Source organism: Erythrolamprus reginae, chromosome 9 (assembly GCF_031021105.1).
Source record: "Erythrolamprus reginae isolate rEryReg1 chromosome 9, rEryReg1.hap1, whole genome shotgun sequence".
NCBI classification, from domain to species: domain Eukaryota; kingdom Metazoa; phylum Chordata; class Lepidosauria; order Squamata; family Dipsadidae; genus Erythrolamprus; species Erythrolamprus reginae.
Window position 1 is genome coordinate 52,936,725 of NC_091958.1, and position 71,840 is coordinate 53,008,564.

At 45.5% G+C, this 71,840-nt stretch overlaps 1 protein-coding gene across 1 annotated transcript; it reads right to left on the reverse strand.

Moving 5' to 3' along the window:
- Positions 1 to 15,581: 15,581 nt before the first annotated feature.
- On the reverse strand, positions 15,582 to 50,550 carry FSCN1 (fascin actin-bundling protein 1). The gene is made up of 5 exons (XM_070761304.1): positions 49,450 to 50,550; positions 24,918 to 25,074; positions 20,670 to 20,791; positions 19,411 to 19,578; positions 15,582 to 16,996 (listed from the first exon to the last, which is right to left on the reverse strand). The coding sequence occupies exons 1-5, from the start codon at positions 50,297 to 50,299 to the stop codon at positions 16,794 to 16,796; spliced, it is 1,500 nt and encodes a 499-aa protein (XP_070617405.1). The 5' UTR covers positions 50,300 to 50,550; the 3' UTR covers positions 15,582 to 16,793.
- Positions 50,551 to 71,840: the final 21,290 nt, after the last annotated feature.

Consider the following 71,840-nt stretch of genomic DNA (forward strand, 5'->3'; position numbering starts at 1 on the left):
ACCTAGGGGGAGGGAAAGTCTCAATTCCCCCATGCCTGATGACAGAGGTGGGTTTTAACGAGCTTACGAAAGGCAAGGAGGGTGGGGCAACTCTGATATCTGGGGGGAGTTGGTTCCAAAGGGTCGGGGCCGCCACAGAGAAGGCTCTTCCCCTGGGTCCCGCCAAACGACATTGTTTAGTCGACGGGACCCGGAAAAGGTCAACTCTGGGACCTAACTGGTCGTTGGGATTCGTGCGGCAGAAGGCGGTCCCGGAGATATTCTGGTCCGGTGCCATGAAGGGCTTTATAGGTCATAACCAACACTTTGAATTGTGACCGGAAACTGATCGGCAACCAATGCAGACTGCGGAGTGTTGGTGTGACATGGGCATATTTGGGGAAGCCTATGATAGCTCTCGCAGTTGCATTCTGCACGATCTGAAGTTTCCGAACACTTTTCAAAGGTAGCCCCATGTAGGGTTGTTGGAGAGGTGGAGGAAGAGTAGGGCTAAGGGGGTCCTTGGAGCTCCCTGAGCTTGGTGGCTTTCTTGCAGACGTCTCGTGACCCAACTAGTAGGTGGTATCAGTGCTAACAAAGGGAGTAAGTCTCGCTCTCTCTTTATAAGGTCGCCCAGAAAGTAATGCACCACATTTTTTTTCTTCAACAATTATTTGTCTGCGGAGAGGGGCGGCATACAAATCTAATAAATTATTATTATTATTAAATTATTATTTATTGAACACAAAGAAATTTACACACGAGAAAGAATGATGTTTCTTCTACACTCCCTATTTTTCTACGTCATCTCCAACCCGTTCTGTGGTCTTCCTCCAGCAAGACACAAGGGTGTGTATGCCCTGTCGGTACCACTCCTTGTTCTGGTCACGAAGCCATTTCTGCACTGGGCGAATCACCTCTTCGTCACCCTCAAAATGTCTTCTGCGACTAACCATACTTCTGTCAACTGCAGATGCTCCATCAACTGTACACAAACGTTTGTGAATGTTCCCAACAGTTTCTCTCTCCACTATGAGAAATTCAATGACAACACGTTGCTTGTAACGTACATCACTTACAGACGCCGTTTCGAAACACTGCTGTAGCTACACTATCTGTCTGAAGAAAGGCAAAATTTACACACGCACTCCTGACAATTCAAATCATGTATCTCTAAAGTTTCACATTCGTACCATTATTGTAGGCTGAGAAATAAAATGTGGTGCATTACTTTCTGGGCGACCCTCATAAAAGGGTCTTGCCTTGTTGGTGTTGGTGGAAAATGTTGGTTGTTAACAGCAAATAACAGCCTATTCAAGGAGCTACCAAGAATCCTCCCAGCAACAGTGACAACGGAAGTCATTTTTTGTAAACAGAGCAAACCCCGCTCCTTTGTAGTACTGATGGTGATACCAAGTTGGGCCATGAAACGTCTCAGGGAGCACCAGGGAACCCATAGCCTTCTTTCTCCTCCACCGCCATCATTCCTTTTCTATCTTCTTTCTCCCTCTCCTCTATCTTCTCCTTCTACCCTTCTCTTCCCTTTTTCGCCAGGAATTCAGCGTAAATCACAAGGCAGCGATTAAATTTTATTTTTTCTCATTGGGATTACCAATTTGTAATTGGGAGGCAGATGAAAGTCTGATCTTTTAAAAAGAATTCTCAGCCTTTCTTTTTTCCACCCGTTCTGTTTTCTGTATTTTTTTTATTCATTGTCCTCTCTATCCTTCCCTGCTTGCTTTTAATGATGCCGGAGAGAATTGGAAAGGGCAGCAGCTGAGCCAAGGTTCAAAACCTCTCTGAAAACCCGAGGATGATGTTAATTGCTCTTTAAGAAGGAAGCAAAGATAATTGCCTTTGGGGGATGGAGAACGTAGCTGTGAATATTTGAACCTTAATAGCCTTTTCTTCTTCTGGCTTGAGTCATGCCATGGAGCTGTGCCCAGATCTTTGTAATAAGGGAAGGGTAATTTTTTTTAAAAAATATATATATTTATATAGCAGCCCATTCACCCAACTGACTCAGGGTGGCTTAGAAGATTTAAAAAAAAACCAAAACAACTCCCCAAGCTCCTCCATTCATTCAAGAATAAACTTGTTAAAAATTAACCACCCATTTGCAGCAAAATGATCTTCCCCTTCGACCCAAAATGTCTTCACATTTCACCAGTTTTCTCTAAGGGTCTCTGGCCATTTCAGGAAGCACTTTTGAAGTTTATTTATTTAATTTGTTTATTGTATTTATATGCCGCTCAGACCAAAACAGACTCAGAGCGGCTAAACAGTCATAAATACAACAATAGTAAAAAAAACCCAAATGAATAGTATAATAAAAACAATAATATAGAAACATAGAAGGTTGATGGCGGAAAAAGACCTCATGGTCCATATAATCTGCTCTTATAATATTTCCTGTACTTAGAAACATAGAAACATAGACGTCTGACGGCAGAAAAAGACCTCATGGTCCATCTAGTCTGCCCTTATACTATTTTCTGTATTTTATCATAGGATAGATATATGTTTATCCCAGGCATGTTTAAATTCAGTTACTGTGGATTTATCTACCACGTCTGCTGGAAGTTTGTTCTAAGGATCTACTACTCTTTCAGTCAAATAATATTTTCTCATGTTGCTTTTGATCTTTCCCCCAACTAACTTCAGATTGTGTCCCCTTGTTCTTGTGTTCACTTTCCTATTAAAAACACTTCCCTCCTGGACTTTATTTAACCCTTTAACATATTTAAATGTTTCAATCATGTCCCCTCTTTTTCTTCTGTCCTCCAGACTATACAGATGGAGTTCATGAAGTCTTTACTGATACGTTTTATGCTTAAAACCTTCCACCATTCTTGTAGCCCGTCTTTGGACCCGTTCAATTTTGTCAAGATCTTTTTGTAGGTGAGGTCTCCAGAACTGAACACAGTATCCAAATGTGGTCTCACCAGCACTCTATATAGCGGGATCATAATCTCCCTCTTCCTGCTTGTTATACCTCTAGCTATGCAGCCAAGCATCCTACTTGCTTTCCCTACCGCCTGACTGCATTGTTCACCCCTTTTGAAACTGTCAGAAATCACTACCCCTAAATCCTTTTCTTCTGAATTTTTTGCTAACACAGAACTGCCAATACAATACTTTATCGTAGGATGAATATATGTTTATCCCAGGCATGTTTAAATTCAGTTACTGTGGATTTATTTATTTATTTGTTTATTTTATTTATTTGTCAAACAATTATAGGGTGATAATTTGTACATATTAAACATTAGATAAGTAATGATAAAAAGTAGACAATAGCACAGGGACGGTAGGCACAATGGTGCGCTTATGCACGCCCCTTACCAACCACGTCTGCTGGAAGTTTGTTCCAGGGATCTACTACTCTTTCAGTCAAATAATATTTTCTCATGTTGCTTCTGATCTTTCCCCCAACTAACCTCAGATGGTGGTTCTTGGGTTCACTTTCCTATTGAAAACACTTCCCTCCTGAACCTTAGTTAACCCTTTAAATGTTTCGATCATGTCCCCCCTTTTCCTTCTGTCCTCCAGACTCTACAGATGGAGTTCATGAAGTCTTTCCTGATACGTTTTATGCTTAAGACCTTCCACCATTCTTGTAGCCCGTCTTTGGACCCGTTCAATTTGGTCAATATCTTTTTGTAGGTGAGGCCTCCAGAACTGAACACAGTATTCCAAATGGGGTCTCAGCAGCGCTCTATACAGCGGGATCACAAATATCATTTTAAAAAACCCAGGCATATATTACAATCAATCTAATTCTAATTCCAGGCCTGGCAGAAAAGCCAGGTTTTAACAGCTTTCTGGAAGACCAGTAGGTGGGATAGTGTTTCCCAACTTTGGCCACTTGAAGAAATTTGGACTTCAACTCCCAGAATTCCCCAGCCAGCAAATGGGATTGGGCAGCATAGAAGTCAAATAAGTTAAATTAAAAAATTAGATGAACATCATGGCTAAGAACATTACATTTTCTTTAATGTACTTTACATTTTCTAAACAATGTCGTCTGGCGGGACCGAGGGAAAAAGCCTTCTCTGTGGCGGCCCCGACCCTCTGGAACCAGCTCTCCCCGGAGATCAGAATTGCCCCCACCCTCCTTGCCTTTCGTAAGCTCTTCAAAACCCACCTCTGTCGTCAGGCTTGAGGGAACTGAACTACCCTTTTCCCTCTAGGCCTATACAATTTATGCATGGTATGTTTGTGTGTATGTTTGGTTTTAATAAGGGTTTTTAAAATTATTTTAAACATTAGATTTGTTTTTGGTTCGTTAGTTGTATATCTTTTTTTTAATCTGTATAACTGATAAAAAGATTATTTTTTAAAAAAATTAAAATTAAAAAGCATTCCATTAGCCATCAAACTGAAGAACAGGGGGTGCGCAAAATGAATTTTCAACCCAGGACTTTAAAAAAACCAAAATAAAAAATCCCGTGCAAACTTTTGCGTTTGGTCAACCCTGAAGCATCCCCCCCCCCAAAAGAAAGAAAGTTTATACTTGATTTTTCCCCCTTAAAAAAACACAAAAAACCTTCCCTGCATAATTCAGAAATGGACTTCAAAAGAAAACCAGCCACGCCTCCTTTTAATGGTGGCTAAGCTAAAGCGGGTTTCTCGGGGGTGGGGGGGTGGTGGGGTTGGGTATCTCTGGAGGAAAATAAAAGATGAAAACAGTGGAATTGGTCTGAAGAAGTAGCAAGCAGGTTGCTCCAGATCAGGCTTTCCTTCCCCCACTCGCACCACCTGGGGGCTGCGAGTCCCCATTTTCGATCTTCCAGGCGAGATGCTCAGTCAGGCCTCGTTGCCATGACAACGGGAAGGGCCTCATCCTCCAGCAGGCCTGCTTTTATGAAGGGTCAGCCTGCACGGCGCTCTGCAGGCCCTTAAGGGGGGCCGGTTTGCCTTGGGAAGGATCTCAGTTAAACAACAGGCACTCCGCAACTTATATGACACAATGGAAGCCCCGAAATAATAATAATAATAATATTATTATTATTATTATTATTATTATTATTATTATTATTATTATTATTATTATTATGTCAGTACAACACAGCAAACGAGATCACTATGCTGGATTTTGTATTCCATCACCAATCGGGCGCTTCCCAAGCACCTAGGACTGCGTGATGTAGCAGTGAATTATGTTTACCGATCCCAGTAAAGCGGCCTTTTGCAATTGACGGATGGAGATTTTGTCAATTCCGATGGTTTTCAAATGTCCGCTGAGATCCTTTGGCACTGCGCCCAGCGTGCCAAGTACCACTGGCACCACTTTCACTGGCTTATGCCAGAGTCGTTGCAGCTCGATTTTTAGATCTTTGTATTTCACTAATTTGTCTAGCTGCTTCTCCTCAATTCTGCTGTCTCCTGGGATTGCGATGTCGATGATCCATACTTTCTTTTTCTCCACGATCACAATGTCTGGTGTGTTATGCTTCAGAATTTGGTCAGTCTGAAGTCGGAAGTCCCACAGTAGTTTTGCTTGCTCATTTTCGACCACTTTTTCGGGCTTATGATCCCACCAGTTCTTTGCCACTGGTAAATGGTAGTTCCAGCACAAGTTCCAGTGGATCATCTGTGCCACAGCGTCATGTCTATGCTTGTAGTCAGTCTGTGCAATCTTTTTGCAGCAGCTGAGTATGTGATCGATTGTTTCATCTGTTTCTTTACAGAGTCTGCACTTTGGATCGTCTGTTGATTTTTCAATTCTGGCTTTGACAGCATTTGTTCTAATGTCCTGTTCTTGTGCCGCCAGTATTAGTCCTTCTGTCTCCTTTTTGAGTGTTCCACTTGTAAGCCATGACCAGGTCTTTTCTTTATCCACTTTGCCTTCAATCTTCTCCAAGAACTGGCCATGCAATGCTTTGTTATGTCTATTATAAATTTTATTTATAATAATAAAATTATTATTATTATTGTTATTGTTATTATTAATTAGATTTGTATGCCACCCCTCTCCGTAGACTCGGGGCGGCTCACAGCAATAATAAAACTGTACAACAAATCTAATACATTTAGAAGTAACTAAAAGCCCCTTATTTAAAAAGCAAGACATACACACAAACATACCATGCATAAACTATATAGGCCTGGGGGAGATGACTCAATTCCCCCATGCCTGACGACAGAGGTGGGTTTTAAGGAGTTTGCGAAAGGCAAGGAGGGTGGGGGCAATCCTAATCTCCGGGGGGAGCTGATTCCAGAGGGTTGGGGCTGCCACAGAGAAGGCTCTTCCCCTGGGTCCTGCCAGACAACATTGTTTAGTCAACGGGACCCGGAGAAGGCCAACTCGGTGGGACCTAACTGGTTGCTGGGATTCGTGCGGCAGAAGGCGGTCCCGGAGATATTCTGGTCCAATGCCATGAAGGGCTTTATAGGTCATAACCAACACTTTGAATTGTGACCAGAAACTGATCGGCAACCAAATATATGTCGCTAAGTGAGACATCGGTGAAGTGGAACTTTGCCTCTCCATTTTTTCACTGTGTTTGTTTAGCTAATTGCTGCCGTTCGTAAATGTCCCAACTTCCGGTGGGCCCAGTAGGCTCGTCTTTTGCCCTCCCCAGACTCCAAAGGCTTTCCTGGAGCCAGGGGAGGGTAAAGACTCCCTCCTCCATCCTCCCAGGCTCTCTGGAAGCCAAAAACACCCTCCCAGAGCCTCCGTGTGAGCCAAAAACCAGCTGGCTGGCACACACATGAATGCTGGGGCTGAGCTAGGGCGACAATTGCTCACGTGCCATAGATCCCCCATCACTGTTCTAAGGCACCATGACTGGGGTCTCTACCTTTAGTAAATGTGATAATGAAAATTTGAGGAAAACATATTTCACACATTGCCACCTGTTTTTTGCTTAGCGAGCTGTAGGTGAAACCTTTTCTTTCTTTCTTTCTTTCTTTCTTTCTTTCTTTCTTTCTTTCTTTCTTTCTTTACTTACTTATTTATTTATTTAATTTATTTTGTCAAACAATTATAGGGTGGTAATTTGTACAAATAAAATATTAGATAATTAATGATAAAAAGTAACAAAAGAAGACAATAGGACAGGGACGGTAGGCACAGTGGTGCACTTATGCACGCCCCTTACAGACCTCTTAGAAAGGAGGAGAGGTCAATTGTAGATAGTCTAAGGTTAAAGGTTTTGGGGTTAGGAGTAGAAACCACAGAATCAGGTAGCGCATTCCAGGCGTTGATTACTCTATTGCTGAAGTCCTATTTTTTGCAGTCAAGTTTGGAGCGATTGACATTTACGGTAGTTTAAATCGATTTCGTGCTCGTGTGTTGTTGCGGTTGAAGGTGAAGTAGTCGTTAACAGGTAGGACATTTTCCAAGAATTTCAAGTCTGGCGGAGTAAGGTATTTTGTTGTGAGAAGAGGAGTGAAGGACTCTTATTATGTTGGCTTGCGGATCGCAGCTTAGCTTTGCTTTGTTTCGCAAACCTGGGTTCAACAGCATATGGTTCCACATGAGAAAAACCATCAACATCTGGGGCCTAACGAGTTATTTGAAGGGCTTAATCCAAAGTATGTGGTACGATGCACCACAAATCAAACCTGGTTAGGATTTGGCAGGAAGCCCCTTGCACAATATCCTATCTAGGCTAGACTGGGAAATCCAGGCACATGTGAAAAAATCAAGTTATTTCCCTGTTGCTGTGAAGGGAAAAAAAGGAGCCAGGCTATATATTTGCAGACTAACTCGGGAGATTTGACTTGAGCTTTTAATTAACTCAACGGTGGTTTAATTACTTAGCAGGAAACTTATTTAATATTGGAAACGGCAGAGAGAACCCAGCAAAGAGCAGTGGAAATAATGAGAGAAACAGTGGAAGAACTTCAAATTCTCCTCCACTGGATTTTTTGACTTGTGCTCCTTGCTTTTAAATCTCTTTTTGCTTGCAAGTTATTATTATTATTATTATTATTATTATTATTATTATTATTATTTATTGGATTTGTATGCCGCCCCTCTCCGCAGACTCGGGGCGGCTAACAACAGCAACAAAAACAGCATGTAAATCCAATCCTAAAAATATCTTTAAAAAAACCTTATTTGTAAAACCAAACATACATACAAACAAGCATACCATGCATAAATTGTAAAGGCTTAGGGGGAAAGAATATCTCAGTTCCCCCATGCCTGACGGCAGAGATGGGTTTTTAGGAGCTTACGAAAGGTGAGGGGGGGGCAATTCTAATCTCCGGGGGGGGAGTTGGCTCCAGAGGGCCGGGGCCGCCACAGAGAAGGCTCTTCCCCTGGGCCCCGCCAAATGACATTGTTTTGTTGACGGCACCCGGAGAAGGCCCACTCTGTGGGACCTAACCGGTCGCTGGGATTCGTGCGGCAGAAGGCAGTCTCGTAGATACCCTAGTCCGGTGCCATGGAGGGCTTTATAGGTGATGACCAACACTTTGAATTGTGACCGGAAATTGAGCGGCAATCAATGCAGACTGCAGAGTGTTGGTGTGACATGGGCATATTTGGGAAGGCCCATGATAGCTCTAACAGCTGCATTCTGCATGATCTGAAGTTTCCGAACACTTTTCAAAGGTAGCCCCATGTAGAGAGCGTTACAGTAGTCGAAACTCGAGGTGATGAGGGCATGAGTGACTGTGAGCAGTGACTCCCAGTCCAAATAGGGCCGCAACTGGTGCACCAGGCGAACCTGGGCAAACGCCCCCCTCACCACAGCTGAAAGATGTTTCTCTAATGTGAGCTATGTTGCTGCTGGCAACAGAATCTACAGTTTAAAGGCCTGCAAAGACTCCTAAGAAAGCAAATAGATGAAAGGCAAACACCCAAGGGGACTTCGTTTTCCAATAAAAGAAGTATCTTTTGTGTAAAGTGCCCTGTGCATCCTTTTAAACAGTCTTTAAATCTTCTATCGGAGTGTCTAATATTAAAGTCCCCGAGCTGGAAAGACAGATGCAAATTGTAAGAAAGGTTTCCGGCCCAACAAAGCAGATTAAAGAAAACAAATTCCTTGGAAACCAATGATTATCATATTTTTCGGAGTATAAAATGCACCTTTTTTTTCCTCCCTTAAAAGAGGCTGATAATTTGGGTGGGTCTTATGTAGTTTTGTTTTTCCATCCATAACTGAACACAGTACTCCAAATGTGGTCTCACCAGCGTTCTATATAACGGGATCACAATCTCCCTCTTCCTGCTTGTTATACCTCTAGCTATGCAGCCAAGCATCCTACTTGCTTTTCCTACCGCCTGACCACACTGCTCACCCATTTGGAGACTGTCAGAAATCACTACCCTTAAATCCTTCTCTTCTGAAGTTTTTGCTAACACAGAACTGCCAATGCAATACTCAGATTGAGGATTCCTTTTCCCCAAGTGCAAATAGGCAAATAGGCAAACATATTACTCACAAACATATTAAAAAGAATAGGACCCAAAACAGACCCTTGTGGCACACCGCTTGTAACCTGACTCTGCTCAGAATACTCGCCATTAACAATAACTCTCTGATGTCTATGCTTCAGCCAGCTGCAAATCCATTGAACTATCCAGGGATTAAGTCCAATCTTCACTAATTTATCTATCAGCTCTTTATCCACGGCACCACCTTCATCCAACACCTTTGTGACATAGTCAAAGAAATCAATGAGATTAGTCTGACATGATTTGCCTTCAGTAAAGCCATGCTGATTTGGGTCCAATAAGTTATTGTTTTTTAGGTGCTGATTTATCCTCTTTTTGAGTAGAGTCTCCATCATTTTAACTACAACTGATGTCAAGCTAACTGGCCTGTAGTTACCAGCTTCTTCTCTACTGCCCTTCTTGTGGATAGGCACAACACTGGCCATTCTCCAATCCTCAGGAACATCTCCTGTTAACAAGGATTGGTTAAACAACTCAGTCAGGGGGGTAGCAATGACAGATCTGAGTTCTTTAAGAACTCTGGGGTGGATGCCATCTGGACCCATTGCCTTATTTATCTTTAATCGTTCAAGTTCTTCTAAGACATCGGCTTCTAAGATCACTGGAGCTGAATCCGTACAGCTGGAAGCAATGCTATATCCCTCTATAGTATTATTTTGTAAGGTGTCTTTTGAGAAAACTGAACAGAAGTAGCTATTGAAATGGTCAGCGATCTCCTTATTCCCATTAATGCATGTGTTATTCCCGGTACTAAGCTTCGTGATGCCGCAGTTTTTCTTCTTCTTATCACTAATATATCTGAAGAAGGTTTTATCCCCCTTCTTTAGAGATTTGGCAATTTCTTCCTCTTTTGAGGCTTTAGCAGCATATATTATCTGTTTCGCCTCCTTCTGTCTCATTTTATACACCTCCCTATCAGCTATACTTCCAGACTCTTTATACCTCCTATAGGCAGCCTTTTTTTCATTGACTATAGCCCTTACATCATTGCTAAACCATAGTGGTTTCTTCTTCCTTTTACCTTTAGTTATTTGTCTTACATACAGTCCAGTGGCTTTTAAGATGGCTTTTTTTAATACAGTCCACTGGGTGCTCGCTCCTGCCATTTTATCCCTCCCCTTTAATTCATTATCTAAATACAGTATTCCCCCATTGCATTAAAATTTGTTTTTCTGAAATCCAATACTTTGGTTGCATTATAGGATTGCTCACAATGAGTTTTTACATCAAACCACAAACATAGATGGTCACTGCAACCTAAATTTTCTCCCACCTTGACATCTGAAACCCAATTCCCATTTGTAAAAACTAAATCTAGAATATTCTCCCCTCTAGTTGGTGTCTTAACCAGCTGTGCCAGAGCTGCTCCTGTAAAGGCCTCTACTATATTCTTACTTTTGCATGTAAGGGCACTGGGGATATTCCAGTCAACATCAGGCATGTTGAAATCACCCATAACCACAATATCTCCCTTTACTGCCATTTGGGTAATTTCATCCACCATCTTGTTGTCATATTCCTCGGATTGCCCCGGAGGCCTATAGATCACCCCAATTCTAATGACAGAACCTTCTTTATTTTGCATGCAAATCCAGAGAGTCTCTAGATCTTGACATGTATTTTGAATTAGTGTTGTTTTTAGACTTTCTTTAATATAAATGGCTACTCCACCTCCCTTTCTCTCTATTCTATCCTTCCTATACAGTGTATATCCTGGTATGGATATTTCCCATTCATTAGAATCCTTAAACCATGTCTCAGTTATGGCAACCAGGTCCAAATTATCTCTAGATATTATGGCCATTAATTCACAGAGCTTGTTGCTCAAGCTTCGAGCATTTGTGTACATTACCCGAAGAACATTATTTTCATTATTAGTTTGCCCCTTATCATCAACAACTACATCTATTTTATTTGCAGCTCCCTTTTCATAAGCTTCCAAAAACTGCTTTATCCTCATTGGTCGGGGACAGAAATCACCCACATCAGTTACATCTCTGTCCCCTTTACCTAGTATAAATGCCTGTCCCCTTTACCTAGTTTAAATATACAAAGATAATATGTAAAAAATAGAGGAGAAGATATATGAAAGGAAGAAAATATATATGATATATGAGATAAAGGAAAGACAATTGCACAGGGGACAAAAGGCACACTAGTGCACTTATGTACGCCCCTTACTGACCTCTTAGGAACCTGGAGAGGTCAATCGTGGAGAGTCTAAGGGAGAAATGTTGGGGGTTAGGGGTTGACACTATGGAGTCCGGTAATGAGTTCCACGCTTCGACAATTCGATTGTTAAAGTCATATTTTTTACAGTCAAGTTTGGAGCGGTTCATATTAAGTTTGAATCTGTTGCTTGCTCTTGTGTTGTTTTGGGGTCCCGCATATCACATCATTTGTGTTTTTTGTGTACCTTGCTAAGCTACGCTACCTTTTGTGGGTATCCGTATTTAAGAGAACACCAAGAGTCCTTGGAGAGGGTGCGGCATAAAAGTCCAATTAATAAATAAAATAAAATAGAGAAGATAAAAATCCATGGCTCAAATCCCCCCTCCCCCCAAGGAACCAAAAGTAGCTTATAAAATTTATTTATTTATTATTTACTTATTAATTGGATTTCTATGTTGCCCCTCTCTGAGGACTAGCAGGGAGGGGCTCACAACATATAAAATCCACAGCTCACATTAGAGAAACATCTTTCAGCTGTGGCGAGGGGGGCGTTCGCCAAGGTTCGCCTTGTGCACCAGTTGCGACCCTACTTGGACCGGGAGTCACTGCTCACAGTCACTCATGCCCTCATCACCTCGAGACTCGACTACTGTAATGCTCTCTACATGGGGCGACCTTTGAAAAATGTTCAGAAACTTCAGATCGTGCAGAATGCAGCTGCGAGAGCAGTCATGGGCTTTCCCAAATATGCCCATGTTACACCAACACTCCGCAGTCTGCATTGGTTGCCGATCAGTTTCCGATCACAATTCAAAGTGTTGGTTATGACCTATAAAGCCCTTCATGGCATCGGACCAGAATATCTCAGGGACCGCCTTCTGCTGCACGAATCCCAGCGACCAGTTATGTCCCACAGAGTGGATCTTCTCCAGGTCCCGTCAACTAAACAATGTCGCTTGGCGGGACCCAGGGGAAGAGCCTTCTCTGTGGCGGCCCCGGCTCTCTGGAACCAACTCCCCCCCAGAGATTAGAATTGCCCCCACCCTCCTTGCCTTTCGTAAGCTACTTAAAACCCACCTCTGCCGTCAGGCATGGGGGAATTGAGATCCTCTTTCCCCCTAGACCTTTACAATTCTATGCATGGTATGTATGTATGTCCGGTTTTTATATTAATGGGTTTTTTAATTGTTTTTAGTATTAGATTACCATTGTACACTGTTTTATTGTTGATGTTAGCCGCTCCGAGTCTCCGGAGAGGGGCAGCATACAAATCCAATCTATCTATCTATCTATCTATCTATCTATCTATCTATCTATCTATCTATCTACCTATCTATCATCTATCTATATGTGTGTGTGTGTGTTTTCGTTGATTTTCACGGGTACAGGTATGACGGTCTTGGTATATTCGAGTTTCTTCCCGTGTAGGATTTGGAAATTTCTGGCGACGTTTCGACGAGGTCCCACTCATCATCTTCAGGCTGGTGTTTCTGTCCTTGTTCTAAGGCGAACACTGTGAGACCTGAGCTGCCTTAAAATTAAGGGAGACTAGGATGGTCACATTTCGGCCTTGTTATATATATATATATATGTAGATTGTTCTGAGTTCGGGTTTTGCCCCTTGTAATATTTTGAGTGTCTATGCGACGTTTCGGTGAAATCACATTCACCATCATCAGGCTGAAGTTTTAAGCTTCGTGTTGCTGTAAATATGGAACACGAAGCTTAAAACTTCAGCCTGATGATGGTGAATGTGATTTCACTGAAACGTCGCATAGACACTCAAAATATTACACGGGGCAAAACCCGAACTCAGAACAATCTACATATATATATACCCATGAAAATCTACGAAAACACACACACACACACACACACACACACACACACACACATACACACACACACACACACAAACAATACATAATGTAATCCAATGAACTAATTAAAAATCTAGAAAATGCCCCAAAAACCATTTAAAAAAAACCCCAATCATTCCATTCACTCCGCATTCTCTCAACACATAAAATAACATAAAATAACCAAACACGCAGCCGTTTGTTTTATATCCGTATGCAGGTTTTTATTTTGTCAATTCTCTTCTCCATTTGATGCTTCTTATACAAATGGCACTTACAAAAAAGTGTATTTAAAAGGAGAAACAAAAAATGTAACTAAACATATCAGGATTATGAGATGCTGTTTCATTAGCCACAATAGTCAAGGAGACAGAAGGCGAAAATTCTCCACTTAAAAAAGAACTCTTACAGGAGGGAAAGGCAGTGAGGTGCACATAATCCAAGACCCACAGGTGGGCGAGAGACACACAGGACAAACTCCGAAGGCCAACTGGGTAGTCCTCCCTGCTCCCAAAATTGTGGTTTCTTTTGCAAGCTTAAGGTTTTTTATTAGTTTCCAGAACTTCTCAGCGCAGTCCAGTTAAGATTCCCAGGTGAACTCCAGCTCAAACCCTCTTTTACTCATAAGGCAAATAAATTTCCATTGCTATAAAGTTAGAGCACCAATTCCTATTGAAGTCACCTTATGGATGGCAGTGTATGGATGCTTTATTTTTTTTTTTTGTTAAGGCTTAGGACGTTGTCCCTGCTCTTCTCCCTCAGTGAATCAAAAAACCCACCAAACCCCTTTGAAAATTTGGACCCAACCCAGCTCGCCGGAAAGTTAATGTGTTTAGCGACTACAAATCTCGGATTTTACAAATTCATGGATTTAAGTAGAAAGAGAGCACCATCAAACGAAGTCCCCCGCGGACTTCAGGGTAAATCTGGGGTCTGCTTGGCCTAAGGAAACAGAGGTTAAAACCCCACAAGAAGGCATCACATCGGACAACGACAAAAATAGTAAATCCACACAAAAAATGTGCGTGCACAGAAGACTCCCAAAGAGCTAAGCAACGTGTGACAAAGATTGGAGTTAGCTATGCTGAACAACGAACCCTAGCAGAGTGGCTAAGTCATGTTGGCTTGGAGGGCAGGTTGATCTACATCAAGAGAAGACATTTCCTGTTCAACTTTCCATATTTTGGGGAGGGGAGGGGGCAAAGTGCAGGATGCACAGAAGCGGACCCAGGGTAGGGTGTCGTGAGATGATGCTTGAGTAGCGTTTGGAGGGAGACCCTCGCATAGCTCGTGGAGAGAAGAGATGAGATGAAGGAAGCTGCTGAGATGCAGAAGCCAGAAATGGCTCCGTTGACTTGAGAGTTTAGGGGGTGAAGAGGGGCCGCGAGATGAGAAGACGATAAATTCCAGTTCTGGTCAACACGTAGAACAATGTAGGGGACATGTGCAAATGATGCTTGTTTAAGGAACACAGATAGTTGGCGATGGAGGATCTTCCCGTTGCAGACATCCTTCTCCTCTAATCTCCCCCCCCCATCTCATCTTCCATATCCCCCCCCCCCCCCCCAAAATCTACAAGACATTTCAGTGGGAAGTAGTTAGGAGGAAACTCAAGGGAGATTTCACAGATCTCAAGTTCTCCCCTGGAACTGATTCTGTGCCACGACTACGTTCTCCATTGAACTTTGGAGATCTTTCAACTTTGGAGATCTATAAGCTTTAGAGCAGTGTTCCCCAACCTTGGCAACTTGAAGATATCTGGACTTCAACTCCCAGAATTCCCCAGCCAGCATTCGCTGGCTGGGGAATTCTGGGAGTTGAAGTCCAGATATCTTCAAGTTGCCAAGGTTGGGAAACACTGCTTTAGAGAATCTTTTCCCAAAGGTCAGTTGTATCGGCTGCTGGCGGGGGGAAATGCCCTCTCATCACGGATGAACGGTTGAAGAGAAATCTCCGAGAGGTTGAGATGGTTCTCCCCAAGCCCAGGAGAAAGGGAGGAAGGGAAAAAATAAAGACGTGCGGACATATTAACATGCAACTCAACGCCTTTTCGTCCGATGCACCCACCCGTATGCAACAACTGCAAGGTAATCTTGGCCTGCTCTAACAAAATGCTAATAAGACCCCCCCCCAAATAAACGACAAGAAGGTATATCGGAGAGGGGGGAAAAAGGGATAAATTCAATTAACAGTTGCACCTTTCGGGGAGAGAAGGGAAAGGAATCGTAAGGCAACATCGACGCTTTCTCGGTGGGAGAGGTTAAGAGATGCTTTTTTGGGGAGGGGGGGCAACACAAGGGTGGGAAAAACGAGGAATTCACTTGAATCTTTTTGAGGATGAGATGAAGGCGTGCCGAGGTCCAGTACGATTCCATTCGGAAGAAAAGCAGCTTGTTTGTTGAGCCTCAAGACAAGAGATTTCTGTCCTGCTTTGGTAACTCAACCTTAGATTCACATCATGGTCGTTTCCCCTACCCCTCCCTCCTTCTCTGCCCCCTCCCATAGCATGACAAGATACGCTAAGCTGCTTCTTCTCTATTTCCACCAGAAAATGGGGATGGGTATCTTTTAAAAGGCCAAAAAGAGAGAGAGAACTCTTCGTTCCTACTGCAGAAGATCTCCCAACTCAAACTGGAAAGCCCAGTCGGAACAAGAGTTACGGACGCCCACCTAGACGAGGGGGCAGAAGGTGGAGACCCCAAGAACCTTCAAGGTTTTCCTGAAGACCCCCTCCTTCTCAGGAGGGGACTGAACACATGGGGAGGGGTAGAGGGGGGCACGTTTTCCCGATTCCAAGGATGAGAAACGAGATTCCTGTTCAATTCAGAATTGAATTGAGTTTGAGTCAAGCCAGAGATTCGTTCATTCCCCCCCACCCAACTTTTCACCCCCCAACTAGAAAAAGTCCGTAAAGTGAGAAAGCAGGACATTTTCTGCAATTTTTTCTTCTTCTTCTTCCAGTTTTAAATGAATTCACATAACAAAGGATGGAGGGGGGGGAGAAAACCCAACTTAAACCAGGGGTAGCCAAAGTTGGCTCTTCTATGACTTGTGGACTTCAACTCCCAGCATTCCCTGAGCCAATCATGCTATCACAGGAGTTCTGGGAGTTGAAGTCCACAAGTCATAGAAGAGCCAACTTCACCTACCCCTGACTTAAACCACCACCAACAAGAACAATATAATATGGCAGACCAAAGGCAGCAGGGCCAGTCTGAAAGATACAATCTCTCTCTTTTTTGAGAAAGACACAACATACCAAAAGGAAATTCCTGCAGGAAGTTGGCAACCGAAAAAAAAAGAAGAGGAAATGGTGGGGAGGGGGCGAGAGGAAGCGTAGAGCGAAGGGGAAGGAGACTAAAGTGCTTTTAATACTCCCAGAGGGTGGAGGGCTCAATGGTGTCAGCAGAGGCTTTGAGGACCCCAGCGTGGTCGCCCTTCAGGTATTTGTTGTTGACTCGGATGGCCACCTTGTTAAAGTCGCAGAACTCGAAGAAGAAGTCGACGGGAGAATCGCTGCTGCTGGTGATGGACGCCTCGTTTCCCACCATCCAATATTTCCCGGTGGAATCTGAAAAGGAGAAGAGGGAGAAGGAAGGTGAGCCCGTTCATGGAGGCTCTTCCAATATACGGCCACGGGATGTCGGGCACAAAGGATCGGGACCCTTTCTTTGGTTGTACTGTGTGTCCAGTTCTGGAGACCTCACCTACACCTCGTCTGGTGTAACTCCAAGTAAATCAAACTTCTGTGAAATCAAACTGTCCACTTAGGAAGCAACACTGATTGACAGTCAATTTCACCTGCTGTTGTGCACATTCAACTTTGTACAAAACAAAGTATTCAATGAGAATATTTCATTCATTCAGAAATCTAGGATGTGTTCTTTGAGTGTTCCCTTTATTTAAAAAAAATTTTTTTTGAGCAGTGTAGATTGGCCGAAAGTCACCAAGTTGGCTCTCGTGATTAAGGTGGGATTTGAACTCATCACCTTCTGCTTTGTCACTTGGTATCTTAATTACTAGACCAAACTGGCTCTCTGTTTCAGATGCGTGTGTAAGTAGTGGGTTCTAAATCTCTTCGCTACCAGTTTGCATGTCCAGTCAACGAAGCAGTGGAAGTGATGTGCCGGTGCCTGGATGCTGTTGGGGCCTGGATGGGTGTCAACAGACTCAAACTCAACCCAGACAAGACGGAGTGGCTGTGGGTCTTGCCTCCCACGGACAATTCCATCTGTCTGTCCATTACCCTGGAGGGGGGGGGAACTACTGAACCCCTAAGAGAGGGTTTGCAACTTGGGCATCCTCCTCGATCCACAGCTGATATTGGAACATCATGTTTCGGCTGTGGTGAGGAGGGCGTTTGCCCAGGTTCGCACTGGTGCACCAGTTGCGGCCCTATCTGGACCGGGACTCACTGCTCACAGTCACTCACGCCCTCATCACCTCGAGGTTCAACTACTGTAACACTCTCTACATGGGGCTACCTTTGAAGAGTGTTCGGAAACTTCAGATCGTGCAAAATGCAGCTGCGAGAGCAATCATGAGCTTTCCCAAATATGCCCATGTTACACCAACACTCCGCAGTCTGCATTGGTTGCCGATCAGTTTCTGGTCACAATTCAAAGTGTTGGTTATGACCTATAAAGCCCTTTGTGGCATCGGACCAGAATATCTCTGGGACTTCTGCCGCACGAATCCCAGCGACCGGTTAGGTCCCACAGAGTTGGCCTTCTCCGGGTCCCGTCGACTAAACAATGTCGTTTGGCGGTACCCAGGGAAAGAGCCTTCTCTGTGGCGGCCCCGTCCCTCTGGAACCAGCTCCCCCCCGGAGATCAGAACTGCCCCCACCCTCCTTGCCTTTCGTAAAGTTCTTAAGACCCATCTCTGCCGTCAGGCATGGGGGAACTGAGACATCTCCCCCAGGCCTGTATGTTTGTGTGTATGCTTGCTTTTAATAATGGGGTTTTTATTGTTTTTTAAATTATTAGATTTGTTCTTACATTGTCTTTGTTATTGTTGTGAGCCGCCCCGAGTCTACAGAGAGGGGCAGCATACAAATCTAATAAATAATAATAATAATTGACAAAATTGAACGGGTCCAAAGACGGGCTACAAAAATGGTGGAAGGTCTTCAGCATAAAACCTATCAGGAAAAGACTTCATGGACTCCATCTGTACAGTCTGGAGGACAGAAGGAAAAGAGGGGACATGATCGAAACGTTTAAATATGTTAAAGGGTTAAATAAGGTCCAGGAGGGAAGTGTTTTTAATAGGAAAGTGAACACAAAAACAAGGGGGCACAATCTGAGGTTAGTTGGGGGGAAAGATCAGAAGCCACGTGAGAAAATATTATTTTACTGAAAGAGTAGTAGATGCTTGGAATAAACTTCCAGCAGACACGCTTGGTAAATCCACAGGAACTAAATTTAAACATGCCTGGGATAAACATTTATCCATCCTAAGATAAAATACAGGAAATAGTATAAGGGCAGGTCAGACGGACCATGAGGTCTTTTTCTGCCGTCAATCTTCTGTGTTTCTATGTGTCTATGCTGTAGTGTAGATGATTTATTCAAGCCTACTGTTGTGGCCTATTTTCTACCATTCTGCCCGGCTGGACAGATGAGCAGTAAGTAAAAACAAAAGAACACACAGAGACAGGTTTCCCAAACACCAGAATATATTGCCTTACAAATTTGGCTGAGAGCCCACAATTATGACAGAAGGATGTCCGTTTATGGCCAAAAGGATTACCTGCAAGGCCGATAACGAATAGCCCAACACCCACCCACCCCACAAGGTTTGTAAAGAATGTCTCCAAACTGGGCTGAAGCAAAGGTACTCACTCTTTTTTTTTGCAAGAGCTACAGTCTTTTAAAACACAATTATCCAAAGGCTGGGTTTCTCCGAAAAAAGCAAGATTGGGGAAGAAGGTTGGCCGGTGTCCTAAGGAGAGTTTGCCTCTCGTACAGGTAGAGCCCTTACCTTTGATATTGTAGGCACCGTCGTTAAACTCCAGCTGAAAGATATCGTAAGAAGATCGATTGCAGTCCAAGGTGCCCGTCATCTTCCGACAGCCGATGAAGCCATGTTCTCCACGGAAAACGATGATGGGCCGGTTAATCAACTTCATGAGGAACTGCTCCGTCTCACCTACCATCGGAGAACGGAAGGAACAGGACACTGTTTACCAGAAAATCAACTTGCTTCCCACCATCCAGGCTCGTTCCAATCACCCCAACTCAGTATGTTTTTAACCAGCAGATGCTCTCATCTGTCAGGTCTGAACCGGCTTGGTCTGGTCTGAACTGGTTGGAACTGGTCTGGTCTGAACCAGTCGGAACCGGTCTGAACCGGTTTGGTCTGGTCTGAACTGGTTGGAACTGGTCTGGTCTGGTCTGAACTAGTCAGAACTGGTCTGAACCTGTTTGGTCTGGTCTGAATTGGTCTGAACCGGTTTGGCCTGGTCTGAACTGGTTGGAACTGATACCAAACTGGTTCACACCAGTTCCGACTGGTTCAGACCAGACCAGACCAGTTCCAACCAGTTCAGACCAGACCAAACCGGTTCAGACCAGTTCAGACCAGACCAAACTGGTTCAGACCAGTTCCGACTGGTTCAGACCAGACCAGATCAGTTCCAACCAGTTCAGACCGGTCCAGACCAGACCAAACCGGTTCTGACCAGTTCTGACTGTTTCAGACCAGACCAGACCAGTTCCAACCAGTTCAGACCAGACCAAACCGGTTCAGTCCAGTTCAGACCAGACCAAACCTGTTCAGACCAGACCAAACCGGTTCTGACCAGTTCCGATTGGTTCAATGAATCTAAGTTTAAATCAGGGTCTGAGCCAAAGACTTCCTCAAAGTTCCAACTTATTCCTAGAGCCACCTGAATCTCATTTCCCCTGGGTTTCCACTTCCAGTTTAAAGTTCATTCCCCTGTCCCGCACTCACAAGTTTGTCACATGAACCATTAATCTTCGGCTACTGGGTCTGTACACTATCATCTTCTTCCAGCCAGGCACGGGACAAAGGATGACCTTGAAACTCTATTTTGTCCATCTCTACCTCCTCATGCAACCGCCTCTCCTCCCAACTTCCCACAACTAGAAACATTCCAAAAAGAATATAACCTAACGCTACAGGCCAAGACTTCAAAGCATTCTGGCTTCAGCCCGACAGACGGCCACCCATCAAGGTTCACACCTCCTGATAGACAGAGGCAAAGAATGACCACTTACTGGCCATTTCGACCGTAGCAGCAAGTTGCCCGTTCTTCTTGGCAGTAACGTATTTGCCGTTGGCAGCTTTCAAAGTGATACGTCGGTCACACCACTCAATGTCGAAGTAACAGTTGGCATTCCTGATGGAGAAAAGGAAGTGTAAGAATGGCTTTCTCTACAATATATACATATATACTGCTCTGTCTGGGTCCCTCCAGAGGCAAACACCAACCCAAAAAGAGAATCCAGACACACTGGTAAAAATCAAAGGCAGTTTATAGAATTCAAAGCAAACACAGGTAACAGAAAATGTCCTTACAAACAGGAACACGCTGAAACTTCAAAGATGTTTCACGAAGGCCATGAAGTAAAACAGGATTCTTGCTGCCAAAAACAACGCTGGAGATAACAAACATATGCCTCCCCCAAGTCTTCCAGTCTTCTAGGCCACAAGCCAAGATCAGAGACGCCGAGAAGCAAAGCAGGGTCACAGAACTTCCAGTTGATAACGCTCCACATGGCTGAAAGGGCTTGCCTGCCTTTTAAACCCTGCTGAGAAGAACCACACCCAAACCCAGCTGTTGCCAATTCAGTGATGCCAATACCTTTCTAATTGGTCCCGTCTCTGAGCTGCACATCGCTGTCTCATGTCAATTATAGCCTGTGCTTCCTCATCCAATGAGGCCAGGCTACTGGCTGGGGAGAGGTCCCCCCCGGGGCTCTCAGGCTGCTCCCCCTCATCCTCTTCCTGACTTTCCTCTCCCCCGTCTGCCTGGTCCTCCCCCTCCTGTTCACTGTCCTCCTCCTCCGGGCCGGGATCCAGCAGAGACGCAGCCGGTCCCTGAGCAGCCTCAGGCTGAATCACAACATATACAATATATATAGTCGACAAATGATAAAACTATAAAAAAAAATTATCTGCCTTGGAATGGCCTCTGCGCAGGACTGAGAGGCAAAAGGGAAAAAAAGTTGCTTCTTCCCATATTTGGGGAATACTAGGGTGATTTTGACCGAAAATCAACCATGTAGCTCTTTATTTATTTATTTATTACTTGGATTTGTATGCCGCCCCTCTCCGAAGACTTTCCTGGTAAAAGGCTGAATCGGAGGTGAACCTGTGGCTTAGAGGTTAATATCATGCCTTGCATGCAGAAGGCTACAGGTTCAAATTACTTAAGGGTATGTCTAGTTGATGAGGCTATAATAAGGCTGAAATAGATCTGTATTAGCTCCCTTCCTTTTCACTTATCAGCAAAAATATGTAATGAGAGAGAGAGATAGAGAGAGAGAGAGAGAGATGTGTGATTTTCTTTTTTAGTCATAACCCTTCCCTGGTACAAGGTGATACAGGAGATGAGTCTGTAGCCTAGAGGCTAAGGCCACTGCCTTACAAGGCACAGTCCCAGGTTCAAATCCCAGTAAGGGTGTGGCTATCTGATGAAGGCAAATGATGCCTGAAAGAGATCTATAGTAGTCCCCCTTCCTTTTCATTATCAGCAAAAATATGTTACACACACACACACACATATATATGTTACACACATATATATAGTATAAGAAATGTTAGTTATAAGTACCACAAAGAAATGTAAAAATGTATACATGTAAAAATGGGGTTGTAAATAACCAGTAGCTGTTGTATGTCTGTCGTTGTCTTTTTGTGTTATAATAAATAATTTTTTTTAAAAAAAGAGGGGATTTTTCTGCCTTAGCAGCAGGGAGGACCAGAAGACAACCAGCATTCCCCACCCCCTTGTCAGGACCACAATGCAACCAGGAATGGTTGAACACACCTCAAGTTGATGGTGGCAGCTTTCTCCCAATTTTGCACACACTTCTGAAACAAATGAGGTTTTTTTCTCCTTTTTTGCTATGGCTTCTGGGGCGCATGAGCCACCCATCTTTAAAAGCTTTATGGCCAACGAGTTAAATATTTTCCAACCCATGATTGTTTCCCCCCAAAAAAATTTATTTATTTTCTTAAGCACTGAGCAAATAAATGTTTGCAGCCCAGTGCCGAAGACTACACAAAACACTTTGGACTGGGAAACAAGATTGTTTAGGATATATTGTTTAGAACACAGCCGCAAGAGCCATCGTGGGGCTTCCAAGATTCGCCCACGTTTCTTCAACACTCCGTGGTCTGCATTGGTTGCCGATCAGTTTCCGGTCACAATTCAAAGTGTGGCAATGGACCAGATTACCTCCGGAACCGCCTGCTACTGCACGAATCCCAGCGACCGATAAGGTCCCACAGAGTTGGCCTTCTCCGGGTCCCGTCGTCTAAACAATGTCGTTTGGCGGGCCCCAGGGGAAGAGCCTTCTCTGTGGCAGCCCCGGCCCTCTGGAATCAACTCCCCCCGGAGATTAGAACTGCCCCCACCCTCCCTGTCTTTCGTAAACTACTCAAGACTCATTTGTACCGCCAGGCATGGGGGAGTTGAGATAGCTCTTCCCCCTAGGCCATTACAAGTTATGCATGGTATGTTTGTGTGTATGTTTGGTTTTATAATAGGGGGTTTTAGTTGTTTTTTATTATTGGATTGTACATGTTGTGTTTATTATTGTTGTTAGCCGCCCCGAGTCTACGGAGAGGGGCGGCATACAAATCCAATAAATTATTGTTATCATTATTATCATTATCATTATTATCGTTATCATTATTATCATTATCATCATCATCATCATCATCATCATCATCATTATTATTATTATATGTTTGGAATTTGACGCTGTTACAATTCAGAAACATTCCAGAACAGTCAAAGTAAGCTATTTTGGACTCAAGATACGATTTATTTATTTATTTATTTATTCTTTGTCCAATATACAATACATATGGAATGAAATAGACATTAAGTAGTATATATAGGGATAGTAAGTAAAAAAGAAGAGGAGTGGATGAGAGTGAGAGAATATATAGGATATATGCGAAAAGGAAAGGTAATTGGACAGGGGACGTTAGGCACATCAGTGCACTTATATACGCCCCTTACTGGCCTCTTAGGAACCTGGAGAGGTCAATCGTGGAGAGTCTAAGGGAGAAATGTTGGGGGTTGGGAGTAGACACTATGGAGTCCGGTAACGAGTTCCACGTGTCGACGACTCGATTGTTAAAGTCATATTTTTTACAGTCAAGTTTGGAGCGGTTAATATTAAGTTTGAATCTGTTGCATGCTCTTGTGTTGTTGCGGTTGAAGGTGAAGTAGTCGTTGACCGGAAGGACATTGCAGCATATGATCTTGTGGGCAATACTTAAATCGTGTTTTAGGCGCTGCAATTCTAAGCTTTCAAGACCTAGGATAGTTAGTCTGTTTTCGTAAGGTATTCTGTTTTTGAACAAGTGCTGCTTAAGTTCACCGTGTTCGAATTATTCTCTCTTGGGAGCAGGTTGCGTTCCTGTGCCTATACAGACACACCCCAATCAATTGCTCTGTATTTTGGAAATTTAAACCCCATTTCCCCACAGGAGCAGTGGCTGGGCTCTTCAGGCTAAACTACGGGTTATTGTGAACTTACTTGGTGGAATAAAGTAGAATGGTGTTCCTGCAACAGGTTCAAGCAAACGATTTAAAGCAAGAACTCAAACGCATCTCCAATTCACAATTTATTTTTTTTCTAGCAACCTTCGGAAACTTCAGATCGTGCAGAATGCAGCTGTGAGAACAATCATGGGCTTTCCCAAATATGCCCATGTTACTCCAACACTCCGCAGTCTGCATTGGTTGCCGATCAGTTTCCGGTCACAATTCAAAGTGTTGGTTATGACCTATAAAGCCCTTCATGGCACCGGACCAGATTATCTCAGGGACCGCCTTCTGCTGCACGAATCCCAGCGACCAGTTAGGTCACACAGAGTGGGTCTTCTCCGGGTCCCGTCAACCAAACAATGTCACTTGGCGGGACCCAGAGGAAGAGCCTTCTCTGTGGCGGCCCCAACCCTCTGGAACCAACTCCCCCCAGAGATTAGAATTGCCCCCACCCTCCTTGCCTTTCGTAAGCTCCTTAAAACCCACCTCTGCCGCCAGGCATGGGGGAACTGAGATACACTTTCCCCCTAGGCCTTTGCAATTTTATGTACGGGAAGGTTTGTATGTATGATTGGTTTTTATATGATGGGTTTTTAACTGTTTTTTAGTATTGGATTTTGTTGTACTGTTTTACTGATGTTGGTAGCTGCTCCGAGTCTGCGGAGAGGGGCAGCATACAAATCCAATAAATAATAATAATAATAATAAAAAATAATAATAATAAACTGGAACTCACTTAGTCGAGGCGGTGGATTGCACCCCACCGTTGGAGGTGAGAGTCCAGTATTTCCCAGTACAAGTCCTGAAGGTGCATTTCTTGGTCTCCTTGTTGACTTCCATCTGGAAGGTCTCTTGGTCCCCCTCCTCATCTTGGTTGGCTGAGAGATCGATCCCTAGAAGAGATAGAGATGGGAGAGAGAGTCAAGGCCAGCCCTTGTAGACCTGCCCGTCGATAGGTATCCAAAGTCTTATCGGTTTACACAGGTAATCCCAAGGCTGGGAAATTCTGAGAGTTGAAGGCCACAAGTCTTAAAGTTGCCATGGATGACTGGGGAACTCTTAAAGATACCATGGATGGGTGAGGAATTATGGCTGTGTAAGGCCACAAGTCTTAAAGTTACCATGAATGGCTGGGGAATTCTGGGAGTTGAAGACCACAAGTCTTGAAGGTACCACGGATGGCTGGGGAATTCTGGGAGTTGAAGACCACAACTCTTAAAGATACCATGGATGGGTGAGGAATTATGGCCGTTGAAGGCCACAACTCTTAAAGTTACCATGGATGGCTGGGGAATTCTGGGCGTTGAAGGCCACAACTCTTAAAGTTACCATGAATGGCTGGGGAATTCTGGGAGTTGAAGACCACAAGTCTTGAAGGTACCACGGATGGCTGGGGAATTCTGGGAGTTGAAGACCACAACTCTTAAAGTTGCCACAGTTGGACATCCCTGGCTTGGACTCTTCTCAAAGCTAACACATCTAACACATACCGAATTCTGGAAGTCAAAATCCACCCATCTTACAAACTTGAGAAACGCTGCTTTAATCTAACGCAGGCTCGATCTTGTAGAAGAGGAATAGAGCGATGGGATTGAAAGAAACCCATGGCTGGTTGGGGAATTCTGAGAGTTGAAGTCCCGAAAGCCTTAAAAGTTGCCACAGTTGGACAACCCTGTCAAAGAACCTGCTCACATGCACGCCCCCTGCCCCCAATCTAAGGGAAACATAGAAACATAGACGTCTGACGGCAGAAAAAGACCTCATGGTCCATCTAGTCTGCCCTTATACTATTTTCTGTATTTTATCTTAGGATGGATATATGTTTATCCCAGGCATGTTTAAATTCAGTTACTGTGGATTTATCTACCACGTCTGCTGGAAGTTTGTTCCAAGGATCTACTACTCTTTCAGTAAAATAATATTTTCTCATGTTGCTTTTGATCTTTCCCCCAACTAATTTCAGATTGTGCCCCCTTGTTCTTGTGTTCACTTTCCTATTAAAAACACTTCCCTCCTGAACCTTATTGAACCCTTTAACGTATTTAAATGTTTCGATCATGTCCCCCCTTTTCCTTCTGTCCTCCAGACTCTACAGATTGAGTTCATTAAGTCTTTCCTGATATGTTTTATGCTTAAGACCTTCCACCATTCTTGTAGCCCGTCTTTGGACCCGTTCAATTTTGTCAATATCTTTTTGTAAGTGAGGTCTCCAGAACTGAACACAGTATTCCAAATGTGGTCTCACCAGCATTCTATATAGCGGGATCACAATCTCCCTCTTCCTGCTTGTTATACCTCTAGCTATGCAGCCAAGCATCCTACTTGCTTTCCCTACCGCCTGACTGCACTGTTCACCCATTTTGAGACTGTCAGAAAGTCTCAAAAATGCTTCGTCGGCAGTTGCTGCTGCTTCCTCCAAATTCACGCGGACCAACTCCAACTTCTCACATGCTTGGCAAGTCCCGTTCTTGAAATTCCTCAAAGTTCACAATTGCATCCTCAGCATTTCTCTCTCTCTCTCTCTGGCTCCAGTCAGCAAACACACACACACACACACACACACACACACACACACACACACACACACACACACAACTGTCCACGGACAGAATCAGCCAGCTAAAGTGACACTGACAAGATGGCAGGAACCCCGCGGAGAAAAGAGCCTGGGTCACACAGTGGTTAGAGTGCAACAGTGCAGGCTACTTCTGCTGATCATCGGCTGCCTGTAGTTTGGGAGATCGAATCTCAGTAGGGCTCATGGTTGACTCAGCCTTCCATCCTTCCGGTCAAATGAGGAATCAGAATGTGACGCCGCTGTATAGAGCGCTGGTGAGACCCCATTTGGAAGACTGTGTTCAGTTCTGGAGACCTCTCCTACAAAAAGATTATTGACAAAATTGAACGGGTCCAAAGACGGGTTACAAAGATGGTGGAAGGTCTTAGGCATAAAACGTATCAGGAAAGACTTAATGAACTCAATCTGTATAGTCTGGAGGACAGAAGGAAAAGGGGGGACATGATCGAAACATTTAAATATGTTAAAGGGTTAAATAAGGTTCAGTAGGGAAGTGTTTTTAATAGGAAAGTGAACACAAGAACCACCATCTGAGGTTAATTGGGGGAAAGATCAGAAGCAACGTGAGAAAATATTATTTTACTGAAAGAGTAGTAGATCCTTGGAACAAACTTCCAGCAGACGTGGTTGGTAAATCCACAGTAACTGAATTTAAACATGCCTGGGGTAAACACAGATCCAACCTAAGATAAAATACCGGAAATAGTACAAGGGCAGACTAGATGGACCAGGAGGTCTTTTTCTGCCGTCAGTCTTCTATGTTTCTATGTTGGGGGCAATAGGCTGACCAAGTCAGACCAGACCAGACTAAACTGGTCTGAACTGGTCGAAACAGGTCTGAACCGGTTTGGCCTGATCTGAACCAGTCGGAACTGGTCTGGTCTGGTCTGAACCGGTCTGAACCGGTTTGGTCTGGTCGGAACTGGTCGGAACTGGTCTGAACCGGTCTGAAACAGCCTGATCCCCCCCGGAGGCTCTCTGGAAGCCAAAAATGCACTCCCAGAGTATCTGTGTGAACCAAAAACCACCTGACCAGCATACATATTCTATTCTATTCTATTTATTGGATTTGTATGCCGCCCCTCTCCGCAGACTCGGGGCGGCTAACAACAGAATAAAAACAGCATGTAAATCCAATACAAAACAGCTAAAAAACCCTTAATTCTAAAACCAAACATCCATACAAACAATCATACCATGCATAAATTGTAAAGGCCTAGGGGGAAAGAATATCTCAATTCCCCCATGCCTGATGGCAGAGGTGGGTTTTTAGGAGCTTGCGAAAGGCGAGGAGGGTGGGGGCAATTCTAATCTCCGGGGGGAGTTGGTTCCAGAGGGTCGGGGCCGCCACAGAGAAGGCTCTTCCCCTGGCCCCCGCCAAACGACATTGTTTTGTTGACGGGACCCGGAGAAGGCCCACTCTGTGGGACCTAACCGGTCGCTGGGATTCGTGCGGCAGAAGGCGGTCTCGTAGATACCCTGGTCCGGTGCCATGAAGGGCTTTATAGGTGATGACCAACACTTTGAATTGTGACCGGAAATTGATCGGCAAGCAATGCAGACTCCGGAGTGTTGGTGTGACGTGGGCATTTCTGGGAAGGCCCATGATTGCTCTCGCAGCTGCAACAGCTCACGTGCCAGCAGATATGGCTCTGCGCGCCACCCGTGCCACAGGTTCGCCATCACTGGTGTAGGGATTCCTGCTTAGGCAGTCAGTTGGACTAGATGACCTCCAAGGTCCCTTCCGACTCTGTATCAAAACCTTCCAGCCAATTCTTCACCAGCTGTTTGTCTTCTGAAGGCTTTTTAGAGTTTGAAGAGTTTCTTGGCCCTCGGAGATTCTCCTGTCGATTCCTGCCTTCCTGTCCATTTGCTCTTAAGTGCAGACAGGAAATCGGCCTTTTCTTCCTTACAAAAATAAACTTAGCCGCATCGACTCCATAAAACGTGGGACGTGCAAAATTAAAGCAAGGAAGGAAACTCGGGCGGATGGCCAGGGGTGGGGGAGAATTGACCCATCCATTCTGCTATCTGAGCCAAAACAATGGAGAAACCAGGACCAGGAAAAAGCGCTCTTCTACAGATTGGTCCTCGGTTTTCGACCAAAATCAGGATTAGAATGTCCGTCACTAAGCAAGGCGGCTATTAAGCAAGTCGCACCTGATTTCTATGACCTTTTTGTTTTTGGCCAGGGTTGTTAAGGGAATCAAACTTTGGTTAAGCCCAGGGGTAGGCAAAGTGGGCTCTTCTATGACTTGTGGACTTCAACTCCCAGAATTCCTGAGCCAATCATACTAGCTGAGGAATTCTGGGAGTTGAAGTCCACATGTCATAGAAGAGCCATCTTTGCCTACCCCTGGGTTAAGCCATTGTTTCTCAAATAGTGGGACAGATCCCCCTGGGGGGGGCATGGAGCAATGCCGGGGGGGGGGCGTGACTCCAGGGAACATATTTTTTTTGCCACAGGGAGTAGGGGTGGTTTTTTTGCACCGAACAATAGCACATAGCAGGACATATGAAGTGCAGGTAACAAACCCTTAAGAGACACCATGGAAAAAGATTTGAGAGAGATGAAAAGAAAGGAGGAGAGAGACGGAACTATTGAGACAAACGTAAGTCTCCCAAAAGCGAAGACGAGGAAATGTGAAGAAGCCCACGCTGATAAGCCGCTTGAGTTTTTTCAGCGAAAACGTGCCGAATATTGCAAACAATTGTCCTGGCGAATTAGTTGGGAGGGCCCCAAAATGTTTACTTCTTCCTAAGGGGGTGTAACAGAAAATAATTGAGAAACACTGGGTTAAGCAAACCTGGTTTCCCCCTTTGATTTTGCTGGCTGGACATTGCCTGAGAAGGCTGGCCCTAGGATTCTGCAACCATCATATATATACACCTATACCGTATTTTTCAGACTATAAGATGCACCAGTGTGTAAGACGCACCAAGATTTCAAAGAGGTAAGTAAGAAAAAAAAATGTACTCCCCAGATCCCAGGAGCATTCTGCAAGCCTCCCAAATCCCCTGCACACCCAATTTTTTGCAAAAATGGGCCCGTTTTTCACCCCCCCTTTTCCCCCCCCAAAAATGAGGAGTGCAGAGGATCTGGGAAATCTGCTTTTGGGGGAAGGCAAAAATGCCCCCGTTTTTGCAAAAAAACACCCCTCTTTTTTTGGCAAAGTTCGATCCTGACTGGCTCAAGGTTGACTCAGACTTCCATCCTTCTGAAGTGGGTAAATTGAGGATCCAGATTGTTGGGGGCATATGCTGACTTTGTAAACTGCTTAGAGAGGGCTTTAAAAGCACTATGAAGCGGTATATAAGTCTGCAAAGGAAGGAAGGAAGGAAGGAAGGAAGGAAGGAAGGAAGGAAGGAAGGAAGGAAGGAAGGAAGGGCCGAGGTGGCACAGTGGTTAGAGCACAGCACTGCAGGCTACTACTTCAACTAACTGCTAGCTGTAGTCCAGCAGTTCAAATCTCACCACCGGCTCCAGATGTACTCAGCCTTCCATCCTCCAAGGTGGATAAAATGAGGACCCAGATTGCTGGAGGCAAGAGGCCGACTCTGTAAACGGCTTAGAGAGGGCTGTAAAAGCACTGTTAAGCGGTATATAAGTCTTAAGTGGTCCTACTCTTGTATAGTCCAGTAGTGGACATACATCTTTGGAATTGGTCTTGCCCCTGGCCACCCCAGCGAAGCAGAGCTCCTGCTATTAGAGCAGAAAAATTCTGAATTATGGCCAGAGAACCAGCTACATTATCTATTTCTATGGCAACTGCACCCAGGGAGAATGCATACAGCATCATGAAACAGGATGACAGGGTCTTAAACCCACTCTCTATTTATACAGCTGCAGCTGGATTTAGCTAAAGGCTGAGTCTATTTGTCAGCTACACACGCCCTCCAACTGCCAGGGTGTTGCCCAGACATTTCAGCCTTTGGGGCACCCCCACAATTTTTTTTTTTTAAAAAACCCCAGTCCCTGGATTGAGATTTACCTGTCCGCAGCCCCGTAACCTCACTTATACCTGCATTGACTTTATTTATTCATTCATTCATTCATTCATTCATTCATTCATTCAATTTTTATGCCGCCCTTCTCCTTAGACTCAGGGTGGCTTACAACATGTTAGCAATAGCACTTTTTAACAAAGCCAGCATATATTGCCCCCACAATCCGGGTCCTCACTTTACCCACCTCGGAAGGATGGAAGGCTGAGTCAACCTTGAACCGGTGATGAGATTTGAACCGCTGACCTTCAGATCTACAGTCAGGTTGCAGCCTTTTCTCAATTTTTCTCCAAAGCCAGGAGTGATTTTTTTTTTTTAAATCAGGGTGGTGTGTGAAGGGGAGAAGAGAGATAATTGTGTTCGGCTTGCACCCCCAAAACTACCATTGCCAGATCCCAAGGCAGGCAGGCAGACGTTTAATTACTAGCCTCCTGAAGGTCAGACAAAGGCTCCGAATTCAGATGATTTCCCAGTGTGGCAATTAAAGAGGCAGATGAGCAGAGGGGTGGGGGAGAAGAGCAGAGGGGTGGGGGAGGAGAGCTGAGGGGTGGGGGAGGAGAGCGGAGGGGTGGGGGAGGCCGCAGGGGAAGGCTTGACTCATCCTAGAGTTTTGCAAAGAGGAAAAATTGGGGACGTGAGCAAGCTGGATTTGCCAAAAGGAACAGGATTGCTTTCAATGGAAGAGTGGGTGCAGAGAAGAGCCACAAAGATGATTAGGGGACTGCAGGCCACACATGGAATACTGCATTCAGTTTTGGTCCCCATAGAAACATAGAAGATTGATGGCAGAAAAAGACCTCTGGGCCCATCAAGTCTGCCCGTCCTGTGTTTTATCTTAGGAGGGATCAATGTTTCTCCCAGGCATGTTTAAATTCAGTTCCTGTGGATTTACCAACCATCTCTCTCTCTCTCTCTCTCTCTCTGTCTGTCTGTCTGTCTGTCTATCTATCATCTATCTATCTATCATCTATCTATCATCTATCTATCTATCTATCTATCATCTATCTATCTATCTATCTATCTATCTATCTATCGTCTATCTATCTATCTGTATCTATCTATCTATCTATCTATCTATCTATCTGTATCTATCTATCTATCTGTATCTATCTATCTATCTATCATTTATCATCTATCATCTATCAATCTATCATCTATCTATCTATCATCTATCTATCTATCATCTATCTATCTATCTATCTATCTATCTATCTATCTATCTATCATCTACCTACCTACCTACCTACCTACCTACAGTAACTACAGTATCTCTCTCTCTCTCTCTCTCTCTCTCTCTCATCTGTCTATCTATGGATCTATCATTATCTACCTGTCTGTGTCTGTCTGTCTGTCTATCATCTCTATCTGTCCATCATGTCTGTCTGTCTGTCTGTCTATCTATCTGTCTATCTATCTATCATCTGTCTATCTATGGATCTATCTATCATTATCTACCTGTCTGTGTCTGTCTGCCTATCTATCTGTCTACCATATCTATTTATTTATCTGTCTGTCTATCATGTCTGTCTGTCTGTCTGTCTGTCTGTCTGTCTGTCTGTCTGTCTGTCTGTCTATCTATCTATCTATCTATCTATCTATCTATCTATCTTCTGCTTGGAAGCCAGAGAAACCTCTGACAACACGCAACACGGAGAATGAGAATTCCAGAGGAGCTCCAAGCCTGGTCCACCAACTCTTCCCTTTTGCTGCAAAGGCCAGAATACAGATTGTGGATAAAATCTTGGAGGGAAAGCAGCAACTTCTGGCTGCAACCCCAGGCGTGTTGACTGCGAGCTTCAGAGGCTGTGAATCTTTTCAGAAAAAGCACAATGAGATTTGTTTGGCTCTTCTGGGACACGAGGCTGTGGCGAACCCAGCTGAGCAGCACCGACTGGCACACAGCCCCAGAGGGAGCAATACAACAGCTCTGCCCTCCTCCCTCTGTTCAACCCACCGGGCATTTCTTGGGGGTCAGCGGAAGCCCAACAAAGGCCTTCACGAGAACTGCAATATTGATATTACCGTATTTTTCGGAGTATAAGACGCACCGGAGCACAAGCCGCACCTTAGTTTTCGGGTAGGAAAATAGGGAAAAGAAAATTTCTGTGATGTGTTTGTAAAAGAAATAAAAATAAAATAAAAAACTTTGCAAAAAAAAAAAAAAAGGCCTCGCATCCAACAATTAAAGCAGGGGTCCCCAAACCTGACAACTTTAAAATTTGTGGACTTCCAACTCCCAGAATTCTCCAGCCAGGAATCCTGGGAGTTGAAATCCACAAGACTTAAAAGTTGCTAAGTTTGAAGACCTCTGAATTAAAAGCACCAGGAAAGGTCTCCTGTTAAAGCAAGACGTATTTTATTTTTTAATCTCTCATCATTCCCTTTCTCCTGACTAAGTAGACACAAAAACCCACCTGCAAATCGAGGGCTGCTTTCTCAGCACATCCAGGCTTATATCTGCAGGTGTACACCCCCCCTCCTCATTACCCCATTTGCAAAAGCTGCCCCATGAGAACTGCCTTCCCGGCAAAGCAACACAACCCTGCAACAACCCCTGGGGAACAAGAAGGGTGTGCGAGCCACATCTGGCAGGTGGAAGGAAGCATTCCAACCCCCTCCCCCCAGAAACTCACAGCCTTTCCAAGACCTGCAGAGATGCTACGAGGGTCGGCCAGAAAGTAATGCACCACATTTTTTTTTCTTCAACAACTATTTACTGAACACAATGAAACTTACACACAAGAAAGAACAATGTTTCTTCTACATTCCCTATTTTTCCACGTATTCTCAGTCCTGTTCTACGGCCTTCTCCAGCGAGACACAAGGGCGTGTATGCCCTGTCGGTACAGGTCAGGAAGCCATTTCTGCACTGGGTGAATCATCCCTAATGGTCTCACCCTCTGTGCCTGGCGACTAACCGTACTTCTGTTGGCTGCAGATTCTCTATCAACTCTACACAAACGTTTGTGAATGTTCCCAACAGTTTCTTTCTCCACAGTGAGAGAAATTCAATGACGACACGCTGCTTGTAACGTACATCACTTACAGACGCTGTTTCGAAATTTACACACGCGCAACTGACCATTCAAATATTGTGTATCTAAAGCAGAGGTTCCCAATTGGCAACTTTAAGACTTGTGGACTTCAACTCCCAGAATTCTCCAGCCAGGAATTCTGGGAGTTGAAATCCACAAGTCTTAAAGTTGCCAAGTTTGAAGACCTCTGATCGAAAGTTTCGCATTCGTACCATCACCGTATGGGGGAAATTATACAAATGGATAGAGGGGGAAAAAACAGAATTAAAATAACCAAACAAAATAAAAGAGGACAATGTAGAAAAGGCAATGTAAAAATAACCTTATTTCAAATGGTACAAGTTTCCGTAAACTTTTTGTATGGTGTATTGTATGATGTGTCAACTTTTTGTATGTGTTTGTTTGTGCTTTATGTTTCAAAAAATTCAATAATTGTTTTTGTTAAAAAAAAGACAATTCAAATAATGTATATCTGAAATTTCGCATTCATACCATCACTGTAGGCTGAGAAAAAAAAAGTGGTGCATTGCTTTCTGGGCGACCCTCGTATTTCTCTCACAGACCCTTCCTGGGCAGAAGAAAACGATTGCAAAGCTGAAAAATTTGGGGCAGAGACTTTGGGGGCAACCTCGGATGCTGCCCGCTTGCCATCTTTTTAAAAGGCTCCCCGTGCCAACTAGGCATCACCCTTTCGGAGAGCCAACGTGGATATTGGCACCAACTCGGGCCAGCTGCACGCTCTTGTGGATAATCAGTCCATTCATAGTGCATTTTCCCAGGTTCACTGCTGAGCAAAATAAATAAATAACCGGACTTCGGTCCAAGCAAAGCCAAGCGGCCACCTGTTGCTCTCGGGGAGCTAAGGGGCTGTGGGAACACCCCAGATGCAAAAGTGAGGGCTGCCAACCTCATCAAATTTTTTGTTGTGCTTTTACAAAGGATGGGTAGGTCCCCAGTTCTTCTGCCCCTTCCTGCCCTGCGCATCAATTAAAGGGCAACGCAGGCGTTTCCACATTGGTCTCTGGCCAGGCTGACCAAAACAGATGCTCTCTCATCACCAGAGATGGGAGCAGATTTTTAAAAGGAGGGATCGCATTGCAACCTATTGCGCTATGAACCTCTTTCTCCCTTCCTCCAGAGCATAATAATAACAGAGTTGGAAGGGACCTTGGAGGTCTTCTAGTCCAACCCCCTGCTTGGGCAGGAGATCCTACACTACTTCAGGCAGATGTTTACCCAACATCTGTTTAAAAACCTCCAGTGTTGAGGCATTCACAACTTCTGGAGGCAACTTCTATTCCACGGATCAACAGTTCTGACCGTCAGGACATTTCTCCTTATTTCTAAGTTGCTTCCATCCTTGTTTAATTTCCACCCATTGCTTCTTGTTCTACCCCCACGTGCTTTGGAGAATAGGGTGTGTTCTGTCGAGCTCTCTGGTAGAATCCTCCCAAAAATGCACGGATACAATTTCAGACAGACACACGTTTGAAAATTCAAAACAATGTTCTTTATAATGAAAATTCACTTAAACCAAGCCCTCTTTTGGTATAGCCAAGAGCACTCTGTCTCCAAACAAACTGGTAATTTGTACAAGTCCCTTATCAGTTCTGTGATACTTAGCTTGCAGCTGTGAGGCAATTCACAGTCCTCCTTCTTTCACAAAGTGAAACACACTTTGCCCGGGTTTAGTTTCAAAGCGGGGAAAACTCAGCACACAAAAGTTCAAAGTCAGTAAAGCAGTCACGAAACACAATGATCAGATAATCCTCCACAATGGCCAAACCCACAGGCTGCTCTTTTTAGCAGCCTCACTAATGACCACAGCCCCACCCAACCACAGGTGCCCTCCTTTTCTTTGATAATAATCTCTCAGTTGTTGCTGCCTATGCATCGCTCTCCGCATGCGTGGCTGTATCATTAACTCTTGTTCCGAATCCAAGGAGGAGCTAGATAATTGATCTCCTTCTGAGCTGTCTGCCCCACTCTCCTCCTCCCTGTCACCCATGTCTTCCTGGTCAGAGGAGCCCTCATCAGCAGATTCCACCGGGGGCAAAACAGGCCTGCAGCATGTGGATGTCTCCCCCACATCCACAGTCCTTGGGGCAGGAGCTGGGCCAGAGCTAACCACAACAGGTTGACTCCCTCTTCTTTGTGGCAACCTCTGAGATATTGAAAGACTGCTCTCTCCTTCTTTTCATTAAAAGAATCAACACCCTCTTCACCTGTTATTGTTATAAAATGTTCCAAACATGCTTGTAAATGACATTTTTGATTCTCGACTCTTGGTTTTGGGAGATTCTTCCCACTTTCCTCTTTCTGGTTTCACATGGAGGGGGGGTGTTCTCTTGCCTCCCGTCCTCCAGAATTTCATGGTGGGTGGACGGCCAGTAAACGTTAGCTAGAGCTAACTTACTTCATGACAATGACAACAACAAACGTGGGTGTTCAGCGAAAGGCATGCGTGCAACACACACACACACCCGGTTTGAAAACAAGGGCCACAATGCTTCTTCCTCCAACGCATCGCCTTCTCCCGTTCGTGATGCAACATAGCTTTGCAAAGTTATTCTCAAGGCTGCAAAACTGGGCATTGAGAAGAATGCAGCAATTTCCTTGGGTTGGAAGGGAAACTCGAGGGATGGCTCTCTTCAGGAGGCTAAAGTGGTTCTCTGCTTTTGGGAGGGGGCACCTGGGGTCTCTGGGCTTGGTGGCTTCCCTTGCAGATGTTTTTATTGTTAAAACTTGGTGGAAGGGAAGGAGAGGAGAGGGAAGGAGAAAGGAAAGGAGGAACGAAAAGAAAAAAGGAAAGGAGGAAGGAGAAAGGAGAAAGGAAAGGAGAGAGGAAAGGAGAAAGGGAAAAGGAAAGGCAAAAGAAGAAAGGAAAGGATTGATGTTAGCTAGGGGAAAGGGGAAAGAAAAGGAAAGGAGGAAAGAAAGGGAAAAGGAAAGGAGGAAGGAAAGGAAAGGAGAAAAGAAAGGAGGAAAGAAAGGAAAAAGGAAAGGAGGAAGGAAGAAGGAAATGAAAGGAGGAAGGAAAGGAAAGGAAGAAGGAGAAAGGAAAGGAGGAAGGAGAAAGGAAAGGAGAGAGGAAAGGAGGAAGGAAAGGAAAGCAGGAAGGAGAAAGGAAAGGAAAGGAAAAAGGAAAGGAAAAGGAAAGGAGGAAGGAGAAAGGAAATGAAAGGAGGAAGGAAAGGAAAGGAGGAAATAAAGGAAAAAGGAAAGGAGGAAGGAGAAAGGAAATGAAAGAAGGAAGGAAAGGAAAGGAGGACGGAAAGGAGGAAAGGAAAGGAAAAAGGAAAGGAGGGAGGAAAGGAGAAAGGAAAAAGAAAGAAAAGGATTGATGTTAGCTAGTTGGGTCATGACGTGAGCACAAAAACCACCAAACTCAGAGAGCACCAAGGACACCCTCCCCCCAGCCCCCTCCTCTTCCTCCCCAAACCCCTCCTCCTCCTATCATTGATGAGGTTCCCTAGTTGGATCATGAGAAACATCTGCAAGGAAACCCCCAAGCTCACAGCGCACCCCACAATCCCCCCCTGTGCTCCAAATCTTCTCTCTGCTAATGCAACGGCCTTCCAGGAGGGCAACTCTCAATTCGAAGGACCCCTTTGGCCCTTAGTTAGAACCCACCCCCTGGTGTGGCCTTCCCCCCATTCCCGAATGACCACCAGCTGCTTAATATTAGTCTCAAAGGCAAGAGCCAGACCTGGCCAATTGGACCAAAGATTTCGGCTGCCCCAGAATCTATTTTCAAAGGCTTCTCTCCTTCCTCTCTCATTTGAGCCCAATTAAAGGGGAGGGGGCTTCCTCCTAATGAGGGGCTGATGCTCCACAGACACGGGCCATCTGCCAACCCTCCGTCCACCCCAATTACTAATTAGGAGCAATGCAATCCCATTCTGGCCTCAACAAAGGACCTTCTGACCACCCCCCATTGGCAACCTCTGCCTTTGCTGGAGTGCAGACCTCAAATGTGCATCCTGTATGTGCCTTAGGGAAGGGAGGGTCTTTCCCCCTTCTTCCACATGGTCCCCCCCCAAAATCCTGGGCCGAATTAAAATTAAGAGAATTAAGAGACAAGAGATCCATCCCACCCAGACCCCAAAAGTTCTGAACATTAGTTTTGCATTGTTCGATCCTTCTGCGCAGAGAGAAACATACACATCCGAGTAATTTAACGCAGCTGAGAAGAGGAGGTATATTCAAATGTTTAAAAATCCATGTTGTCCCCATTATATGGACAACCACACAGAACAAAAGGAGGGGAGGACAAGGGGACATCTTCCTGGGGGAGGAAGAGGGGGTAGAGAAGGGGATGGATGGGTGGAAAGGACTCCATCTCATCCTATCCCAAATTCTGTACAGTGATACCTCGTCTTACAAACCTCTCATCATACAAACATTTCGAGATACAAACCCGGGGTTTAAGATTTTTTTTGCCTCTTCTTCCAAACTATTTTCACCTTACAAACCCAAGCCGCCGCCACTGGGATGCCCCGCCTCCGGACTTCTGTTGCCAGCGAAGCGCCCGTTTTTGTGCTGCTGGGATTCCCCTGAGGCTCCCCTCCATGGGAAACACCACCTCCGGACTTCCGTGTTTTTGCAATGCTGCAGGGGAATCCCAGCAGTGCAAAAACAGCACTTCGCTGGCAACAGAAGTCCAGAGGTGGGGTTTCGAGGACTTCCATGTTTTTTGCGATGCTGCAATTTCGCTGAGGCTCCCTTCGCTGGGAAACCCCACCTCCGGAATTCCATTGCCAGCGAAGCACCCATTTTTGCGCTGCTGGGATTCCCCTGCTGGGATTCCACTGCAGCATCACAAAAACACGGAAGTCCGGAGGTGGAGTTTCCCATGGAGGGGAGCCTCAGGGGAATCCCAGCAGTGCAAAAACGGGCACTTCGGCTGGCAAAAGGGGTGAGTTTTGGGCTTGCACACATTAATCGATTTTCACCTTACAAACCTCGTCCCGGAACCAATTAATTTCTTAAGACGAGGTATCACTGTATTTTTAAATGCCTAGATGGCATTTGGAGATATAGGCCTGTGATGGCGAACCTATGACACGCATGCCACGGGTGACACGAGGAGCCATATTAGAAAGCACACAAAGCTTTGCCCTGTGTCAGCTGCAGCGCACGTGGGCGCGCTAGCCAGCTGATTTTCGGCCTTGGGAAAGGCCGTTTTGCCCTCTGGAGACGACAGTGGCGGCAGGAAGTCCGTTTTTTCAAACTTCCTGTTTGCCTGTTGGGTGGTTTTTCGCACTCTGGGATTCCAGGGAAACTTCCCTAAAGCCTCAAAGTGCAAAAAAAACCACCCAACGGGCAAACCGGAAGTTTGAAAAAACGGACTTCCTGTTTGCCCGTTGTGCTGTTTTTATGCACTCTGGAGGCTTCAGGGATAAGGGGACGAGACTGTAACTTTGGTAAAGCAGGACACCATTGCAGGGGGGGGGGACGGACGACTGAAAAATTTGTACAGAATTTTACTGCAGTGTTTGTTTTCCCACTTAATCGTGTTAGGGTGGGGCTTCACCTCAAAGAAAGCGGATTCCCTACTCTTTCTCCCCCAACGCCGGAGAGGTACGCGCTCGGTCCCTTCTCCAACACGCTGGGTGGAAGGTCTCAAGCATCAAACTTATCAGGAAAGACTTGATGAACTCAACCTGTAGAGTCTGGAGGATGGAAGGGAAAGGGGGGGACACGATCGAAACATTTAAATGTGTTAAAGGGTTAAATAAGGTTCAGGAGGGAAGTGCTTTTAATAGGAAAGTGAACACAAGCACAAGGGGGCACAATCTGAGGTCAGTTGAAGGAAAGATCAGAAGCAACGTGAGAAAATATTATTTGGTTGAAAAAGTTGTAGACGCTTGGAACAAACTTCCAGCAGACGTGGTTGGTGAATCCACAGGAACTGAATTGAAACGTGCCTGGGATGAACATAGATCCATCCTAAGATAAAATATAGGAAATAGTATAAGGGCAGACTAGATGGACCAGGAGGTCTTTTTCTGCCGTCAATTTTCTATGTTTCTATCCAACTTCAGAGGCTTAGCAACTGACATGTACTTACGCCAGTTGCAGTCTCCCAGGGTCACATGATCCTCTTTTGCCACCTTTGGAGGAGCAAATTCAAGGGGAGTGGGGAAATCCATTCACTTAACAACCTCGTTGCTAACTTAAGAACTGCCGCGATTCGCTTAAACAACCCAGGCAAGAAAAGTCGTAAAAACGGGACAAAAATTTAAAAACCAATGTTTGGCTTAGCAGCCAACATCTGGGGCTCCATTGAGGTCGCAAGTCGAGCACTGCCGCTAGTCTTATTCCAAATCGCAAGGTTTGATTTAGCCTAGAATGAATTCGGTTAAACTAAATTATTGGGGATGCTTTTTAGGGGGCAATAAAGAAACCGAATCAACTCCAACTGTGCGATGCTAAGAATGCCCAATTACCGTCTTGTAGATTTGTCTCTAATTAAAACTGGGAACTGAACTTTTTTTTTTTTTTATGGTAAGAGAAAAGGAGGATATGACAGCCAGAGAAATAATTTTTCCCGTCTGCAACCCCCAAGACACCACAATACCTACAACCATCTCGCTCCGTTAAGGAGAACCGGATGAAAATCATGGTCCCGAGGGTGTTGGAGAGGGAGGGGGCAGGGAAGCAACTACAAAGAGCTGCTCAATAATTACTACAAGGACGTGGTGAGGTAGGGAACGAGAACCACTTCTGCAATTCTCCAACTGGGAGAAAGGCGGCCCAGGAGGTCTCACCCGCCTGGAGGTCTCTTTGAAGAAAAAAAATATGCCACAAATTCAAAAAGATGATCAATTCTTTCCCCAGTGGGGAAAGATCTACGGCTCCCAGAATCCTTGGCCAAGACGGACATTTCTATTTATTCATTCATTCATTCATTCATTCATTCATTCATTCGTTGGTTTATTTGTTTATTCGTTCATTCGTTCATTCGTTCATTCATTCATTCATCCAATACACAATACATATGGAAGAGAATAGACATGAAGTAATATATATAAAGATAATATGTAAAAATAGAGGAGAAGATATATGAAAGGAAGAAAATATATATGATATATGAGATAAAGGAAAGACAATTGGACAGGGGACGAAAGGCACACTCGTGCACTTAATGTACACCCCTTACTGACCTCTTAGGAACCTGGAGAGGCCAATCGTGGAGAGTCTAAGGGAGAAACGTTGGGGGTTAGGGGTTGACACTATTGAGTCCGGTAATGAGTTCCACGCTTCGACAACTCGATTGTTAAAGTCATATTATTTACAGTCAAGTTTGGAGCGGTTAATATTAAGTTTGAATCTGTTGCGTGCTCTTGTGTTGTTGCGGTTGAAGCTGAAGTAGTCATTGACCGGTAGGACGTTGCAGCATATGATCTTGTGGGCAATACTTAGATCGTGTTTTAGGCGCCGTAGTTCTAAGCTTTCTAGACCCAGGATTGGTAGTCTATTTTTGTAGGATATTCTGGTGACGCTCACGAAAGAAACACCGTGGAAATCTGCTCTTCTCCCAAGCAAAGCAAACCTAAACTACTACTAGTTTAGTAGTTCTACTACTACTCCTTCTCCCTTCTTCTTATTGTCCTCCTCCTCCTCTTCCTTCTTCCTCCTCCCCTTCTCCTCCTCCTCCTCTGACCTAGATGTCTGAGAATCTCCATAGACAAAAAGCTAGCTTGCGAATGACTTATCCACTCTACATTTGTGGTTTAATCTGCCTTCTTCCCTCCTCCTCCTCCTCTTCCTCCTCCTCCTTCTTTTAAGCTTGGAAAATTCCCAAGTTGCTCTACTCTCTTACTCTCTTCTTGGGGAATAGAAAAAACCCCTTTCCCCATCACCCAGGAAGGTAACAAGAAATAGCTTCTCATGCACCCAAGATCTCTCCACCCGACGCAACCAGTCGTCCTGTGGCACCCCACATCTGGTTTTTTCCACAGCGACAAAAGGATTGAAACAGGAGCCTCTTTCCCTCTCCCCCCTCGCCCCCCACCAGTCACTGGGCTCTCTAACCTCACAATCCAGCTCTTGTTCTCCAAACCGCCTCGCTTCCCCCCCCCCCACTTTTTTGCAGCAGGACAAATATTTAACATCTGCCAAAAACCAAACCAAAAAAATGCAAAGAATCCCATTGCTTTTGGAGAGGGGGTGGCAGAGGGAAGGAGTGGGGGGTGGATAGAGGGCTGGTTGGCGGAGGGGTGTGTGTGTGTGAGAGAGAGACAGCCCACCTCGCCCCCCCCCCAAAAAAAAATCACACAGCAACTGAGGAGTGGGAGGCACCAACCTACAGCTGCCATCACTACAATTACCGGTATGTGGGCGAGGTGAGGAGGAGATATTTTGCAAAAAAGCGTTGCCCCCCCCTCCAGAATCACTGACGGAGAGAAGCAGCCCCCCCCAGCTTCCTCTCCCCTCCCACCCGCTTTTCAAACTCCCCCTCCCCAGGCAAACCAATTCAGCTTCGAGCCGCAAAACAAATTATCATTTCTCGCACTGTTGACGTGTCCGCCCCCACCTTTTCTCCTGGTCTCAATTCTGCTCCCCCCCCACCCCACATCACCAGTTTGGAGGGGGGGGGAGCGAAATGAGGAATGATTCCAGGGAGGCTTGGAAGAGAGGCTTCCGGAAGGATGGAGCCACACCCAACATTGGCGCATCTGTGTTACCACTTTTTGCCTGCAAAGCACACCTCGCTCCCCCAACCAGGGTTTCGTAAAAGCGAGACACACACAATTTGCACAAAACCCAGAAATCCCATCAGAAAACATCATAATTAAATATATACATACACTGCTCAAAAAAAAAATAAAGGGAACCCTCAAAGAACACACCCTAGATCTGTATGAATGAAATATCCTCATTGAATATTTCCATTTGCACAACTTTTCCATTTGCACAACAGCATGTGAAATTGACTGTCGATCAGTGTTGCCTCTCAAGTGGATAGTTTGATTTCACAGAAGTTTGATTTACTTGGGAGTTATATTCTGTTTTTTAAGTGTTCCCTTTATTTTTGGGAGCAGCATATTTATACATACAGTATATACGTTCATACATATATACGTATTTATATATATAAATACACACTGCTCAAAAAAAATAAAAGGAACCCTCCTAAATCTGTATGAATGAAATATTTTAATGGAATACTTTGTTCTGTACAAAGTTGAATGTGCACAACAGCATGGGAAATTGTCAATCAGTGTTGCTTCCTAAGTGGACAGTTTGATTTCACAGATGTTTAATTTACTTGGAGTTATATTGTGTTGTTGAAGTCTTCCCTTTATTTTTATTTTTTTTGAGCAGTATATATTTATATGTATATTTATATGTATACTGCTCAAAGAAATAAAGGAAACCCTCAAAGAACACACCCTAGATCTGAATGAATGAAATATTCTCATGGAATACTTTGTTTTCTACAAAGTTGAAAAGTGCACAACAGCATGTGAAATTGATTTGTCAATCAGTGTTGCTTCCTAAGTGGACAGTTTGATTTCATAGAAGTTTGATTTCCTTGGAGTTATGTTGTGTTAAGTGTTCCCTCTATTATTATTTTTTTTGAGCAGTATATATGAATGCACACGAAATGGATAGGTTCACAATAGGGCTAACGGGCCAAAAAGATTTGGGTTATTATGAAACCTGGGAGAGTTGGTATCATTGGATTGTATGTAGGAAAAAAAGGAAAATAATTGTAATATGAAAATATATAAATATATAGGGGCCTTGGAGGTCTTCTGGACCAACTCTCTGCTTAGGTAGGAAACACTACTTCAGAGAGATGGTTATCCAATATCGGCTTAAAAACTTCCAGTGTTGGAGCATTCACAACTTCTGGAGGCAAGCTGTCCCACTGATTAATTCTTCTAACTGTCAGGAAATTTCTCCTTAATTCTAAGTTGCTTCTCTCCTTGTTTAGTTTCCACCCATTGCTTCTTGTCCTACCCTCAGGTGCTTTGGAGAATAGGTTGACTCCTTCTACTTTGGGGCCACCCCTGAGATATTGGAAGACTGCTACCCTGTCTCCCCTGGTCCTTCTTTTCATTCAACTAGCCAGGCCCGGTTCCTGCAAACGTTCTTCATATGTTTGAGACTCCAGTCCCTTAATTATCTTTGTTGCTTTTTTCTGCACTTTTTCTAGAGTCTCAACATCCTTTTTGCATTGTGGCGACCAAAACTGAAGGCAGTATTCCAAGAGCGGGCAAAACCAGAACCCACCCCTGGATAAAACTGACTTTAACCCTGTTGTGGTTAGCTCTGGCCCTGCTCCTGCCCCAAGGACTGTGGATGTGGGGGAGACATTCACATGCTGCAGGCCTGTTTTGCCCCTGGTGGAATCTGCTGATGAAGGCTCCTCTGACCAAGAAGACATGAGTGACAGGGAGGAGGAGAGTGGGGCAGACAGCTCAAAAGGAGATCAATTATCTAACTCCTCCTTGGATTTGGAACAAGAGTTAATGATACAGCCAATCATGCGGAGAGCAATGCATAGGCAACAACAACTGAGAGATTATTATCAAAGAAAACGAGGCCACCTGTGGTTGGGTGGGGCTGTGGTCATTAGGGAGGCTGCTATAAATAGCAGCCTGTGGGTTTGGCCATTGTGGAGGATTATCTGATCTTTGTGTTTCGTGACTGCTTTACTGACTTTGAACTTTTGTGTGCTGATTTTTCCACTCTTTGAAACTAAACCAGAGCAAAGTGTGTTTCACTTTGTGAAAGAAGAAGGACTGTGAATTGCCTCACAGCTGCAAGCTAAGTATCACAGAACTGATAAAGGACTTGTACCAATTACCAGTTTGTTTGGAGACGAGTGCTCTTTGCTATACCAAAAGAGGGCTTGGTTTAAGTGAATTTTCATTATAAAGAACATTGTTTTGAATTTGTGTGTCTGAAATTTGTACCTGTGCATTTTTGGGAGGATTCTACCAGAGAGCCCAACAGAACAAACTTCGGCTTGATTCATTGAACAATTGCACCAATTTCCTTAACAACTCAGTGTCAAAAAATGGCACACTGCCTGTAACTACCGCCTCACTTAGCGGCAGAAATGTTGGGCCATTCCTTGTGGGTCATAAGTTGAAGACAAGGGTGGCTGAAGAAACAGGGGAGCAATTTTGGAGGCACCCCTCTCTTTTTGCAAAAAACCCCAGAGAGGGCCGCGTGGATGGAAAAGCTTGCATTATAAAATGAAGGGGCCTTTTGATCTTTTTTTTTTGTGGAGTCAGCTTTAGGAAAAACTGCTGAGGTTTTCCAGAGCTATATTTAAAATAAAATTTAAAAAAATTAAAAAGCAACAGTTGGGTTTTTTTTCTAGAGGCTGCCAGGAAAAAAGAAAGGAAAAAGAAAAACCATTCCAAAGATAGTTTTTTTTAAAAGTCAAACAAGAGTGCTGCAGCTGTCGATCCCAAAATCAAATCCCCAAATTTCAAGCTTTTTTTAAAGATACAAAACAAAACAAACATACATAAAAAGACAAAACAAAACACGTAACAAAAAAGGAGCTTAGAAGTCTCCATAATAAAAAAAGAAAACTTTTGTTAATTAGATCATTTCAAAGGAAAGAAAACACCTACTTCGTATCTCTATATACATTTCAGAATAATAAATTTATATAATCTTGGATTCATTAAAAAATTCTTCTATTCAACCAAATATAGACCCTATCCCAGGTTTTGTAATATTCCAACTTTTCTTAGTTTTTCAACTGCCTGGTCATCATATCCAGAGCTTTTTAACACACACTCTCAAAAAAACCCCATTTGTTCGGTTTTTTTTTACAAAAGCTTTCAATGAAGAAAGAACCTTTTACGGGGCACAACCAGGGGGTCGGTGGGTGGGTTATTGGTCCCAAAAGGCAAATCCCAGCCAGCCCCCTTCCCCAGGCCCCAAGGCTTCCCAGGCCAACCCAAAATGGGGAGGAGGGAGACAGGAGGAGGAGGAGGAGGAAACTTGGGACAAAAGAATTGTGCAAATCAAAAGAGAGAGAGAGAGAGAAAGAGAGGGAGAGGGAGAGAGAGAGGGAGAGAGGGAGGGAGAGAGAAAGAGAGAGAGGGAGGGAGAGAGAGAGAAAGAGAGAGGGAGGGGGAGAGAGAGGGAGGGAGAGAGAGAGAGAGAGAAAGAGAGAACAGGAAGAGCAAAAAGGAAGGGAGGCCTGAAGGGGCCACCTTCACTCAAGGCAAAACAGACAGGTTCTCCTTCACCTCCAGGTCCCCCCACTCCCTTCTACACTGAGGATGTTACTCAGTTGGGTTATGAAAGGTTTGCAAGAGACCACCAATCTCAGCAAGCACCAAGGGCCACACAAGCCCTCCTCCTCCTTTCTACAAACTCCATTCTCTTCTAGCACTGATGAAGTTCCCTAGTTGGGTCATGAAAGGTCTTGCAAGAAAATGACCAAGCTCAGAGACCACACCAAGGACCCCCCAGTCCTCTTCCTCCTCTTTACAAAACTCCATTTTGGCATTGATGATGTTACTTAGCTGGGTCATAAAAGGTCTGCAAGAAAACCACCAAGGCAAGGACCCCATAATCCTCCTCCTCTCCTGAAATCCCACACCCTTCTATAGCATTGATAACATTACCTAGTTGGGTTGTGAAATGCTTAGTGCAAAACAACCAAACTCAGAGAGCTTCCTTCCTTCTTCCTTTCCTTCTTTCTCTCTCTCTCTTTCTTTCTTTTTCCCTTATTTCGTTCCTTCTCTGTCTTTCTTTCTTTTCCTTCCCTCCCTCCCTCTCTTTCTTTCTCTTTCTTTCTTTTCTCCTTTTTTTCTTTTTCCTTCCTTCCTTCTTTCCTTCTTTCTCTCTCTCTCTTTCTTTCTTTTTCACTTATTTCGTTCCTTCTCTGTCTTTCTTTCTTTTCCTTCCCTCCCTCCCTCTCTTTCTTTCTCTTTCTTTCTTTTCTCCTTTTTTCTTTTTCCTTCCTTCCTTCTTTCCTTCTTTCTCTCTCTCTCTTTCTTTCTTTTTCACTTATTTCGTTCCTTCTCTGTCTTTCTTTCTTTTCCTTCCCTCCCTCCCTCTCTTTCTTTCTCTTTCTTTCTTTTCTCCTTTTTTCTTTTTCCTTCCTTCCTTCTTTCCTTCTTTCTCTCTCTTTCTTTTTAACTTTTTTCTTTCCTTCTCTCTCTCTTTCTTTCTTTTTCCTTCCTTCCTTCCCTCCCTCCCTCCTTCCCTCCCTCCCTCCCTCTTTCTTTCTCTCTCTCTCTCTCTTAAGGTTTTCTTTCTTTCCCCCCTTTCTTTCTCTCTCTCTCTCTCTCTCTCTTTCCCCCCATCCTCCATCCCACCCTTCTCTCCAATCAGCCTGCAAGATTAGGATTTAGGGAATTAGAGTCGGGCGGGCGGCAGTTCCCCAGCAGGGAAGGTAGGGGAAAAAAACAGCAGCTCAGCCTGGATTTAGTCACCAATGCACAGCTGAAGGAGGGGGAGGGAGGCGCTTACAGAGGAAAGCCAGGGGGGAGGGCAGAGAATGGCGGAATGGGGGCTGGGTGGGTGAAAGGAGGCTGGGGTCTCCAGAAGCAGCTGCCTCCTTCCTCCTTGGTGAAGGGAGGGGGCTGTCTCTTTCAAAACAGGGTTCTCCCCCCACCTGGTTACTTTTCTGCCCAGGCTCCAAAGCTCAGCCAGCTCCTTCCTCCTCCTCCTTCCTCCTCCTTCCTCCTCCTCCTCCTCCTCCTCCTCCTCCTCCTCCTCCTCCTCCTCCTCCTCCTAGTAGGACAGGCTTTGCAGGAAGATGCACAAGGAGGCTGCCTTGTTCCATTCATTCTTTCATCCCCACCACACATGCCTGTCGTTCCCGGTATCCTCCAAAGCCTGATACCCGGCGGCCTCCACCATTTTGAGAAGGGAGACAAAGAAGTCTGGTTGAACAATGTCCTGGGAGGGGGGAACTCCCCCCCCCAACTCACCCCACAAGGCCGTGCCCACCTCTCCCTTTCCCCCCCCCCAGCCCAGCAAGAAGAAAACAGGGAGGTGGGAAGAGAGGACGGAAGGAGGGAGGAGAAATCTCAGCCCATCCCAAAAAAACCTCCCAGCTCCTCTCCTCCATCCATAGCATTGCAAGGGACCCTCCCCAAACAAAACCCACCATTCTCTTCCAGCCCACAGCTGCTCCTGAGGGGGTCTCCATTGGGGAGGAGGGGGCAGAAACATTTTCATGGGGGGAACGACGCTAGATATCATGGGTACCCTCCAAAGACGAGCGAGTCGGGCTCAAACCGCCAACCTTTTTTAATTCTTTTGGATTTGTTGTGTTGGTTTGCTGGGAAATCCATTCATTCATTCATCCTCCATCGCACCAGACTGGGGCCACCCTAAACAGGCCCCTTCCCCAAAATCACAGCCCCCTTGCAGGCGCCAGCTTCTTGCTCTGGGGGGTTCTAGCCAGCCCCACACTGTGGGTTGGGGGAGAGAAAGGGGTCCATCACACCGACAGCCCAGACCCTCCCTCCAATACAAGGGGGAAACCCCATCCTTTGGCCCAGGGAAAGATGCCAAGACCCTCAGCCCTGGGGTTCCTGCCCCCCAGCAGTCCCCCCCGACAAAGAGCCAAGAGGGTCCCTCTCCTCTTGTCTGCAATTGGGCCAAGGCCTCCAGTAAAGTCTACCCTGAGCCCCCCACCCAGCCCCGAGGAGCCGAATGAAAGCTTGTGGAGGGGTGGGGAAGAGGAACAAAGACCCCTAGGGAAACCTTTCCTCCTGCCCAAGAGGAGAAGATGGCCCAAGAGACCCCAGCCCCAGCTGGCCCCTCCCCTGCCTTCATGAATGGAGACCTTGCGCCCTCTCCCTTTCCTCCCTGGGCAGACAAGAGATTCCCCCTCCCCAGCAGGGTGGAGACCTTCCCCCTTCCTTCCTGAAGACTCAGGAGCCCCCTCCCCATCCTTGCCAAGTGAGAGACTTTCTCCCTCCTCCCGTTTCCTGCCTGGGCAGGCCCACAGACCCCCTCCCCAGTTGGGGTACCTTACAGAGTGGAGACCTCCCCCCTTTTCCTCTCCCGGCGGCCCCCAGTCCCCCCTTTCTGGGCCCAGAGATCCCCTCCCCAGTTGGGGTATGTACTCCCTCCCTTACAGAGTGGAGACCTCCCCCCTTCTCCTCCCTGACTGCCCCTACCCTCCCTCCTTTATGAAATAGAGACCTCCCCCTTCTCATCTGGGGTGGCCCAGCAGCCCCCTCCCCAGCCTTGCCAAGCACAGATTTTCCCCAGAGACCTTCCTCCCCCCCCTTTCCTCTCCGACCGGGACCAGAGACCCCCTCCTCAGCCAGGCCCTCCCTCACCAAGGGGAGACCTCCCCCCCCTTTTCCTCCCCGGGGTGGGGGGTGTCCAGAGCCCCCTCTCCAATCGGGGTACTCCCTCCCTTGATGAGTGGACACCTTCCCCCTTCCTCCCCTCCCTGTCCGGGCCCTCCCCTCCCTCCCTTACCAAGCGGAGACCTCCCCCCTTTCTCCCCGGCCGGGCCCAGAGACCCCCTCCCGGGCCCAGAGACCCCCTCCCCAGTTGGGGTAGGCACTCCCTCCCTAACAGAGACCTCGCCCCTTCTCCTCCCCGGGCGCCCCCTCCCCTCCTTCCAAGTAGAGACCTTCCTCCCCCGGGTGTGTGTGTCCAGAGCCCCCCCAATGCCCCCCCCGCCTTACCTTGCCGGGTGGAGACGTGGCGCTCGTTGGGGGCGCGCAGCCCCACCTGCGGGCAGCTCTGCTCCAGGAGGAAGAGCTCGTCCTTGCCCACCTTGGCGGCCTTGCCGGCCTTGAGGGTGCCACTGGGGCCCGACGGCGCCAGGTAGCGTCCGCGGCAGTCTCGGAAGGCCACTTTGCCCGCGCGGAACTCGAGCGTGAACTCGGCGTCGGGCTCGGGCGCCTCCACCAAGTGGCCGTCGTGGCGCAGGAGCCGGCCGTCGCGCGCCTGGAGCCGGTAGCGTCCCTCGTGGAAGAGGAGGGCCAGGAGGGCGTCCACGCCCCACGGCACGTCCCGGGCCACGGCCAGCTCGTCCCCGCCGGCGCCCAGCTGGGCGTAGCGCTTGCGGCTGAGGCTGAAGAGGTGGAGGTGCGGGTGGAGGGCCAGGTGGACGCGCCATTTCTCGGCCCCCGAGACGGCCTGCGCGAAGCACGAGAGCCGGTCCTCGGTGCCGCCGAAGAACCGTCGGTGCGGCTCGGATTGGAGCGACCAGCGGCCGTCGTCGTGCGCCACGATGAGGAAGCGGCAGTCGGCCGTCGGCGCCTCCCGCTCGCAGCTCACCTGCCCGTCCTGGTCGGCGGCCAGGTAGCGGCCCAGGTGGCTGCGCAGCAGGACGGCGCCCGAGTCCTCGCCGCCCCCGTTCTGCTCCAGCGTCCAGATCTGCTTCTTCTTCAGGCTGGGCGCCGAGGCGTTGAGCTTGAAGCCGAAGGCCTCGGCCGTCAGGTAGCGGTTGCCGTAGTTGATGAGGCCGAACTGGATGGGGAGCCAGTCCGACGACGAGGCCGGGGGCGAGGGGGTCCCGTTGGCCGTCATGGCGAGGCGGGCGGTGGATGGAGCTTCGACGGGTGGGCGCGTTCTTTCCTGCCTTTCCTTCTCTCCTCCTTCTTTGCTTTCTCCTTCCTTCTCTCCTCCTTTCTTTCTTCTTCCTTGCTTTCTTCCTTTCCTGCTTTCCCTCCTTTCTTTCTCTCCTTCCTTTTTCTTCCTTTCCCTCCTTTCCTTTCTTCCGCCTTTTGCCTTCTCGCCCCGACGGCTCCTTTGTTCGGCTGCTGCCGGAGGAGGAGGAGGAAGGGCCGCGCTGCGGGACTCGAACGGACCGACGGAGGAGCTGGGCTGGCCGCAAAGCCGGGCTGCAGCGCCGAGCGCGAGAGAGAGACGCGGGGGATGTCAGGAGCCGGCTATAAGGCGGGGAGGGGGCGCGGCCGCCCCGCCGCTGCCAATTGAGGCGCGGGGCGGAGCTCCTGCCGGGGGAGGGGGCGCGCTGCAGCTGCCTTCGTCCCGCCCGCCCCCCAAACACAATCCCCGGTCCGCGTGGGGGCTGGGGGGGAGCTGGGCTGGGCGGGGGGTCCGCAAAGGCGGGGCTGGCTGGAACCCCTTGCAAAAGAAAGGGGGGGTTCTCCGGTGCGGCTATGGAGAAGGGGGACAACTGATGATGGCTGAGGGGGAGGGGGAGAAGGAGGATCTCGCCTTGGGGGGGGGGGTCCGCAAGGGCGGGGCTGGCTTTAAGTGGGGGGTCTCCGGTGCGGCTATTGGGGGGGGGCAGCTGACGACGGCTGGGAAGGGGGGAAAGGAGGAGCCAGGTAGAGGCGGGGGAAACTGGGCTTGTGGGGGGGGGGGGTCCGCAAGGGCGGGGCTGTGCAGGAACCCCCTAGCAAAAGGAAGAGGGGGGTCTCCGGTGCGGCTATTGGAGAGGGGCTAGTGGGGAGTGGGAGGAGGGAAAGGAGGAGCCAGGTAGGGGCGGGGGGAGCTGGGCTTCGGGGGGGGGGGTCCGCAAGGGCGGGGCTGGCTGGAACCCCTTGCAAAAGGTAGAGAGGGGGGTCTCCGCTGCAGCTATTAGGGAGGGGTCACAGCTGACGACGGCTGGGGGAGTGGGAGGGGGGAAGAGGAGCCAGGTAGGGGCGGGAGGAGCTGGGCTTTGGGGGGGGGGCCGCAAGGGCGGGGCCGGCTGGAAAAGGGTAAAGGGTGCGGCTATTGGGGAGGGGGGCGCAGGGACCAGCATCCCCAGCCGCTGGGCAAGCTGGAAGTCGGATGCTGGGATTGCAGAGTGGGGTGGGGTGGGGTGGCTGGAGGTCCCGAGCCCAGGCGTCCAGCCCTGTTTTCTGGCTGGGGAATTCTGGGAGTTGAAGTCCACAGCCATCATAAAACTGGGGGTGGGGGGGCTCATTGTCTTAAATACATTAGGCTGGTTTAGTGCATTGTAAGGCTTCAACCAATTTAATCAATTCCATGATGGTTCCAGAAACCATGGTTTAGCCTGTTGTTTGAATACACATCCATGCCTAATCCTCTTCTGGTTCCGCATCCAACTTTATTCCACCCTAGTTTTCTGTTCCTAAATCCATTAGGATCCTGGCAATCTGCCTGATTTAACTGGTTCTGTTGCTCTAAGCTTTGATCTACTTATTGGGAGGTGAAGGGGAGAGAAAAATTAGGAAAGGATATTCTGTATAATGCACGAGTCAAAAAGAGGGCAGGGAAAATATTTACTGACCCCTCACATCCTGGACACAAATTGTTTCAACTCCTACCCTCAAAACGTCGCTACAGAGCACTGCACACCAAGACAACTAGACACAAGAACAGTTTTCCCCCGAACGCCATCACTCTACTAAACAAATAATTCCCTCAACACTGTCAGACTTTCGACTAAATCTGCACTTATATTCTACTAGTTTTTCTCATCATTCCTATCACCCATTTCCTCCCATGTTGACTGTATGACTGTAACTTGTTGCTTATATCCTAAGATTTTTATTAATATTGCTTCTTCATTGCTTATTTGACCCCTATGACAATCATTAAGTGTCGTACCACATGATTCTTGACAAATGTATATTTTATTTTATGTACGCTGAGAGCATATGCACCAAGACAAATTCCTTGTGTGTCCAATCACACTTGGCCAATAAAAATTCTATTCTATTCTATTCTGTGAATGGGGTGGGTGGGAAAACACATTTTGGAATTACTGCACTGTTTTGGGAGAATTATTTCAGAGGGGGCCATCATATTCTCTCCTCAAATTACCAACCATCTGAAAGAAGGAGGCTAATTATGTAAACAAAACTGATCTGGAAATTAAAACAGTGTCCCTCTTGATCCAAGTCAGGTTGTTTTGGAAAAAAAACCACCCTGCAGAAATTCAATGTGCATTAAAAACTGGCGCACGATTAGGAAGAGCGATGAATGGAGATAGATCTTACAAGTCTAATAGCCAACAACTTAAAACTAATAGATAAATCATTGTTTAAAACAAAATACAGCTGGTAAAAGAACAACGAGAATAAAAATTATAGACATTAAAAACTTACATATAAAGATAAATAAGAATGAAACTTACTTAAATGATTGAAAGCTAGATCATAAAAGGAATATATATTTGTGTGTGTATGTGTGTGTGTAACATTTTTGCTGATAATGAAAAGAAAGGGAGACTGCTATAGATCTATTTCAAGCTTATTTGCTCTCATCAGGCAGCCATACCCTTACTGGGATTTGAACCTGAGCCTCTGTGTTGTAATATATGGACATATATATATAACATGTTTTTGCTGAATTTGAAGGATAGATCTGTTTTGAGGTGTATATGTATATACTGATCAAAAAAAATAAAGGGAACACTCAAATAACACATCCTAGATCTGAATGAATGAAATATTCTCATTGAACATTTCATTTGCACAACTATTCCATTTGCACAACAGCAGGTGAAATTGATTGTCAATCAGTGTTGCTTCCTAAGTGGTCAGTTTGATTTCACAGAAGTTTGATTTACCGGTACTTGAAATTATATTCTGTTTTTTAAGTTTTCCCTTTATTTTTTTGAGCAGTGCATATATACAGTATTTTTTTTATTATTATTATTATTATTATTATTATTATTATTATTATTATTATTAATTAGATTTGTATGCCCGCCCCTCTCCGAGGACTCGGAGCGGCTATAGTCATTTGTGGGAGGAGATGGGTGATGGGAACAATGAAAACATTAATAGCAGTGCAGACTTAGGAACTATAGATAGATAATTCAATTTTAAATGGACAAATAGTATGAACTGGAATACCAAGGCGGATTCTTATATTCCTAAATTTTAAAATGAAAAGCAGCCTCGGAAGCTGCAATTGAAATGCAAGAATAGCAGTGGAAGGAGGAAGATTTTAAAACTTCTCTACCATTCATTTTGGTGCTCAAAATTTTTTGCTCTTTTCCTGATAGGCTGGGATTCTTTCATTTTGATATTCCTTTCTTGATCACAAGCACGTTAAGATTGTATACTTCATAAAAGAGGGACTGTTGTAAACATAATTATATGATGTACAGGTAGACCTTAACTATGCAATCTGGAATTTATACACACAAACACACACACACTTAGAATAATCATAGGATGCTACAAATAGGCTGTAGGAAATGATAGTTAAATGATGGTTGAGATCTATGTTAAATTTTATTTATTTACTTATTTACTTATTTATTTATTTATTCTTTGTCCAATATACAATACATATGAAAGAGAATAGACATTAAGTAATATATATAATGATAGAAAGTAAGAAAGAAGAGAAGTAGGAGGAAAGGAGAGAAAATGTATGATATATGAGATAAGGAAAGAAGATTGGACAGGGGACCATAGGCACATCAGTGCACTTATGTATGCCCCTTACTGGCCTCTTAGGAACCTGGAGAGGTCAATCGTGGAGAGTCTTAGGGAGAAATTTTGGGGGCTGGGGGCTGACACCACTGAGTCTGACAATGAGTTCCACGCTTCAACAACTCTATTGTTAAAGTCATATTTTTTACAGTCAAGTTTGGAGCGGTTGATGTTAAGTTTGAATCTGTTGCGTGCTCTTGTGTTGTTGCTGTTGAAGCTGAAGTAGTCGTTGACCAGAAGGACATTGCAGCATATGATCTTGTGGGCAATACTTAAATCGTGTTTTAGGCGTCGCAGTTCTAAGCTTTCAAGATCCAGGATATTTATTCTCTCCTCCTTTCTTTCCTTTAAATCCTTTGATATAGATCTCTATGTATTTAATTTTTTGTGTTTGTCTTGTAGTATGTTTGTTTTTCTTTTTTATATTGATACTTAATTTTTTTTTTTAAAGAAAAACTGGCAAAGGTCAGCTCTAAATTTTAAGTCTGTGACCGAGAAATCTCTGTAGTTTTTTTGGGGGGCTGGAATGGGGCCATGGGGGACTGGGGGATTCCACTCTGCAGGGGTGTTGTTCGTTCTCTCCCACCCACTCACTTGAGGCTTCGAGGAGGTGGGTCAGATTAATTCTTTGGGGCTTCCTTCTGCCTCTTCTGTTCATCCCTCCTTATTCTCCGGTTCCTCCATCCATCCATCCATCCATTCAGCCTGGACTGTCTCGCCAGTGTTTGGCTGCCCTTATCTCTGGCCCCAGCTGGAGAAGCCTTTGTCGCTCTGTGTGTGTGTGAGAGAGAGAGAGAGAGAGAGAGAGAAAGAAATTGCTTGTTTGTGTTTGCTTGCAAACCTCCCTCCCTCCCTCCTCCCCTTGTTCTCTGCTAACCACCATCCTTCCTCTGCCTCCCATACCGTCCTGGCCCCGAATCATGTGTCTTTTGGGGGGGGGGGATGTCCTCTTCCTTTCTCAAGCTGTGGGTGCAGAGGGGACCCCAACTAGTTGCAGAAAACTGTCATGGATAAGGGCTTTTTCTCACTCTCTCCCTCCTCCCCCAGGGCAAAACTGAGTGAGTTTGGGGGTTGCCAAATGCTAGCCTTAAACAGGATCTAAGTATTGCCCACAAGATCATATGCTGCAACGTCCTGCCTGTCGGCGACTACTTCAGCTTCAACCACAACAACACAAGAGCATACAACAGATTTAAACTTAATATTAACCGCTCCAAACTTGACTGTAAAATATATGACTTCAGTAACTTAAATCGTGTTTTAGGCACCGTAGTTCTAAGCTTTCTAGAACCAAGATTGTTAGTCTATTCTCGTAGGGTATTCTGTTTCGAGTGGAGGAGTGAAGGGCTCTTCTGGTGAAATATCTTTGGACGTTTTCAAGGGTGTTGATGTCCGAGACGTGGTATGGGTTCCAGACAGATGAGCTGTATTTGAGAATGGGTCTGGCAAAAGTTTTGTAGGCTCTGGTGAGTAGTGTGAGATTGCCGGAGCAGAAGCTACGTAGGATCAGGTTAACAACTCTAGAAGCCTTTTTGGCTATATTGTTGCAGTGGGCTTTAGCACTTAGGTCATTTGATATTATTATTCCAAGGTCTTTTACTGAGTGTGGGTTGGCTCTAATCTCCTGCAGGCCTTTTGTAAGATGAAAAACAAGCAAAACGAAACTCGGCTCGAGGCTCAATCCAGCTTGAGCTGCCTAACAAAAAAAGGGATTTATTTCTTATTTTTTGGTGGCTCAGATGAAGGTCTCATGTCCTGAAGTGACTCAATATCCCAACAGGAATTTTGAGCGATTAAGAGATGCTTAGAATTTTGCCAAAAGATTTCTGAGCTGCGTTGGCTGCTGGCTGGGTAGTTCACATTTGTATTTCTATTTTTCCCCCAAAACAGCCCGAAATATAGCCACACCCCTGCTATATGTTGTGGTTAGCTCTGGCCCAGCTCCTGCCCCAAGGACTGTGGATGTGGGGGAGACATCCACATGCTGCAGGCCTGTTTTGCCCCCCCCTGGTGGAATCTGATGATGAAGGCTCCTCTGACCAAGAAGGCATGAGTGACAGGGAGGAGGAGAGTGAGGCAGACAGCTCAGAAGGAGATCAATTATCTAGCTCCTCCTTGGATTCAGAACAAGAGTTAATGATACAGCCAGGCATGCGGAGAGCGATGCATAGGCAACAACAACTGGGAGATTATTATCAAAGAAAATGAGGCCACCTGTGGTTGGGTGGGGCTGTGGTCATTAGTGAGGCTGCTATAAAGAGCAGCCTGTGGGTTTGGCCATTGTGGAGGATTATCTGATCATTGTGTTTCGTGACTGCTTTGCTGACTTTGATCTTTGTGTGCTGATTTTCCCTCGCTTTGAAACTAAACCAGAGCAAAGTGTGTTTCACTTTGTGAAAGAAGAAGGACTGTGAATTGCCTCCCAGCTGCAAGCGAAGTATCACAGAACTGATAAGGGACTTGTACAAATTACCAGTTTGTTTGGAGTCGAGTGCTCGTTGCTATACCAAAAGAGGGCTTGGTTTAAGTGAATTTTCATTATAAAGAACATTGTTTTGAATTTTCAAACGTGTGTGTGTGTGTGTGTGTCTGAAATTTGTACCTGTGAATTTTTGGGAAGAGTCTACCAGAGAGCCCGACAGAACACTATAGAAATATGTAAAAATGATAGGTCGGGACAGGAAAATTAAAATTAAAATGCAACCCGTGTTCATCTACTGGCTCCATCTGCCCTCTTCCTTCTCTGAAATCATTGACATCTTCAACACAAACAAATGCAAACGCTTTTCTTTCTTTCGCAAGAAATAAAACCCACTTTGTGCCAGGGCTGCACTGATGCTGCAGTCCAAATGAAAATATTTTAGCTGGCAACCCTGGTACAATCTTGCCCATAAAACCCAGCCAGCTCTAATGTGCCTGTCTTTTATCAAAGTTTTAAATTACCCAAGCTTTAAAAACCCGGCTTTCCTTACAGGCAAATCCACATTCGAACACAAAGGCTTCAATTCCGTTTCTTATTTCCTTGGCCCAGTTCTTCTACAAAAATGGTGGAAGGTCTTAAGCATCAAACTTATCAGGAAAGACTTCATGAACTCAATCTGCTGGCTGGGGAATTATGGGAGTTGAAGTCCAGATATCTTCAAGTTGCCAAGGTTGGGAAACACTGTCCCCTGCTTTTGTAGAGTCCTCCGCATGAGGTTCACAACCTGAGATTTGTTGTGCTGAGTGTGGAGGGTGGGGAGCAGTGAAGGGCTGCAAACTTTTTTACTACACACTGTGGGTGTGGCTTATTTTATGGGTGTGGTTTTCCAGCCATGTGACCAGGTAGGAGTGGCTTGACGATTATGTGACGGGGTGGCTTAAAGCAGTGATTTTCAACCTTTTTTGAGCCGCGGCACATTTTTTACATTTACAAAATCCTGGGGCACACCACCAATCAAAATGACACCAAATGACACCCTAAGACACTCTCCTCTCTTTTTCCATCCCTGTCTCCCCCCCCCCTTGTGTGTGTGTATATATACACACTCTTGAACCATTTCCAAAAACAGGTGAGGGCTGGGTTTTTTTCCCTCTCTTATTCTTTGGGTGCTTTTTATCATATGCTTTAAATCAAGAGTCACTTCTCTCTCTTTTGTTTCTCTCTTTTTCCTCTCATTCTCTGTCTCAATCATTTTCTCATCTCTTTTTTCCTCCCCTTTTTGCTCATTTCTCTCTCTCTCCCTTCCTCTCCTTTTTTCTCTCTCTCTCTTGCTTTCTTTCTCTCTTTCTCTCTCTTTCTTGCTTTCTTTCTCTCTCTCTCTTTCTCTCTCTCTCTTGCTTTCTCTCTCTCTTTCTCTCTCTCTTGCTTTCTTTCTCTCTCTCTCTTTTTCTCTCTCAGCAAAAAGTTGCGAGACTGGAACCTGAGCTTCCTTCTTCGCGGCACACCTGACTATGTCTCGCGGCAATTTCTGGCGACGTTTCGATGAGGTCCCACTCATCATCTTCAGGCTGGTGTTTCTGTCCTTGTTCTAAGGCGAACACTGCGAGACCTAAGCTGCCTTCCTTCTATAAATACTGGTGGCTGGGTGTGGTTTGATGGCTCAGCAATTGCCTTGCTGTGTAGAAACTTCCTGGTGAGTCACTGGGGTAACATCTGGGGTCGTTGATGTAGCTGAAGTATGCTGATTAGTTAATGGTTGTTGATTAGGCGTGATATCCTGAGTAGTTGGAGCTTGCAGGCTACTTGATTGTTTTGCAATATGTGTTCTGAGTCTAGTTTCTGTTTTTATGGTTGGGTTACATTGCTGAGCCATCAAACCACACCCAGCCACCAGTATTTATAGAAGGAAGGCAGCTTAGGTCTCGCAGTGTTCGCCTTAGAACAAGGACAGAAACACCAGCCTGAAGATGATGAGTGGGACCTCATCGAAACGTCGCCAGAAATTTCCAAATCCTACACGGGAAGAAACCCGTCATACCTGTACCCGTGAAAATCTACGAAAACATATATATACACACACACACACACACACACACACATATATATATAAATAACTGGCTCCAAGACTTGGCACGAGCCGTGAAAATATTGCTATTCGCAGAGATTGCCAGTTTCCTAACAGTCATAAAGAAGAGAGGGTGGGGGGGGGGGGGGAAACCCCCGAGGACAATGAGAGCACAAGAGATTAGTGTCTTTTTCTCAGCCTCCCTCTCCCCCTCCTCCAAAGCCTGGGCGGTGAGATGCGGCTCAATCCAGCTGAAAGTGGCAGAAAGGACCCTCCCCAAATGGGGAGAGGGAGGAGAAGGCAGTGAAAGCCGAAACCGGCTTGGTGGAGTGGGGGGACACAGACAGGGCCCCCTTCTGTTTGCTAGCTGCCTGCAATTGGTCTTAGGAGGAGGCGGTGAGTTGCTTGCAGAGGTGTTGGCCCCATCTGGCCAGGCTCAGGGCTGTTTGAAAGACCAGAAACCCACCCACCCACCCCCATAACCAATTTGGGGGGTGGGGGCTGTGCTGGTTGGCCTTCAAGGCCATCGACAAAGCTATGCAAGAGAGACAAATACTTGCCTAGTGATTCACAACAATTCGGGTCTGCCATCAGCTCCTGTTGAAACCCCAAGTAGGATTATGGAACAGCTTAGTCCTCGGGTCAGCTCCCCCTCCCCATTCCTGGTACTTAAAAGTGTGTGTGTGAGGAGGAGAGGAGGAGACTCACCTCGATTTGCGACCACAATTTGCTGCAGTCGTATAGCAAGTCGTTCCAGCATCAGCAGACTTGATATTTCAGAATTCCTTGCAGAGGGTTATAGAAACATAGAAGATTGACGGCAGAAAAAGACCTCCTGGTCCATCTAGTCTGCCCTTATACTACTTCCTGTATTTTATCTTAGGATGGATCTATGTTTATCCCAGGCATGTTTAAATTCAGTTCCTGTGGATTTACCAACCACGCCTGCTGGAAGTTTGTTCCAAGCATCTACTACTCTTTCAGTGAAATAATATTTTTTCACGTTGCTTCTTATCTTTCTCCCAACTCCCCTCAGATTGTTCTTGTTCTTGGGTTCACTTTCCTATGAAAAAGACTTCCCTCCTGAACCCTATTGAACCCTTGAATACATTTAAATGTTTTGATCATGTCCCCCCTTTCCCTTCTATCCTCCAGACTATATAGATGGAGTTCATGAAGTCTTTCCTGATATGTTTGATGCTTAAGGTCTTCCACCATTTTTGTAGCCCCTTTTTGGACCCATTCAATTTTATCAATATCCTTTTGTAGGTAAGATCTCCAGAACTGAACACAGTATTATTCCAAATGGGGTCTCACCAGCGTTCTATACAGCGGGATCACAATCTCCTTCTTCCTGCTTGTGATACCTCTAGCTATGCAGCCAAGCATTGAATCATGATGAGAATGCTATGGTCATTAAACAAACACCGGGGACATTAACACGAGTGCCGAGGTCACTAAGCAAATCCATTTTCCTTAAGGGGTGCTTATTCTGGAAACATTTTAAAAAGAAAAAAATATAAAGGTTTCGGTGGTGCAGTGATTTGAGTGATCACCAGCTGCCAGCAGTTTGGCAGATCAAATCTCACCAGACTCCAGGTTGACTCAGCCTTCCATCCTTCCAAGGTGGGTAAAATGAGGACCCAGATTATTGGGGCAATAGGCTGACTCTCTGTAAACCGCTTAGAGAGGGCTGAAAAAAATATACAGGTATAACTAAGTTTTTTTCAAGGGGGTGTTTTTTGTTGGAAATGAAGTAAAGGTTCTACCCCCCCCTCCGGTCAAGAAACGTAATCAAATTACGTGACACTTGGGATGCTTTAAGTCAGGAGTCTCCAACCTTGGCAACTTTAAGCCTGGTGGACTTCAACTCCCAGAATTCCCCCAGCGAACTCCTTTACCCTTTCTACCCTTCCTTTGTTCTCTGTCTTTTCTATCTTTTTCCCTCCTCTTCTTTACCCTTTTCCTACTTACTCTTTTTCCCCTCTTCTTTACAAGTCTACAAGTTTGTAAATTGTTATATTACGCTAGGATTTAACTGTTTTCTGTTTTGATTATTCTTTTATGTTTTGTACATTTGTAAATAAAAATTAAAAAAAAAAAAGCCTGGTGGACTTCAACTCCCAGAATTCCCCCAGCCAGCAAAGAGTTGAAGTCCTCCGGGCTTAAAGTTGCTAAGGGTATGTTTTGCTTTTTTTAATAAGGGGTTTTTAGTTACTTAAATATTAGATTTGTCATACATTGTTTTATTATTGTTGTGAGCCGCCCCGAGTCTGCAGAGAGGGGCGGCATTCAAATCAAATCAAATCAAATCAAATCAAATCAAATCAATAAACAAACAAAAAAGAAAGAAAGAAAGAAAGAAAGGGAGGGAGGGAGGGAGGAGAAGAAAGAAAGATTTATTTATCAATGGATGGTTGATCCATCTAAATGTCAAGCTTCTAAGAATTCCCTAGCGTTTCGTTGTTTTGGCTCTGTCTTACCAGTTTCCCAGTTGAAACTTTGATGGAGTCTGCCCATGTCTGACAATTTTCCATTGAGTATTCTTGACTGCTAGTTCATGCTGTTCATGCATGAACCCTGCCCATCTTCTTCCTGTCTGTCCTATTCCACAATTTTCGCCCTGAGCTACAACAAAAAAATCTCTTTTTTCTTACTAAACAAAGTCTCGGCGTTTCAATGCTGCCCTCTAGCAGCCACAGACTGCCATAAACTACTCCGGTAAAATATTTGTAGCTCGGAATTGAAATGAGCTTGGTGGTTTCCTTGTAGGCGTTTCATGACCCAGCTAGGGAACATGACCCAGCCCTTCATGGCATCGGACCAGAATATCTCCGGGACCGCCTTCTGCCGCACGAATCCCAGCGACCGATTAGGTCCCACAGAGTGGGCCTTCTCCAGGTCCCGTCGACTAAACAATGTCATTTGGCGGGTCCCAGGGAAAGAGCCTTCTCTGTGGCAGCCCCAACCCTGTGGAACTAGTTCCCCCCCAGAGATTAGAACTGCCCCCACCCTCCTTGCCTTCCATAAACTCCTTAAAACCCACCTTTGCCTCTAGGCATAGGGGAATTGAGATATCTCCCCCGGGCCTATACAATTTATGTATGGTATGTTTGTATGTATGTCTGATTAATAATGGGGTTTTTAAAAATGTTTTTAAACTATTAGATTTGTTATGAATTGTTCTATTGCTGTTGTGAGCCGCCCCGAGTCTACAGAGAGTGGCGGCATACAAATCTAATAAATAAATAAACATTATCAGTGCTAGAAGGGAGTGGTTTTATGGATGGAGAAGGAGAAGAAGAAGAGAAATGGGGAGGAGAAGGAGGAAGAGGAGGAAAAGAAGGAAAGGAGAGGAAAGGAAAAGGAGAGGAGAAGGGGAAGAAGAGGATGGGAGGAGGAGGAGGACTATGGGATCCCTAGTGGGTTTTTTGCAGGCATTTCATCACCCAACTAGGAAACATTGTCAGCGCTAGAGGAGAATGGAATTTGTAGAGAGGAGGAGGAAGAGAAGGAAGAAGAGGAGGAAGAGGAGAAGGAGGAAGAGGAAGAGGAGGAGAAGGAGGACTGTGGGACCCTTGATGCTCTCTGAACTTGGTAGTTTCCTTGCAGGCCTTTCATTGCCCAGCTATGGAATACTATCAGTGCTAGAAGGGAGTGGTTTTATGGATGAAGAAGGAGAAGAGAAAGAGAAAGGGGGAGGACAAGGAAGAGGAGGAAAAGGAGGAGAGGAAAAGGAGAGGAGAAGGGGAAGAAGAGGATAATAATAATAATAATAACAATATAGTATTATGTATGGTATGTATGTATGTATGTTTGGTTTTTATATTAATTGATTTTTAATCATCAATACCAAATTACTATTGTACACTGTTTTATTGTCGCTGTTAGCCGCCCCGAGTCTCTGGAGAGGGGCGGCATACAAATCCAATAAATAAATAAATAATAAATAAATAATAGTAATAATAATTTATTAGATTTGTATGCCACCCCTCTCCGAAGACTCGGGGCGGCTCACAACAATAATAATAATAAACGTTACAATGTCAACAAATCTAATATTAAAAAAACATCTAAAAATCCCATCATTTAAAAACCATGCAACACACGCATACCATACATAAAAAATAAAAGCCTGGGGGAGATGTCTCAATTCCCCCATGCTTGGCGACATAGGTGGGTCTTAAGCAATTTACGAAAGGCAAGGAGGGTGGGGGCAGTTCTAATCTCTGGGGGGAGTTGATTCCAGAGGGCCGGGGCTGCCACAGAGAAGGCTCTTCCCCTGGGTCCCGCCAGATGATATTGTTTAGTCGACGGGAGCCGGAGAAGGCCAACTCTGTGGAACCTAATTGGTCACTGGGATTCGTGTGGAAGGAGATGGTCCCGGAGGTATTCTGGTCCGATGCCATGTAGGACTTTATAGGTCGTTACCAAGGATGGGAGGGGGAGGAGGACTATGGGATTTTTGGTGGTTTTCTTGCAGGCGCTTCATGACCCAGCTAGGGGACATTATCAGTGCTAGAAGGGAATGGGGTTTGTGGAGGAGGTGGAGGACGACGACTGTGGGAATCCTTGGTGGTCTCTGATCTTGGTGGCTTTTCTTGCAGGCGTTTCATGACCCAACTAGAGAACATCATCAATTTTACTAATCAGCAGGATTTGGTCTCAGTTTATATTCTAGTGACTTGTCCTCTCAGCATTGGTGGCAGTGCCCTTATTGGTTGGGTCCTATGTTGTTTGGCAATCTCTCGATTGGAGTATTGTTTAGTTCTCCATTGTTGCTCCGATGTTAATCTTGGTCTTAATCTAAGTCACTCACCTGGGTGTGGAGTGCTGCTGCTGAGGTGCTTAAACAAACCAAAGAACTTCTAACACATCCTTCAAACCAGCCTCTCCTTTCTTAAAAGCAAAATCCTCAACTACACTTGATCACACAAAGGGTTAATGCCACTTTATAAGGCCTTGGTAAGGTCACACCTGGGATACTGCATTCAGTTTTGGTCACCACAATGCAAAAAGGATGTTGAGGCTCTAGAAAGAGTGCAGAGAAGAGCAACAAAGACAATTAGGGGACTGGAGGCTAAAACATATGAAGAATGGTTGCAGGAATGGGCATGGCTAGTTTAATGAAAAGAAGGACCAGGGGAGACATGATAGCAGTCTTCCAGTATCTCAGGGGCTGCCTCAAAGAAGAGGAAGTCAAGCTATTCTCCAAAGCCCCTGAGGGTAGAACAAGAAACAATGGGTGGAAACTAAACAAGGAGAGAAGCAACTTAGAATCCCAGCGACCGGTTAGGTCCCACAGAGTCGGCCTTCTCCGGGTCCCGTTGATGAAACAATGTCGTCTGGCGGGGCCCAGGGGAAGAGCCTTCTCTGTGGCGGCCCCGACCCTCTGGAATCAACTCCCCCCGGAGATTAGGATTGCCCCCACCCTCCTTGCCTTTCGCAAACTCCTTAAAACCCACCTCTGCCGTCAGGCATGGGGAAATTGATTCCGTTGGGCCGTTTTCGCTTTATGTATGGTTTGTCTGAGATGTATGACTGTTTTTTATATTAAGCGGTTTTATAATTGTTTTTAACTATTGGATTTGTACTTTTTTCTTGTTGTGAGCTGCTCCAAGTCTTCAGAGAGGAGCGGCATACAAATCTAATTAATTAATCAATCAATCAATCAATCAATCAATCAATTAATTAATTAATTAATTAATACACAAATAATGTAATGTAATATAATGTAATGTAATGTAATATAATATAATATAATATAATATAATATAATATAATATTATAATATAATATAATATAATATAATATAATATAATATAATATAATATAATATAATATAATATAATATAATATAATATAATATAATATAATATAATATAATATAATATAATATAATATAATAATAGAACTAAGGAGAAATTTCCTGACAGTTAGAACAATTAACCAGCAGAACAGCTTGCCTCCAGAAGTTGTGAATGCTCCAACACTGGAAGTTTTTAAGCAGATGTTGGATCACCATCTGTCTGAAGTGGTGTAGGGTTTCCTGCCTAAGCAGGGGGTTGGACTAGAAGACCTCCAAGGTCCCTTCCAACTCTGTTATTATATTATATTTGCTGTGCAAGGAGTACACATAACCTTTGTTTTGCCAAATCTACCTCTAGATTTGGGCTGCAATTTTCAATATCTCAGGGGTTGCCACAAAGAAGAGGGAGTCAACCTATTCTCCAAAGCACCCGAAGGCAGAACAAGAAGCAATGGGTGGAAACTAAACCAGGAGAGAAGCAACTTAGAACTTAGGAGAAATTCCCTGACATTTACAACAATTAACCAGTGGAACAGCTTGCCTCCAGAAGTTGAGAATTCCCCAACACTGGAAGTTTTTAAGATGTTGGATCACCATCTGTCTGAAGTGGTGTAGGGTTTCCTGCCTAAGCAGTGATGTGGTTCAGCCTGAGGCTGCTCAGGGACCGGCTGGGTCTCTGCTGGCTCCATGCTCGGAGGAGGATGACAGCGAAGAGGAGGGGGCTGAGCAGTCGGACGGGGAAGAGGAAAGTCAGGAATGGGATGAAAGAGAACAGCATGAGAGCCCCCCCGGGGGGGGGGGCTCTCCCCAGCCAGTAGCTTGGAGTCATTAGGTGATGACGCACAAGCCGTCATTGACATGCGACAGAGACGGTCAGATCAGAGAAAGGAGCAATTAAAGAAGTATTATCAGCACTGAATTAGGAACAGCTGGGCTTGGGTGTGGTCCTCCTTAGCAGGGTTTAAAAGGCAGGCAAGCCCTTGAAGCCATGTGGAGTGTTATTAATTGGAGTTACGGTGTCCTGCTTTGTTCTCGGTGTCTCTGTTCCTGGCTTGTGGCCCAGCAGTTTAGAAGACCCGTAGGAGGTGTAGGTCTGCTATCTACAGCCTCGTCTTGGCCACAAGAATCCTGTATTGCTGCATGGACTTTTGCCTTCGTGGATATATCTGAAGATACAGCGTTTTCCTGTTTGTAAGGACATTTTCTGTTACCTGTGTTTTTCTTGAATTTTATAAACTGCCTTTGCCTTTTACTGGTGTGTCTGGCTTCTATTTTTGGGTTGGTATTGGCTTCCGGAGTAACCCAGACAGAAAAAGCAGGGGGTTGGACTAGAAGACCTCCAAGGTCCCTTCCAACTTCGTCATCCTGTTATTCTTTAGGAATTCATTTCACGTCTCTGGTTGGGATCGGTCCAAGCCATCGCCTTCACTTAGGAGAAGGGCTGGCAAAATGAGTCATGATCCTAGGAAGAATTCTCTTCTTGGCCGGCTGATGCCAATTGAGAGGAATAAATCTCACTTTCTGTCCAGTGGGGGGGGGGGGGAAACAATTGACTGCTTAAGCCTGTCCAGGAAAATTGACGAACAGAAGGCGGCATATGAAGTATGATGGAGATGGGGTGGAGGCCAGGAAAAACTGCAAGGGAGGGAGGATTTCAAGCCAATGTAATTGGCTGTTTCTCTTCTCTACCTCTCGGAGCCAAGAGGAGACTAGAAACACATCCTCTTACAGAATTAGAATACAGAACAACAAAGGGAAGGATTGCATTGGCTTTTTTGGTTGTTGCTGCACACGGCTGGGACCTACCGTATTTTGGAGTATAAGACGCACCTTTGTTTTGGGGGAGGAAAATAGGGAGAAGAATCTGCTTACCCGGTATTTATCTGGCTAGCGTCCTTAGCCAGCACATTATTTTATCCCCTGGTTAGGGCTTTAAATAAACTTTATTCAGAGAGAGTAACTGTTCCGCCGGGCTCTATGGTAGGAGTCTCCCGAAAATTCAAGGGTACAAATTTCAGACACACACACACTTGAAAGTTCAAAAACAATGTTCTTTATCCCAAAAATTCAAAAGAAACAAAGCACCCTTTTTGCGTTGCAAAGAGCACTCGTCCCAAAACAACCTGGTAGTCTGTACAATCCCTTTAATCAGTCCTTAAGTACTTAGCTAGCAGCTGTGAAGAAACGTCACAGCCCTCCTTCCACAAAGTGAAACACACACACTTTGCTCTGCTTTTGTTTCAAAGGCATGAAAAATCAACAAAGTCCGGAAACAGCAAGGCACGGTCCTGAAGAAACAACGATCAGATAATCTTCCACAATGGCCAAACCAGCACGCTGCTATTTATATCAGCAGCTCTAATTACTGGAGCTCCACCCAAACACAGGTGGCCTCTCTTATCTCCTGTAATATTTCCTCAATTGGTCTCTTCGATGCATAAGTTTGCGCCTGCGTGGGTCTAACACTTCCTCATCCGAATCAACCGAAGATAATGGAGATTGGCTTCCTGGGCTGTGTGCCAAGCCCCCCTCTTCCAAGTCACCCCCACCTTCTTCTTCGTCCGAGGAAACTGCACTACCTGACTCTGCCGGCAATGAAACAGGCCTAGGACATGTTGATGTTTCCCCTGCATCCACCTCCACATTCCTTGGGGCATGAGCTGGGCCAGAGCCAACCACAACAGTAACAATGGAAGAGCTTGCAAGCCCGCAAGAGCTGGGAACATCATTAGCACCTGGAAAGAAACATTAGGAGCAAGTAAAGCAATGGGGAAACCCGCCCCCTATAAAGACCAGGTGGGAGGGATTTGACGATCATGTGATAGGGGTGGCTTAAAGGTCCTGTGAATGGCTTAAAGGCGGCCAACTTGACATCACTTGACTAAACAATGTCGTCTGGCGGGACCCAGGGGAAGAGCCTTCTCTGTGGTGGCTCCGACCCTCTGGAACCAGCTCCACCCTGAGATTAGGATTGCCCCCACCCTCCTTGCCTTTCGGAAACTCCTTAAAACCCTCCTCTGCCATCAGGCATGGGGGAATTGAAACATCTCCCCCTTGCCCATGTTGTTTTGGTGTTTGATTGATTGTGTGCTTGTTTTTTATATATATTGGGGTTGCTTTTATGAACTTTTTAACCTAAAACTGTAATTAGATTGGTAATTATTAGATTTGTCAGTATGTACTATTTTTGCCATTGTTGTGAGCCGCCCCAAGTCTGCGGAGAGGGGTGGTATATAAATCCAATGAATCTAATCTAATCTAATCACTGGCCTCTCCTTGCCTCAAAGAGAGACAATTTCTCTATCTATTTAACTATTGCTAAACAATGCCGTCTGGTGGGACCCAGGGGAAGAGTGTTGTTGCGGTTGTGCTCTTGTGTTGTTGTGGTTGAAGCTGAAGTAGTCGTTGACAGGCAAGACGTTGCAGCATATGATCGTGCGGACAATACTTAGATCGTGTTTAAGGCATTGTAGTTCCAGGAGAGCAGGGGGGAAAAGGCAGAAGTGTCGGGCTGCTGTTTTTAGGTTGTGTGCCAGTCCAATTTAGGGTCCTGCGCAATCCAGATGTTTGGTTTGCATCCCTGCCTGGCTGTCTCTGCAAAGCCTCCCTCCCTTCCTGGGCGGGAAGGAGGAAGCAGTGATGCCTGCTCCTCCTGGTGGCATAATCTGGGTCAGAGTGTCGGGAGGAAAAAAAGCGAGAAAAGAAATAACAATAACAGTGAGCTAAGAACACACCTGTTGTGTGTGTGTGTGTTTCTCTCTCTCTCTCTCTGCATCTGTCTAGGCTAGTGATGGCGAACTTATGGCACAGGTGTCACACAGAGCCATATCTGCTGGCACGCGAGCCGTTAATAATAATAATAATAATAATAATAATAATAATAATGATAATACAGATGAAACAATCGATCACATACTCAGCTGCTGCAAAAAGATCGCACAGACTGACTACAAGCATTGACATGATGCTGTGGCACAGATGATCCACTGGAACCTGTGCCGGAACTACCATTTACCAGTGGCAAAGAACTGGTGGGATCATAAGCCCGAAAAAGTGGTAGAAAATGAGCAAGCAAAACTACTGTGGGACTTCCAACTTCAGATTGACCGAATTCTGAAGCATAACACACCAGACATCCTGATTGTGGAGAAAAAGAAAGTATGGATCATCGACATCGCAATCCCAGGAGACAGCAGAATTGAGGAGAAGCAGCTAGAGAAATTAGTGAAATACGAAGATCTAAAAATCGAGCTGCAACGACTCTGGCATAAGCCCGTGAAAGTGGTCCCAGTGGTCCTTGGCACGCTGGGCGCAGTAACAAAGGATCTCAGCGGACATTTGAAAACCATTGGAATTGACAAAATCTCCATCTGTCAATTGCAAAAGGCCGCTTTACTGGGATCGGCAAACATAATTCGCCGCTATATCACGCAGTCCTAGGTGCTTGGGAAGCGCCCGACTGGGGATGAAATACGAAATCCAGCATAGTGATCTCGTTTGCTGTGCTGTATTGACATCATAATCATAATCATAATCATCATAATGATTTATTAGATTTGTGTGCCGCCCCTCTCCGAAGATTTGGGGCGGCTCACAACACAATACACAATGCACAAATCCAATATTAAAAAACAGATTAAAACCCTTATCATTAAAAATTAATCACACAACCCAGGCAAACCATACATAAGTCATAGTAGTTAAGGAGAATATCAGCTTCCCCAAGCCTGGCGACATAGGTGGGATTTTAGGAGCTTGCGAAAGGCAAGGAGGGTGGGGGCAGTTCTAATCTCCGGGGAGAGTTGATTCCAGAGGGCCGGGGCCACCACAGAGAAGACTCTTCCCATTGGTCCTGCCAGACGGCATTGCTTAGTCAATGGGACCCGGAGAAGGCCAATTCTGTGGGACTGTTTTTTTTGCTTTCCGGGGCGAGAAGAGACAAATCCTTTGCATCAAAAGAGAACGGCGGTGGGTTCTCTCCAAAAGAGCTGAAGGCTTCGGTGGGAATTTGTGGGAATTTCTTTGCTCTCGGGGAAGAGTTGAGGAGCCAAAGAGAAGGCCCAGACGTCTTGCCAAGCAGTTTCTCTTCCTTCCTGCTCTCGGGAGAGGAACGCCAACCAACGGAGAGGAAGTGCAGCTGCTAACCGAAGGAATGGGGAACCCTGGGTGGCTCAGCATGACTAAGTTGGGGAACCGCTCCAACCTGTCTTTCTCCTTTTATGGAGTTGGGCTGGAAGAGAGGATCCACCAGAGATCCACCTGGAGAGGCAAGGGACACGCCTTCCTGACTGTCCTTCGAAGCTGCCGGTAGCCCTGGTGACGTTCCGTCAACAGAAATCAAAAGAGAAGCTGAGGAAGACTCTGGGGTGAGAAGGGAAATGTCTTCGAGGAAATGTCTAGCAAGGAAAGAAGGGAAAGGAAGGGAGGGATGGAGGGAGGGAGGAAGGAAAGAAAGAAAGGAAGGAAGAAAGAAAGAAAAGGCAGGCAGGCAGGAAGAAAAAAGGAAGGAAGGAAGGAAGGAAGGAAGGAAAGAAAGAAAGAAAGAAAGAAAAAAGAGGCTGGCTGGCAGGGAGGAAGGAAGAAAAAGGAAGGAAGGAAAGAAAGAAAGAAGAAAGAAAGAAGGAAGGAAGGAGAGAAGGAGGAAGGAAGGAAAGAAGGAAGAAAGGAAAGAAAGAAAGAAAAAGAAAAGCAGGCAGGCAGGAAGAAAAAAGGAAGGAAGGAAGGAAGGAAAAAGAAAAGAAGCAGGCTGGCAGGAAGGAAGGAATGGAAGGAAAAAAAAAGGAAGGAAAGAGGGAAGGAAGGAAAGAGGGAAGGAAGAAAGGAAAGAGGGAGTTGTCCCAAAGGTGCTTTATTCATTCATTCACTCCTTCACTCCTTCACTCCTTCACTCCTTCACTCCTTCACTCCTTCACTCCTTCACTCCTTCACTCCTTCCTTCCTTCCTTCCTTCATTCATTCATTCATTCATTTATCCAACTTCTATTCTGCCCAACTCCCAAAGGGCTCTGGACGGCTTCCAACAAAGACCAAAGAAAAAAAAATCCAGTTTAAACTACTTAATTAAAAACCCTAATAAAAACATACATATTTTTACAAGTTTCCGGCCCTTAGGACGGCTGCAGGCTGCAGAAGAATAGAATCCCAAGCTAAACGTAGAGAGATGACAGAATGGTGCAGGTCCCCAGCGTGTTAAAACATTATTGCGGGCTTGCAAAAATCAGTAGCCCTATCTGGATGGTTAAATAGCGGCTATCTTGAGGGATACTATCTGCAGTGGACGTGTGCCAGGACTCCAAGAAGTGGCTTAGTCGAGAGATTGCTAATCCCGCTTTCTACACTCCTGGGTCAGCAACGTCACCCTTCTTATCGAGTGAGGGTCAAACCGACTTTCAACACCCTCTTGGGAAGTACCCAGGAATCCAAGAATAGCAGAGTCAAGGTTTAACAGAAGTATGCTGGCTGGGGAATTCTGGGAGTTGAAGTCCAGATATCTTCAAGTGGCCAAGTTTGGGAAACACTGCGGTAGGGAAAGCAAGTGGACCAGAATATCTCCGAGACCGCCTTCTGCCGCACGAATCCCAGCGACCGATTAGGTCCCACAGAGTTGGCCTTCTCCGGGTCCCGTCAACTAAACAATGTCGGTTGGCGGGCCCCAGGGGAAGAGCCTTCTCTGTGGTGGCCCCGACTCTCAGGACACAACTCCCCCCAGAGATTAGAACTGCCCCTACTCTCCTTGCCTTTTGTAAGCTCCTTAAAACCCACCTTTGTCGTCAGGCATGGGGGAACTGAGACATCTCCCCCGGGCCTATACAATTTATGCATGGTATGTTTGTATGTATGTTTGCTTAGTAAATGGGGTTTTAAAAAATATTTTAAACTATAATTTAGATTTGTCATGAATTGTTTTATTTTGTTGTGAGCCGCCCCGAGTCTGCGGAGAGGGGCGGCATACAAATCTAAATAATAAATAAATAAATTAAATAAATAAGTAGAATGCTTGGCTGCATAGCTAGAGGTATAACAAGCAGGAAGAGGGAGACTGTGATCCCGCTGTATAGAGCGCTGGTGAGACCCCATTTGGAATATACTGTGTCCAGTTAGAAACATAGAAGATTGACGGCAGAAAAAGACCTCATGGTCCATCTCGTCTTCCCTTATACTATTTCTTGTATTTTATCTTAGGATGGATCTATGTTTATCCCAGGCATGTTTAAATTCAGTGACTGTAGATTTACCGACCATGTCTGCTGGAAGTTTGTTCCAAGCATCTACGACTCTTTCAGTCAAATAATATTTTCTCACGTTACTTCTAATCATTCCCCCAACTAACCTCAGATTGTGCCCCCTTGTGCTTGTGTTCACTTTCCTCTTAAAAACCTTATTGAACCCTTTAACATATTTAAACATTT

Bases quoted from the DNA above. Each gene is read 5' to 3' on its own strand.
- FSCN1 (XM_070761304.1), bottom strand. From the start codon at position 50,299: ATGACGGCCAACGGGACCCCCTCGCCCCCGGCCTCGTCGTCGGACTGG. The intron at 25,075-49,449 runs GTAAGGCGGGGG...TATCTCTTCTAG, and splicing joins CCACGTCTCCACCCGGCAAG to GGATCGATCTCTCAGCCAAC. The intron at 19,579-20,669 runs GTAAGTGGTCAT...CTCCGATGGTAG, and splicing joins TGCTACGGTCGAAATGGCCA to GTGAGACGGAGCAGTTCCTC.